The following is a 71,508-nucleotide window of genomic DNA, read 5'->3' as shown; positions in this document are numbered from 1 at the left end:
TTGATTTGCACTGACTCCAGTGATATCGGCATTTCAAAAAATTTATTGTACTGTGTCAAATGGTAGGTCACAGCAGCCTAGAATGGCATAGAAATGAACAGCCTACTTGAGGGCCAACATATGCAAATGTAACCTATCATTCTCCACATTTAATGTCAGTTTCATAGTGGACTTTTTCCTCATAACTTCCATTTCAAATGTCCACCCGCGCAGGTATAGAGTGGACTCTATGATACTCTAGGGTATAGAGTCTGGACTCTATGAGACTCTAGGGTATAGAGTCTGGACTCTATGAGACTCTAGGGTATAGAGTCTGGACTCTAGAGTGCTGCCCGAGTGGAAATTTGAAATGGAATTTATGGTGAAACTGTCTTCTATGAAACTGACATTAAATGTGGAGAATGATAGGTGACATTTGCATATGTTGGCCATCAAGTAGGCTATTAATTTCTATGCCATTCTAGGCTACTCTAGAACTGAGCATGAGTAAAACCCTTCGCTTGATACGGTTATCCATAGGAAAAGTTGACATTTGAATGCAGTTTACTTTAATCCAGCTCTGGGCGAATTTATCTAAAGAGCTCTAGAGCACATAAAGTTATTTTCCGATGCTTTGTCGCCGTTATATCAGTTCTAGTGCATTAAAATGTTTTATGGAAAACATATTAAATAGCCTACCTACAACTGGTAAAAAGTTGTCATAATGTGCACGCTTGCTGCACTGTCTCCTTGACTCAGCAGTACGGGATCAATATCATGCCAAATGTATTGTGAACACACAGCATGCATTTTGTATGATCTGTACAAATAAGTACCAATCCACAAATGTAAATCACTTTTCACAAATGTAAATCCCTTTCCACAAATGTAAATCCCTTTCCACAAATGTAAATCCCTTTCCACAAATACAATTCATTATCCACAAACAAACACCTTTCGATTTGTATTTGTAAATCAATATAATGCATTAGAACGTTGACAGATATGGCAAAACTGCAACTCCATATTTGGAAGCGCTAAGGTCACCTGACTTTTGGCAGGGTTTTGACAACAAGAAAAATACTAAAAGTTCTCACGTGTAGAAAGCGATTTGTAGTACCCCTAGAAAGCGATGGTGGTTACGTACTATAATTTCTGCAGCCTTGTAAGGCAGGTATCAACATGGCCGAATGAGAGGCTGCCAACGATTTCTGGAAATTGCTTTCTACGGGTACAAACCTTTTTTCTACGAAAACAAGTAGCTTTTTATGGGGTCATTGTCCTGTTGAAAAACAAATGATAGTCCCCACTAAGCGCATACCAGATTGGTTGGCGTATCGCTGCAGAATGCTGTGGTAGCCATGCAGGTTAAGTGTGCCTTGAATTCTAAATAAATCACTGACAGTGTCACCAGCAAAGCACCCCACACCATCACACCTCCTCCTCCAGGCTTCACGGTGGGAACCACACATGCAGAGATCATCCGTTCACCTACTTTGCGTCTCACAAAGACACAGCGGTTGGAACCAAAAATCTACAATTTGGACTCATCAGACCAAAGGACAGATTTCCACCGGTCTTGTTCACTGCTCGTGTTTCTTGGCCCAAGAAAGTCTCTTCTTCTTATTGGTGTACTTTAGTAGTGGTTTCTTGGCAGTAATTCGACCATAAAGACCTGATTCATGCAGTCTCCTCTGAACAGTTGATGTTGAGATATGTCTGTTACTTTGTGAAGCATTTATTTGGGCTGCAATTTCTGAGGCTGGTAACTTTAATGAACTAATCCTCTACAGCAGATGTAACTCTGGGTCTTCCATTCCTGTGGTGGTCATCATGAGAGCCAGTTTCATCATGGCCTGGTTTTTGCGAATGCACTTGAAGACAGTTTAAAGGTTCTTGACATTTCCCGGATTGACTGACCTTCATGTATTAAAGTAATGACAGACTGTCGTTTCTCTTTGCTTATTTTAGCTGTTCTTGCCATAATATGGGTTTGGTCTTTTACCAAATAGGGCTATCTTCTGTATACCACCCCTATCTTGCGGTCGATTTTGCCAGCAGCATAGTACCCTGCATACCACTGCTGGCTTGCATCTGAAGCTAAGCAGGGTTGGTCCTAGTCAGTTCCTGGATGGAAGACCAGATGCTGCTGGATGTGGTGTTGGAGGGCCAGTAGGAGGCACTCTTTCAATATCCCAATGCGCCAGGGCAGTGATTGCCCTGTGTAGAGTGCCGTCTTTCGGATGGGATGTTAAACGGGTGTCCTGACTCTCTGAGGTCATTAAAAGATCCCATGGCACTTATCGTAAGAGTAGGGGTGTTAATCCCGGTGTCCTGGCTAAATTCCCAATCTGGCCCTCAAACCATCACTGACACCTAATAATCCCCAGTTTACAATTGGCTCATTCATCCCCCTCCTGTAACTATTCCCCAGGTTGTTGCTGCAAATGAGAACGTGTTCTCAGTCAACTTACCTGGTAAAATAACGGATTAAAAAAACATATATACAAATTATTTGTAATTATGTTCTGGCCCCCGACCTTCCTCTCCAGAAAATAATTGGCCCGTGATCTAGTTGATGAACCCTGCTTACGGGCATGTGACCCCAGTGTGTGTAGGAGGGAGGTTCTTAGGTGTGAGACGTGTGCAGAATGGGGCATTAGACAAAGAAATGTATAGCATTGGGGAAAGTCGTGTTAATTGTAGGGGTGCTGATGGGGCTGGGGATCAGAAATGTCTGGTGCAAGAGAGGCAAGTTGATGTTTCCAGGGTTACAGTAGTTATGTGCTGAGGCAGTGAAGGAAAATGGGTCAAGGGGGAGGGATCCTGAGAGGAGTGGCGTAAGTAGTAGATCTGTACCAGTACAGAGGGATAGGCCAACAAGTGATATATGTTTCAGTAAGATTGTATTTTTAGCAATTATAGCAATGGTTATCAACTGTACTGCAGGGATGTAATGTAAATCGCAGAAAATTGAGGTTGTGGTGGCAACTGCAGAGAGGTTTATTTTGTTGTGCGAGACTTGACGTCAGAAGAGTTACAGTATGTTAAGTGGTTGTGTCTCATCCTTTCAGGCTGTTGGTAGGACTAAATATATTTAAAAAGTGGAGCAGGGTGGTGGTTTATTTTTATATTGTTTATTATTATTATATACTTTTTTGTGAAGTGTAGGTTTAGATGGTAGGGTATTTGTTGATTTCAAATTCAAATCAAAATCAAATTGTGTTGGTCACATACACATGGTTAGCAGATGTTAATGCGAGTGTAGCGAAATGCTTGTGCTTCTAGTTCCGACCATTTAGTAATATAACATAACAATTTCACAACAACTACCTTATACACACAAGTGTAAAGGAATTAATAAGAATATGTACATCAAAATATATGAATGGGCGATGGCCGAACGGCATAGGCAACATGCAGTAGATGGTATAGAGTACAGTATATACATATGAGATGAGTATTGTAGGGTATGTAAACATGGAACGCGAAGCGAGGCGGCCATCTCTGTCCGCGCCGGAAGTTTTAAGAGGGATAGGCCAAAACAAATTCAAACAAATAAGGTAGTTATACTCCAGTCTACTAGGTGGCGGTAATTCAACATGAATTGGTTGCCAACCGCCTTTAATCCTCATCGAATAAGATTTTGTGCCCTATCGTTTAAATTGCATTAAGTAGCCTCCATACCCATTGGTGGCGCTCTAGCTATCCTATTTGGTAAGTTTTTCAGTTTGTATCGTTCATGTATTTTTCCTTGTTCTCTGGCCACTGCGCGCATAGACAGAATGCCGTCGATTGAATACGACGAGTGAGTTCTTCAATACATATATACTGATTATCGTATATATCATGTGTTTGAATTCTCAAAAACTGTGTGTTAATCTTTCTTTATAGTTCCAAGCCCAGTTGGGCCGATCAGGTTGAAGAGGAGGGAGACGAAGGTAAGAAGCGGGCTAGCATTAGCTTGCTAGCATTGACGTTAACTTGCTAGCTAAACCGGCCGATTTCCACGTGTATTTTTGACTTCCATTATAGTCGTTAGTTTCTCTGTCACACTTCGTAGTCAGGAAGACAATTTTTGTGATTTGTCAGGGAGAAGACTACCCCCCCCCCCCCCCCCGCCCTGTAAAGTTAGGTGGCTAGCTAGTAAGTAACCTTGGTAGCTAAATAACGTTTGTCTGTCAGGAAAACAAAGTCTACTCGTCATGCGGTAGTTGGCTTGCCTTAGTTGGTGGTAGGCAGCTAACAATCCACTAACAGGCAGCATCGATATTATTGTTAACTATCAGGGCCTCATTTGTATGTTGTCATCCCCACCACCAGGTACCCTACCCCCTCCAAAAGAAACCGTCAAAGGAAATATCAAAACCATCACGGAATACAAGATCGATGAGGATGGAAAGAAGTTCAAGGTACTCTTTGTTATAATGCTCATCCAAATAGGAGTGGGTTTCTTGATTCCTTCCCAGAAAGTACTGACCCTGATTGTCTGAATCAGATGTAACTAACCAAGAAATGAACATTTGTCATTTGTGTAATAGATTATTCGCACCTTCAAGATTGAGACTAGGAAGGCCTCCAAAGCTGTTGCCAGGAGAAAGGTCAGTGTTTTCTTTTGGAATTTAGCGCAATCTTAACCTTTGGTTGCACAACATCCCAGTATTGAGTTTGATAGGGTTGTACATTAACCTTTTACACTCGTACCTGTATATGGGTGAAAAATGGCAGATTTGGAGGCAGTGGCTGTACAATAACATGCTATGCACGACGTCAGAGCTCAGGGTCACCTGATGGGTTTTGACTGACAGCTGTTCTGAACTTGAGCACTGCATGTGACAAGAAGTTGCTCCCATCAATCCTGCTATTGGGTCACTTTAGAATTGTTTTGTCTGAGTGAGGAAAACGCTGTAAATTACGAGGCTCTGTGTTTTGAAAGATGAGACATTAAGGATTATAATAAATACCACTGATGTCATACAAGCAAGCCAAACACACATTAGTCCAAATGGGCACTTCACATATCCTAAGACTCATGTAATATACACTGTCAACATCTATGATCACTATGTTTGATGTACAGTTACAAGATGACATGGGGTTATACCCCCCCATACTGAACAGAAATCAAAGTTTATTTGTCACATGTGCCAAATACAACAGCCGTAGACCTTACAGTGAAATGCTTACTTACAAGCCCTTAACCAACAGTGCCGTTTTAAGGGGAAAAAATAAATATAACAAATAATTAAGGAGCAACAATAAAATAACAGTAGCGATGCTATATACAGGGGGTTCTGGTACAGAGTCAATGTACGGGGGCACCAGTTAGTAGAGGTAATATGTACATGTAGGTAAAGTGACTATGCATGTATAATAAACAGAGCAGCAGCTTAAATTGGGGTGGGGTAGGGATAATGCAAACAGTCCAGGTAGCCATTTGATTAACTGTTCAAGAGTCTTATGGCTTGGGGGTAGAAGCTGTTAAGAAGCCTTTTTGACCTAGACTTGGTGCTCCAGTAACGCTTGCCGTGCGGTAGCAGAGAGAACAGGCTATGACTAGGGTGGCTGGAACCCTTGGCATTTTTTGGGGGCTTGTCAGAGGAAGGCCCCAAAAATTGCCAGGGGCTCCAACCACCCTAGTCATAGGCTGTTCTCTCTGCTACCGCACGCCAAGTCGTACCGGAGTGCCAAGTCTAGGTCAAAAAGGCTTCTTAACAGCTTTACCTGAGTTTGTTTGTTTGGTATTGTGAAGATGATTTGCCGCTGAATAGGCTTCTGAATTGCACTCATGACACCAAAACTACGATCGACTTCTCTGAGTTGCCTTGTGAAAGCCTAACATTAAGATCATATTTTATCATTTAGCTAGTTATGTTGGCAATAGAACAAGATTTCAAATGATGGCCATCTGACCCAGATTGTGATTTATAATGGATCATTTTTGTATTGTGTAAACGTCAACAGTAATTGGGTAAAGGCAGGGATGCAGGGCGGTGTTCCAAACAAAGTAACTGCAAGTGTGCTTCCTCTAGTTCCTCAATGGCACAGATAGGAGAGCTCAAAAATGCACCTTATAGTCAAAGAATCTTTGAGTCATAAAAGTGCATTAAAATTGCTTGGGAACTGTTCACACTTTAGAGAGGTGTGGCCACTTGAAAACACCAGTTAGTCCTCACTTAAACCCTCGTCATTTTTTTGTTCTTTTGTTGCACGTACCCCAAGTTTTTCACACACATTCTTTGTTACTGAATGTATCCAGATTTCGTTATCAACAAATGCGTAATGTTTGGATTCAGTCATGTGTCAGGTGAACTGTTGTCACCTTTAGTCTGATAATTTCCCCATCATCTCCAAAGTGTTCTTTCAGTTGCTGCCACGGTCATGCATATCCTTATTCACATTTCAATTTAGGCCAATTCCCACGAGTGTAAGGGGTTAAAATGTGAAGGTATTTTGATTTAACATTGCTTTTCTATCCCCGCCAATCAGAACTGGAAGAAGTTTGGCAACTCCGAGTATGACCCACCAGGTCCCAATGTTGCTGATACCACAGTCAGTGATGATGTCTTCATGGTGTTCATCTCTAGCAAAGAGGTGAGGAGAAGCTGACCTACTATTGTTCTCTTTGAGCCATCAGAGATCTCCTGGGAAGGAATTGTCTCTTCATATCTTCAGTCGCAACAATCCACCAGTTCATTTGTTTTTATATGATCCTAGTTCATTGTCACATTTTTAGTTCTGGTATAAATCAGTGATATGTAATAACCTGAATCCTTCTCTCAGGACCTGAATGCCCAAGATGTGGAAGAGGACCCCATGAACAAGCTGAAGGGACAGAAGATAGTGTCCTGTCGAATCTGTAAAGGAGACCATTGGACCACACGCTGCCCCTACAAGGACACTCTGGGTCCCATGCAGAAGGAGCTGGCCGAGCAGCTGGGCCTGTCCACTGGAGACCCGACGAAGACTGCAGGAGGTATTGTCATAATTGCCCATAGCTTAAAGTTATATTGTGCTGTAAATGTACACAGTCATGATTGTGGTTAACGTTTTTGTTAAATGGACATCAGATGGATATTTTTTTTAAACTTTGTTTCAGACGAGCCTGAGCCTGCCGCACCAGCTGCAGGGAGCAAAACAGGGAAGTATGTGCCCCCCAGCCTGAGGGACGGCAGCACACGTCGAGGAGAGTCCATGCAGCCCAATCGCCGTGGTGCATGTACGTATGATTTGACTCTTTCTCTGTTGTCTATAAAAAAATATTTGTTTTAGGTAAGTCAAGAACAAATTCTTATTTACAATGACGCCCTATCGGATGCGACGCAGCATACGAGTCTATAGACCTCAACACCGTAGTGTTGTTTGAGAAGTATCTTGATGTCTGGACTACACTCGTGGTCCAGGTTCAGCATGGAGCAGTCCAATCAGAGATTTAAAACAACATTTCTCCTCTTGATTTCATTGGGGGAATTCCAACAAAGCCAGGCATTTTGGTAAACGACTGGGATAACAAACCTAAACTGTAACCAAGTGTGTCTATCCTTCCACAGCTGATGACAACGCCACCATCCGTGTGACCAACCTGTCTGAGGACACACGCGAGACGGATCTGCAGGAGCTCTTCAGGCCTTTTGGCTCCATCTCCAGGATCTACCTGGCAAAGGACAAAAACACAGGCCAGTCCAAGGTGAGTAGTAGAAGTTCATGATAACCATTAACTTGCTTGTGCAGGGTAAAAAGATGAATTGAAAGTTGTGGGAGCATTTACTGGTCGTCGTGTTTGCCTTCTAACGGCCTCTGATTGTCCTTCAGGGCTTTGCCTTCATCAGTTTCCACCGCAGGGAGGATGCAGCCAGAGCCATTGCAGGAGTGTCAGGATTTGGATATGATCATCTTATCCTCAATGTGGAATGGGCCAAGTGAGTATTTAGACTTATGGGAGATGGAGCACTCGTATGCATTGAAAGCCTAATCAGTGGCTGTTTAAAATCTAGATGCTTCACTAAATTGCATCTTTTCTCCCCTCGCAGACCATCAAACAACTGAGATGACATTTCAGGAGGAATGCCAGATTTTGTTCATGTAGTAAGATGTGGCTCTGAATAAAGACTTATGCTGACTGCGTGTCATGTAACCTATTAATTCAATTGGGGGGCAGGTCAGGCTCGATGTAATTACTGCCATAATATTGTAAATGAGCATGACTGGGGGGGAACCACTAAAGTTTCCCTAGTCATGAACACAGCATATGCTTAAATTGATCAGATACTGTAAGTCTAGTTAATTGCATTCAGATTTTCTGATGCCAAGACAACGTTACAAGGAACTGCCATTTAATAAGAGCTTTATTTGAAATATTACAACATATAAAAACTACATACAATTTATTCACTTTCCAAACACGGTTAAAATCACATTTAAAAATCATAAACATGGAATGGTACTGCAGACTGGCCAGCTCATTTAAAAAATATGAGGAGCTCCTGTGGCTTGGTGGGCTTCAGAGTCTCCGGGGAATTTGATTCTCAGTGGAAAGGGGATTGGAATAGGGCCGGGCACTAGTCTGACACCTCCATCTTCTCCTGCTTCCCATTCTCTGAGGGAGGAAAATGACATTCATAGTATGGATACTGATGACACACACTTCCCATCCACATTAAAGCCACTATCAGTAATTCATCAAAATGCCCAAATAGCAGTAACACCACAGGATGCACTTTGAGCAGGCCTAACCTTTCTCATTCTCTTTTGTATTGTCATTCTCTTCCTTGATCCGCTCTAAGACACACTTCTTGATCTCTAGTCCAATGGCTCTGGAGAGTGGTGGAGGAACAGCATTGCCAACCTGAGGGGGGGGGGACACACAGTCACTCAAGGCATTTTCTAGGAGGGGATTGAATTCTTGATGGAGAACAGAGACCCAAGTCCAGTACCTGTCTGTGTTTGTCTAGAACATTTCCAAAGAAGCGGTAGGTATCAGGGAAGCCCTGAGAGCGCGCACACTCCCTCACACTGACCACTCTGTGCTGCTCTGGATGCAGGACACGACCCTAAAACATGACAGGACATTTAGTACCCAAAGCACCCAACATTACAGCTCTGCAGGAGGGAGACCAATACATTTCTGTAGACTAGTATTTATAAACTACAACCACTGTACATGGCTGTGAAATGGTCCTAGCCATTCATCAATTTTGCTAGAGCTGGTACAGTATTAGATTTTACCTGCTTGCCCATGGGCTCAGGGTTGGTAACGGTGGTGCTGAAGAAGCCGTCCCACTCCAGCCTGCCGTAGAGACCGGCCCAGTGGTTGTGGCGGTTCCCCGTGTGGGGCAAACACCAGGGGATCAGAGTGTTGAACTGCCTGTCAGCAGGGTCACAGGGAACCCCTAGAGGACAGGACGACAATCAGAACATTTCTACAGACATCATTACAACAAACCCTTGGATTTGCCATCCAAATTACATTGGCCATCTGACCTGAAAAAGTGCTATAAAAATGAACAGGTTAAGACTATTTGTCAGAGTTATGAACACTCCAAGCACCCACTATTTTAGCAAAGAGGCTAAACTGATTAGGTTGCTAGGTGTTGAAGGTTGCTATTGTATTTAAAATGGAAACGGATGAAATCATTAAGCATTTAATAACATTTGTATGGCCTAAATATCCATAAAAGTGTGTACCTCCTGAACAAGTACAAACACCCCTCAGCGCTCCAGAGCTGCTGCGGCCATTCTTCTTGTCAGGGTGGGTGTAGCGGAGCTTCTTGGATGAGGTCCCGTCCCTCAGCCGGACCTCCATGTTGGGCAGGTCCCTCCAGTCAGAGCCAGGTGCTAGGGGGATGTGCCTCATACGGGCCGCTACAAGGGCACTCAAGTCCTGGGAACCAAAGAGGGACTTAGTTGGTTTCAGGGAAAGCTATCGTCCACCCATCCTCGTGACAGTTCTCATTTAACCAATGTCACAAGCATAACAGGCACACAAAAAAAAATCTGCTCCCCAGGTGTGGTGCTCTTTGCTCCTGTAAAAACCAAACAGCTTTTCACTAAGCTGCACTGAGGCATCCAAGAGACTCCAAAGACCGAGTCACACCTATTCTAACAAGTTACTGCTGAGCCACCAGTTGATTGTAACTGAGGCAGCAGCTGTACCTTGCAGATGTGGTCTTTGAGGATGGGCTGGTACTGCGTGCCTCTGATCTGCCTCTGGAACCAGGACTGGGGCTCTCCGTTGTAGGAGATCTCCAGAGCAGACGCTCCGTTGCGGATCTCTGGCAGGTCAGACATGGTGTCCCTGACTGTGATGGTCCTGTACACACCGCCATTACCTCTGAAACAGGAAGGAACAAATCAGAAAACTAGACAACCCTCATCCTTCACATCACAAGCTATACAACCACACGCTTTTACATTGACTGGTGGCTGGTTACCGTGTGACGTTGCTGAAATATTTCTTGTCGTCCACCACCACGTTGAGAGAGCATGCCCGGGGAGCAAACACATGCAGGGGCTCTGGGTAGCGAGGAAGCTTCTCCCCAGGCGCGGCCGCCAGGATGATGGCCCTGCGCCGCGTCTGAGCTACACCGTACTGCCCAGCCTTGGGAGGAGTGGACAGCAGCGGTCAAGCTTAAGCATATCCCATGAATGACTTTCACAATAACTAAAAACATTGCGTAATACTGCAGACTATTGGATTCATCAATCAGAAAGAAACACGTCAGCTTAAGTTAACTCACCTGAAGGACTCCGAACGTGCACTGATAGCCCATGCGAACAAGACAGCGGAGAGTCAGTTTCAGGACCATGGAGCTTTTGAAGGAGACAAAGTTCCTCACGTTCTCAAGCAGGAAGAACTTGGGTCTGTAGTAGTCGCAGTAACTATAGGAGAATACACGTTAGGGGAAAGTATACAACTACACAGCAACCACTTAGACTGGAGCTTCTGTACTTGGCCAGATCAATAATATACTCCTACATATATTTAACTGACCTGAGATAAGACACCACCAGAGAGTTTTTGAATTTGGAGTAGGTTCTGGAGTTGAAGCGGTTCATGCCGCTGAAGCCTTGACAGGGAGGGCCTCCACACAGCATCTCCACATCTCCCTTCTGGGGCAGCCGCTGGCCCAGGGAGTTTGTCTTCTCTCCAGACATCACCAGCTTTAGCAGCACATTGCAGTCCTCTGTAAACACTGTGGTGCCCGGGTTGTTCAGTCTGAAGGCCTGGGCTGCTGGGTCCCACATCTCAATGGCCCACAGAGTCTCGGCAATACCTGACAGGTTGGGGCCAACAACAAATTGCAGTCACTATGTGGCCTGACAAACACTTAACATTACTCTTGTAACAAATTCTACCTGTATATTAAAAAAGTTCCCTTGTGGTCACAAACACAACTTAGACATTTCCCAAGCTGTTGAAGTAAAGAAACTACTAACCAGCTTGGTGGAAGCCTTCAGAGAGCCCACCGCAGCCAGAGAACACATCCAGGGTACGCAGCTTGGGCACCTTGGGGTCCTGAGGCTCCTGGTCTGGAGGCTCCTGAACAGAAGACGACTTCCCTTTGCCTTTACCTGGAGGGCAGGGGGTTTGGAGCCACAGTTACAACAGTAGTCAGAGAAGCCTCATGACAAGCCTAAACCTCTAATAGGCAAGAGGACATTTCAAAAGGAGAGAACTATATGACTGGCAATAAGTACCAGAGGAGGGTAGTTACCTTTGCCCTTCCCTTTCCCCTTGCCCTTGTTCACAGCAGAGCGGGCATGGTTGGGTGGGTCCTCAAAGCTCTTCGACTTGGCATTATAAGCCTTTGGGTGAGAAGGAGACCGATATTACCATCTTGAGCAAACTTCCGCAAATGAGCATCTCAGCTACTTAGCATGCAAGATTAATATGGGAAGTTAAAGTTGCTCAATTGCTTCTCATCTAGTCCGGCCTCACCTCAAGGAAGTAGAATCGGTCAGGTCCGCCTGAGGAGAAGTCCTGAACGGTCTCATTCAGGTCCTCTCCGTACTCCACACGACACCGGCCCAGCACCTCCGACATGTTGACTGTCACTTCCTCATCACTCCAGTACAACTGGTTGATGTCTGTGTGGTAACCTGCCTTTGCCCCCTTGTGAGTGTTCTCAGGCCTGAGAGGGTGAACATTAAGAGTAAAGTAAAACCACAGAATACAAAATTATATAGACATGCATATATTGGCACCAGTTCACCTCCTTACAGTGAAGATGCATTTTAGGCCAAAATTCTTATTGTACAAAAGTCACTAAATTTGACATGGATCCAAGGGGTCCTTCTTTTCAGTTCTACCATGACATTTGACTTGGGCGCTCACCTGTAGAATTTGTACAAGCGCAGTTTGACTTCAGACACGTCAGCCTTCCCGTTGCTGCGTCTGTGGCAGAAGATCTCCTTGATGCGTCCCACTCTGAAGGGCTCAGGGGCATCCAGGTTGGAGCCCTTGATGTAGTCTGAATGCTTCCTGTAGTACTCTGGGTACAACTCCTCATCCACATCCTCCTTCCTGTGAGGACGCTTCACTGGACTGGCTGCCTTCACACTGAGCACAAGAAAATGTTATGGTAAGGGGAGATGTGTATATAAAAAAGTTTTTCAAAAGCCGATGTTGAATTTGCCAACACTAGGATTTGCCTGTGGTATTGAATCTTTCAGCAGGGACCCCAATTTTGCACCAGAATCTCTAGGGACCCACCCCTCCAAATCTTAACAACAAACTCAATACATTTAGATTTACATCAAATGATCTTCAATTCATAAGATTTATCCCTTAACAGATCTTTCCCAAAAACATTTGCCTACTGTCCCATACAATAACCTGTACTCTTAATTTGTTACAATAATTTGTTTTGTCGCGACCCCACCACAATTACCCCGTGACTCCGACTTTGAATATCACTGATGTAAGAGAATCAACAAGGGGCTTTGCATCCTATGCAAATCATGAACGTGGAAGGTGTTCTACGATGTGCTAGCGGAGCCAAACTAAAGTGCCACAGAGTTGCATTATTGTCCAGAGAATGCAGAGTCCAGAGTTATTTATGCCTGTTATACCAATGCTATAAATGAACACATTTGCCACTAGAAATGTTTTCAACATCCACTGAAGTAGATAGCAAGTTTACGAGATCACTACATTAGTTCCCTTGGTGACTAAACAAACAGACTTGCTGGTTTAGCAAACCAAATATACCATTCAGAAACAAGTATTCAACAATGCCATGTATAAGCATCAGTATTCCTGGATGTTCCACTCACCTGAAGTTGTATGCATCAGGGGGCAGGTAGCAGCTGTCTCCCACTCTGAACTGCTCTCCCTTCAGGCAGGCCAGAGCATATAAGGCCTTGGAGTCATGGTCCTCATCCTTTATGGGTTCAAACACCCGAGGAGTCTCCTGTTCTTCCCTCTCCTCAGCCCTACTACAGCTGGCACAGAAGCTGAAATACAGGAGACACGGTAACCCAAGACAAACTTATTAATCCTCCTATCAAATGTCAAACACTTAAAAGGTTCAGACATTGCAAAGTCAAATTCAAGGACTTTCAAGCACTGAATTGTAATTTGAAGACCTCAATTTGTAATGAATTGCAGTATAGAAGAAAAACAGCATTACCACTTGACAAGCCTTTCCAAAGGCACTATGCATTGGAATTCAACATTTTGCCATTTGAGATGTAGGGTATTGTATCATGTTTCTCAAACAAAAAAAACAACCACCCAACATGTCCCTTTGTATGTATGGCAAGCCAAGTTCGAGACAACATGTCCCTTTGTATGTATGGCAAGCCAAGTTCGAGACAACATGTCCCTTTGTATGTATGGCAAGCCAAGTTCGAGACAACATGTCCCTTTGTATGTATGGCAAGCCAAGTTCGAGACAACATGTCCCTTTGTATGTATGGCAAGCCAAGTTCGAGACAACATGTCCCTTTGTATGTATGGCAAGCCAAGTTCGAGACAACATGTCCCTTTGTATGTATGGCAAGCCAAGTTCGAGACAACATGTCCCTTTGTATGTATGGCAAGCCAAGTTCGAGACAACATGTCCCTTTGTATGTATGGCAAGCCAAGTTCGAGACAACATGTCCCTTTGTATGTATGGCAAGCCAAGTTCAAGACAACATGTCCCTTTGTATGTATGGCAAGCCAAGTTCAAGACAACATTTCCCTTTGTATGGCAAGCCAAGTTCGAGACAACATTTCCCTTTGTATGGCAAGCCAAGTTCGAGACAACATTTCCCTTTGTATGTATGGCAAGCCAAGTTCAAGACAACATGTCCCTTTGTATGTATGGCAAGCCAAGTTCGAGACAACATGTCCCTTTGTATGTATGGCAAGCCAAGTTCGAGACAACATGTCCCTTTGTATGTATGGCAAGCCAAGTTCAAGACAACATGTCCCTTTGTATGTATGGCAAGCCAAGTTCGAGACAACATTTCCCTTTGTATGGCAAGCCAAGTTCGAGACAACATTTCCCTTTGTATGGCAAGCCAAGTTCAAGACAACATTTGATGTCATAATAACCGTATATGGTTTTAAAACACCAGTTAATTGAAACTGCAGGAAAGAAATGAAAGTCCACATCAAACTACTCAGAAATTAAATCATTGGAGCAGAAGAGCTTATTTAAAAACCTAATTTCAAAATTACTTTTCAAGAACCACACGGAGGAAATGTCAGCTTTAAGGTATTCCAGTACTAGATTTTCAGAGCTCCAAATGTAAGTACTTGACAGCCCTATCAGCACTTTAAATGTCAATTATGACTCACTTGAACTTGCAGTCCTCTTGGGGTGTGAAGGTGGGCGGGGTCTCAAAGCGGGCACAGTCTCCTTCATACCACAGCTGGTAGAAGAAATTCTTCCCATTGTCATCGTCAATCACCTTGATGTCCTCTACCATGCCACCCTGGAAACACAGTGGTACGAAATACATCAGTGATGAGGTGCATGGAGTAGTAGCTGTATAGACAATTGGCATGACAAGGACCGTAGTAGTTGGAAAGACAGCGTGCACAGATCTGGGACCAGGCTGGCAACCCCGCTTAAAGAGCGATAAAGCCAATGAATTCATACCTCCATGAACCAGTTGTCTGAGGGGGCCTTGTACATGACGTTGACCTTGCCCTCTACGTAGCTCAGCTGCATGTCTTCACAGTCCTCAACCAGGAACAGCTCCAGAGGGTCAGAGGACTCCCCCAGTACAGTATCTGTACCACGGCAAAACCAGTGGGCATGGAACCACTTCCCATTGTTATCCTCCCACAGAGATGTGATTCTGGAGACCCAAGACAAGACAGTCAACCCCTGAGCCATTCAGAAACCAATAGAAAAGGCCAAGTCAAGATTCTTAAACTGCTATAGAACCTACCTGGCCAGGTAGAGCAGGATTGATGGGTCATCAGAGCTGACAGAAACACAGTCTCCCACCTCTAGCACCTCATTGTCCATACGCGCCTTCATGTAGTACTGCTTCTTCCCCTCAGTCTGAACATAGGAGGGAAAGAACCTTTATCCCAAGTCAGTCAAATTACATACACATTTTTGATATTACAAGTCTAGTGTACTAAGGGATATTTTGACCAGTTTGAGGTTAAGAACTTCCTACAACACGAAGAGTACATACTTTGATAGAGTCTCCAACCCAGGTCAGCTTGCCATTACTCTGCTTCTTAGTCTTGGCCTTGGACACCTTCTTTGAAGGGGCCTTTACAGGCAATAACTCTTCCTCCTCTATGTTCTCATCATCCTCAGCTTCCTTTACTGCCAGGTTGGGGCATCTGGTGGGGCAATTACATTGATAAGAGAGCAGATCACATTAGCCAATGAGTTCAAGCCACCATACCTACAACATAAGCTCCCAATTTGAAATAAAGGGCTCTGAAGAGGTTCATTAGCTGGCTAGTGTAGCCCCATCCCCAGTTCCACCCCATGGCTCAGTTCACACTTAGTGGCAGTTTTTAACAGTCTCAGAACTGTTTAGTGTTTTCCAGAATGAGTTCATGGGAAGGAACAGTGTTCTGGAACAAAATGTTATGAGTGTTCAGAAACAGCCATGGCAGGAACCATTTATCTACGCAACTAAGGGGCACTAAAGATCAGCCAACTTACCTCCTCTTCTGGCAAGCCTGCTTGCTGCGACCACTACCGCCAAACTTGATCATGTCCTTGCAGGCTGAACACTTGCCACAGTCTGGAACGAGGCAAACCTGTAGACAGAGGAATGAGAACATGAGTGTTTTAAACTAGGGCATACCAAAGCTACATCATAGCCACTCCTCTTTCACCCCCAGCTTCCAAACTAACCCTGATTCAGATGACCATCCTACCCATGCTAGAATACAGAGTTGTAACTTACAGCTCGGCAGGTACGGGTGCTCTTGAGCGGCTAGATGTTACCATTCGGCCATCAGATTTGCCGCCAATGCTCCTTACAGGACACATCACTGCACTCTATACTCCTCATCTCTGTATACCTGTTGCAAGACCCACTGGTTGATATTTATTTATAAAACCCTCTAAAGCCTCACTCCGCCCTATCTGAGATATCTACTGCAGCCCTCATCCTCCACATACAACACCCGTTCTGCCAGTCACATTCTGTTAAAGGTCCCCAAAGCACACATATCCCTGGGTCGCTCCTCTTTTCAGTTCGCTGCAGCTAGTGACTGGAACGAGCTGCAACAAACACTCAAACTGGACATTTATCTCAATCTCTTCATTCAATGACAATATGGACACTTACTGACAGTTGTGGCTGCTTTGCATGATGTATTGTTGTCTCTACCCTCTTGCCCTTTGTGCTGTTGTCTGTGCCCAATGTTTGTACCATGTTTTGTGCTGCTACCATATGTTGCTTTCATGCTGTGTTGTCTTAAGTCTCTTTATGTAGTGTTGTCTCTTGTCGTGATGTGTGTTTTGTTCATTTTTAATCCCAGCCCCCGTAGGCGGCCTTTTAGTAGGCCGTCATTGTAAATAATAATTTGTTCTTAACCGACTTGCCTAGTTAAATAAATGCTTCAATTATGAACAGGAGACCAATTAGTTGCATAAGAGTTTAACTAGCTTGCTTGGCAGAAGGTTTGCACTTATTCAAAGTGCAATTAAATAAGGCTCCCCCAAGTCTTGGCTCAACCTCATTCAGATCGGCACTTAGTAAGTTACCTCACAGACACCGCAGCGCTGGCGTTTGATTCCGCCATCCTTCTCATTCTGATCAATCTGGTCAGAGAAGAAAGTGTCAAAGATCTTGTAGACCAGCTTGGTGGTAGTCGCTCTAGTGGGCCCTCCTTTGCTGTCCCTCTCAATCTTGGTGGGATGGCGGATGGCCTGTCTTCTAGCAGCTCTCCTATGAAGGCAAAGAAGCAGGTGTTGGCCCAACGCAATCAATTATTATAATATTAGTATAAAATGTAGTAATGCTGTGTTCAAGCTCTTGACAGCCAAAGCAGCCATGCTTTTAGTAGGCATGCAGATTTTTTTAATGGCAAACAGCACAAATTGAGATGAGCTATACAGTTCAAATTGCTCTATGACAACACATTTGTTGCAATGCACACCAAACAAGCCAAGGATATTTTCAGACCGAAGGGCTGTAGAATACCTACCAGTACAACAGCATGCTGCATTAGGGAATGTCAAGAGGAGTGTTAAACACCAGGGATCAGAGGGAACAAACAGCAGGGAGACAAACATAACCCCCTTATTGTCCCCAACACAAATCCGCATGTGAACATACACAGCTCTGGTGGCTGGACCTTTAACTTTACGGTTTGAACATAAAATAAACCACAGCCAATTAGACTGAAGTGCATCTTCAATCCAGCTATTGACCGACAGTCTGACATTTTAACTTCATGCTAAGAGAGTTTGGATTCTCTTCCAGCCACACAGCCTAGTGAGAAGCAGACAGCACTACAGGGGGGTTGTGCTTATAAACGGCAAGTCTGTTGCAACATCAGACAATACCAGGTCCTATCATTACCTCTTTCCTAGGGTGACCCCAGCCAGCTTGATCAGGTCCCTCATGCAGGGGGTGACGATGATGGGCTGCTCGTCAGAGTCCCCGGCCTCGTCGTAGCTCTCCACCTGCTCCACCACGAACTGGGCGTGGCGCAGCAGCGTGTCCTCTGTGAAACGGTTGAAGTTCAGCCCAGCAGGAGGCACTGTGGTCTTAGGGGCAAAGAGGAGAGCTGGCGAGTCAAGTCAGTGCTGAAGCTGATGTTGCCATGTGTGAAGATTTGGGCCATTTTCATGAGACACCAAACAGAAAAATAACTACCTGCACTTATCCAATAATAAACTGTAGTGGCAACACTGAACATGTTGCACTAATAAACACGACCCTAGTCAAGCATCTACACCAAACGATCTTAGTATTTCACCTCAATCTTGTTGAGGAGGTCCTCATAGCTGACGTCAGGGTTCTTCTGCAGGAACTCCACCACCATCTTGCTCATGTAGATCTTCTCCTGCATCACAGCGAAGATGGGGGCGTACTCCTCCCTGGGATCCATCAGGATGTAGTCAGCAAAGGCTGGAGATAGAGAAGACGTCATGGGTTAGAGGTCTGAGTCACTATATACACACCATGAGTATAGGCATTAGGCTAATGTTTTAACGTTCAATCCACTTAAATAAACCTAAAGGAAGCTCTTGATTAGATTACCTGTAGTGAATCCAATTAAGGCTTTCTCTCCTCCGTCAAAACCAGTGATCCACCAGGCGTTGATGGGACCAAGCTTTTTGGCAGGAACCCCACCTAGAAAAATAGCAGTACAGTAGTTAGCCATAGGTACACCACTCAAGTATATCTTACATAAAATTATTTAGTAAAGATTGTAAATCAACTATGGTTGGAGGAAAACAAATATATATATATAAACATTGTTAGTGTGAAAAAGGTCAGGGCCATACCATCCATGCAGGGGTTGTCATCATAGATAGGCTTGACTGCACAGCTGAAGTACAGCTCAACGTTCTTCTCAATGAGCCCAGAGTCAAATGGACACAGGTGGCCACGCTTGTCATAAACACTGCAACAAAGAACAGTTCACCTTCACCAAGGTGACAGCAAAAAACATGCACTAAAAAGCTGATGCTGTATACAATTTTGAAGGGACAGCATAGAGGAACCACTCACCAGAAGTTGGTAATCTTGTGCTGGGGTAGTTCCTCGTAGTTCTCAAAGCCGTCTTCGTTGGAGTCAAACAGAGAGAGGCGCTCGTCTGTTAACATTTCTGGCTCATCCAGCTGTAAGTATACAAACATAATCAAGAAAAGTCATTGTTTAACCAGTCAATCAATGAAACCATACCTAGAATAAATCCATATTGTTTTACTCTATGAAATCCTATTTAGTGCAAGTCATCATTCAACAAATATCCAGTTGGCCCTAATGACATGTTAAAATGGCACCTTATCCCATTTTCTTTAGTATTACAGCCTCGAGTTTCTCACCGCATTATCAGGATCTCCCTGAAATAACTTGAGGTCCGAGTCATCCAGATACTGCCTGCAGTCTGGACATTTAGGGGGTGGAGTCTGAAACAGGAGATGAGCATCAGTGACACTGACATGGCAACTCTGCTCCGAAATTATATAACAGCTTGAGCACAGGAATGAGCCTCACCTTAGCTGCAGCCACTGCCTTCATTTTCTCACTAGTGGCGTCCTCTGCAACTGGCCTGAGAAGAGAGGATGGAGACAGTCAATGCAAATTGGAGGAAGGGTGTGGCCAATTGAAGGGGGAGGTTAAAAGGTGAATGGTCTTACTTATTGTCTGGCTCCACTTTAAAACGCTTCTCTTCTTGTGTCTACAACAGAAAGAACTGATTAGGAGGTGCATTGATTAATAAGAGTAAATCACATGTCTGAGTGACAGGTGCCACACAATAAGATCCTCACCTCTTCCTCTGTGTCCCGGTCTACTTTCTCCTTCTCTTCCACTTCTCTATTTGTAACCTCTCCATTCGTAACCTCTCCGTTCACCTCGTCAGACTTGCGCTTCTGACTGCAAGGGAAAAGTTTATTCATGAGCAGAATGCATAAGACCTTGAAAGGTTAAGGGAAACATAGATGAGTTCCTACTTACACTTTGGAGAACATTGATAAGATGGTGGGTTGTTTTCCGGAGACAGAGTTTCTTGTGACTCTGGAACCAGGAGATTCTGGACAAAAGTAAAGAAACAATGTTTTATTATTTAAGGATTTGGAATCGATTGCATCCATGTGCCTCAACACTTGGTCATTTCCCAAAATGTAAAGTTCTCTAAGATGTGTTGGGTTTTACAAGTTGTTTGATAAAACAATTAGATGGAACATCAGAACCAATCTTTCAGAGCATGAGACATCACAGAAAATGGATACTGTATAGATTAATCAAGGGAGAAATTGATGTTCCCAGCCACTCCTACTCACTCTTGGGCTCAGAGTCTGACTTGCTCTTCCGTCCTCCCTTGCCTTTGGGGGCAGAAGGAGACTTCATGGCATCAGCCTCTTTGGTGTCCATGATTACTTCTTCATCCTCTTTCTTGTGAGAGTCACCATTTGCTGCAGAGCCATTTGTTTTGCCATTCTTGCAGTTCTGCGCCACAACATCACCGTGTGAGCCATTCTCCACACACAGCTCACGTCCCAAAAGGGCCTTCACCTTAGAGAGGTAGCCATCCTGAGGGGAACATGTAGGCCCTGGTCAAAAGCACTATATAGGAAATAAGGTGCCATTTTGGACAAACCCAAAGATACTATTTTTATGGAGTGAGAGATGGGCCAGAGTGAGTGGATTCATTAGATTGACAGGATGCAGCCACAACTCACCATTGAGATCTCTGAACTCTTCATCTTGGCTTTCAGGCTGCTGAGCTGGTCCTGGGCATCCGGATGCAGGAAGTCCTGCACCAACTTGACCTTTTCTTTGACACGGTCCTATGAGTTAAATAAACTGGTTTAAGACATGCTTTGGAAGGTGCTACCCATCTACGTTATTTTAAGTGCTTAGCCACAAGCTGTTCACTCACCTACGGTGAGGAAGACAATCGAGCATGAGGTCTTATACCAACAAGCTCCGAGACAGTTTGTAGCTACAAGCCATCAGAATGCTGAACACTAAGCAGCCCTCCACACATATGCACTCATCCACACGATTTTATGCCACACATTAAATAATGCACAACGTAAACACTTGCCCCCCAATCCCCAAAACAGGTGTAAATATTAGACTGCAGATTGTGCATTCTTGTATTATACTTATGTTAAAAAGTTAATTTTAGTCTGAGCCATTTACTTTCGCTTATATTATTTCTTATTGTCGAGAAGGAACCTGCAAGTACCGTAGGCATTTCGTTGGACGATGTATACCATGTGTATCTTGTACATACGACTAATACAACTTCACAAAGGGATAGTCATGATCGGCTTTCTGGACATTAGTCAACGTTTGAAATAACAGAACACGTAAATAAGTCTTTAGCATTCGAAACCAAAATGTCCAACTTGGTAGTTCATGTCACTCACCTCATCGGAGATCCCATCTTCATCTTTTTCCAACACCTCCAGCCTGTAAACAAAAAACAGAGTGTTACCCACTCGCTACAATGATCTAAACATGAACATAGTCAAATCCAGTATATTAGCATGGCACAACTTGTTGACAGGTCGCTAACGCTAAATGTTAACGACATCTAGCTGGACACTTGATTGTGAACCTGACATGATTTTGAATTCCTATCCTAGCTACTGTACCAAGCATCGAACAAGAAGCCAGCTAGTTAATGTCTGTTTACAGCATGATAACAATGTAGATAGCAACTCAAAACGGCTAGCTAACATTTCACAAATAGTCGATGATCGCTAGCAAGCTAACAATTAACGCGAACGTTAACATTAGTTAGCCAACTAGGAAATAAAAACATGCATGTATTCAATATTGAAGTGAGAGGCAACAGCTGACATGAGCCAAAATGTATTATTTGGCGCCAAATCTATTCCCAAGCACAACGCATCTTTGGTACAGTTAAATAGCTAGACATGGCATAGGACAACCGTGGAAGATGCTAGCTAGCTAGCTATCCATCCAGTTAGTAGAGCCGTTTCAGCGTGGCAACATTAATTCGCAGTATTGTGCATGGAATGGTAGATCGTGTGATGCGGTGAGAATTAGAATACCCCATGCCATGCATGTGTGCTTATTTGACAGGACAAAGGGTGAACTGAACGCAGTGTGCTGCAAGCTAGCTAGCCGAACATGACAGCACTGCAACATTACATTTGCGCTAGCTAGCTTGTAACGTTACCTTTTCCTGACATCCACTGGCAGAAACAAGGAGGTATTGGCTGGCATTTCAAGTGTGAGCGTGATAGACTAAAATATAAAACTCGTTTAGATAAAAACAAGGAAAGACAACAAAGAATCGTTAAAACTATGAGGTAAAATCAGAGCTCTCTGAAAAACAATGTGTGTGGCATCTGATTTAGGCTAGCTATATGCAGTTCAGGCGCGCGGGGCCGTCTTTTCGCGCGGAAACCCGGGCATTTTGGGCTTTACCATTACGTTGATGTATAGGTGAAACGCATGGAGAATATGGGATCAAATTTCATTAATACATGTATCGATTAAGGTTTTGAACAACTTTTACATTAATAGTTCAATTAAATTATACATTAGCATTGGCTGTTTGTTTCATAGTATGTTTTCACCTCTCTATGGAATATTTTAAATTGTTGACACCCCCATTGATTTGGATACTACAAAACTTCGTTCACCACAATGTACATGATTTAGCGAGGGAAATCAAGGAACGACACAAATGCAATCGGATTGATAGTGATAATGGTTGATATATATATATTTTTTTATCAGAGACATAGCTGGCTTTATACATGTATTTCTTATGATGACCTGCTGTACAACTAACGCCTCATGTCCACGAGATGCCGCAAACTCTTTGACATTGAAGTCATTCAATGTCAAAGGAGCAGTACGCACGCTACGTTAGGGATGCCGCACTAGGTGGTGGTGTGTTCTGTGTACCATGCGTTCAATATTTTCAAAACGCATATGCATCTGGTGGACATGGGGCAACTTGGCAAACGCACGCGGGGGAGTGGTTTGTTTATTTATGGGTCATTTCAGTGGCAACAGAAATTGTATTTGAATTCCATATTTTTTTATTTGTATCTTGAAATTGAATATTATTTTATTTTGTAACGCACAAATTTTATTCATAAATTGAACTTATTTAATGATTTCAAACTGAATTTAATTAATATTGCATTCAGTTTTAAAATTCAATTGAATATTACAATATTGTAGATATTGCATTCACTGTCTGTGTACCTGGTTTGCAAACTATAATTTAAAGTTGATATAAATTCATATATTAAACTTCTCAGATGCATTCAGATTTCAAATTCAGATTGAAAACCGGAGACAACATCCTGGTGTTTTACAGTGCTCGACTTGGTCTGAAATAGGTGCAAGTACTCAATTTGGGTGCAGGTACTGTTTATATTTAGGTCCAGAAGCTCCACAATACTTCTGAGCTAATATTTTCTAAAGTAACAGGAGCTCAAGCAGTAGAACATTTGAAATGCTGGTACTCAGCTCTGGTGCGCTCCTGCCCAAGTCAAGCGCTGCTACTTTGCCAGCCATGAAAGGTAGAGGAGGACAGATTAAAGACTGTGTTAGCACAATTAGCTAAAGCCTATAGAGACCCACATTTGGAAGTGTCATAATACCCATAAAACCTAGCAGTCAAACAGGGAATTTTTTTTCATAGGGGATTTTAGAAACACTTAAAAATAAGGGCTGTGTTTTGTGTAGGCTTACCCTGGCGTGACATTTTGTGTAGGCTTACCCTTGTGTGACGTTTTGTGTAGGCTTACCCTGGCGTGACGTTTTGTGTAGGCTTACCCTGGCGTGACGTTTTGTGTAGGCTTACCCTGGCGTGACGTTTTGTGTAGGCTTACCCTGGCGTGACGTTTTGTGTAGGCTTACAATGGCGTGACGTTTTGTGTAGGCTTACCCTGGCGTGACGTTTTGATAACCCTTTAAATCTCTCTCGGAGAAGTGACTTTTATCAACATATTAGTCTCCATTTACTCTCAGATTACAAAAATTTGCATCAAAGTAGACATCATGAAAGACTACAATTCCCTGCAAGCTCCTGCACATCATCTCTATCTGACACCTTTGCTAACAGGTATTACATCAATTTAAAACTTGCACAAGACAGTTTGCAGAATTGTCCATTTAAAGACATTTTGCCAATTTGTTCATTACTACATGGTAGTTAATCTAGAGATTCTTAGCTTTGCCTCGATTATGCAGTCTCATCCAGATCATCATGGCATTTGTAGTTCATTAGTATTTCATTTTGGGGGATTAAATACAGGCAAATGTATTGATAAAAGTCACCTTGTCCTATGGTGATTTACAGTTATCAGAACGTCACAACAGGGTAAGCCTACACAAAACGTAGACCTTATTTCATTAAGTGTTTCTAAAATCCCCTATGGGGAAAATGAACAGTGGAAAACGATAAGAACCATTTTCCCATTTTGACCACTAGGTTTTTAATGGGTATTATGATTCACACTGTGGTACTCTATATGGATAAATTCAGGAAGTTCAAAAGGACTGCACCCTGCTTGGTTAACAAGTACCGCTTAAAGTACCAGGGCCCTCATTTATTGATGTTGCGAAGAAAAGCTTCAAAATTTAGCAATTGCTCGTATGCTTGATTTACACACCTGTAAGTATTTTGCCTTGATAAATCAGACACGTTCTAAAACACTGAGCTAGTGCACGTAAAGTCTCATTTACATAAAGAAACACCCTAAATGACCATTTATGGTCACAAACCTTCCCTTTAAAGCTGCAAGAAATGTCACTAATTTCTGTTCGCCAACATGGAGAAATCAAAGAAGAAAAAAAACAGGAGGGCAGAGTGACTCTTCACTGTCTGCTGTGGACCAGCACATTGGCAGCATAATTGGAGAGGTCTCACATGGAACCCAAACCGGTTGCCAATCAAGCATAAATGTATTTTTTCACCCCACGCCAAACGCATGTTAAAATATCAAAACAAACTCTGAACCAATTACATTACAAAAAGCATTAAACCTTTATGGCTATTTAGCTAGCTTGCTGTTGCTAGCTAATTTGTCCTATTTAGCTAGCTTGCTATTGCTAGCTAATTTGTCCTGGGACATAAACATTGAGTTGTTATTTTACCTGAAATGCACAAGGTCCTCTACTCCGACAATTAATCCACACATAAAACAGCCATCGGTTTCTAGTCATCTCCTCCTTACAACCTTTTTCTTCTCTTGACTTTATATTGTGATTGGCAACTTTCATAAATTAGGTGCATTATCGCCACTGACCTCGTTCGTCTTTCAGTCCCCCACGTGGGTATAACCAATAAGGAGTTGGCACAGGGGTACCTGCTTCTATAAACCAATGAGGAGATGGGAGAGGCAGGATTTGCAGCGCGATCTGCGTCACAAATAGAACTGACTTCTATTTTAGCCCTTGGCAACGCAGACACTCATTGGCACGCGCGAGCAGTGTGGGTGCAATAATTGAATAATATAGATTTCTAAATTTATTTTGCTACACGAGCAATGTAGTCAGCCTGTGATGCAGTCCTGAAACAAGAAGAGATCAACACATCAATTATTGGACTCAAACAGCAGCTGGAGGATGTATGCAACGGCCTGATATAGAAATCAATCATTGAAAGAACTTGTTGATTGTGTCAAACATGTGAGACAAATTCTGGCGCAATGTAAATGTGTTTTCCTTGTCGATTTGATTACAATATTTGGAAGAACAGATACCTAAACCCGGTGTATGATATTGACTCTGGTCCTCAGTGCTAGGGCTATGGGTGGTGGGAAACACTCCCTGTCAGGCATGGGCTCAACAGGTCTCAGTTGGTCATTCAGTGGAATGACATTTTTGATTGCAATGTTGTGGAGCACACTGCAAGCCTTGACAATGTAGAAAACCTAAACAGGAATTGTATTGTCATTTGAAGATATGTCATTTCATAGGCATATGAAATTGGTATTTGTATTGCAGTGTGCCTCTTGTCCCAGACAAGCACAGCTAACGTCCTTTCAGCAGGCCTATGGTGCGCTCCACTGTTGTTCTGGTGTGTGTGTGGGCTTGGTTGTACCTTGCCTCTTGTTGGTTTGAGGGCCCAGGATGATGTCTCCGGTTTTGAATCTGAATTTAGAAAACTGAATCTGAATGCATCTGAGAAGTTGAATACAGTGCATTCGGAAGGTATTCAGACCCTTTGATGTTACAGCCTTATTCTAAAATGTATATAACATATATATATATATTATTTGTTATTTTTTTTTAATCTAATCAATCTACACACACTACCCCACAATGACAAAGCGAAAACAGGTTTAGACATTTTTGCAAATTTATTAAAAAAAATAATTAAAAAAAAACATGATTTACATAAGTATTCAGACCATTTGCTACGAGACTCAAAATTGAGTTTAGGTGCATGCTGATCCATTGGTCATCATTGAGATGTTTCTACAACTTGATTGGAGTCCACCTGTGGTAAATTCAATTGATTGGACATGATTTGGAAAGGAACACACCTCTCTATATAAGGTCCCACAGTTGACAGTGCATCTCAGAGCAAAAACCAAGCCATGAAGTCAAAGGAATTGTCCGTAGAGCTCCGAGACAGGATTGTGTCGAGGCACAGATCTGGGGAATGGTACCAAAACATTTCTGCAGCATTGAAGGTCCCCAAGAACACAGTGGCCTTCATTGTTCTTAAATTGAAGTTTGGAACCACCAAGACTCTTTCTAGAGCTGGGTGCCCGGAAACTGAGCAATTGGGGGAAGGGCCTTGGTCAGGGAGGTGACCAAGAACCCGATGATCACTCTGACAGAGCTCTAGAGTTCCTCTGTGGAGATGGGAGAAAATTCCAGAAGGACAACCATCTCTGCATTATTCCACCAATCAGGCCTTTGTGGTAGAGTGGCCAGATGGAAGCCACTCCTCAGTAAAAGGCACATGAGATCCTGCTTGGAGTTTGCCAAAAGGCATCTAAAGACTCAGACGATGAGAAACCAGATCCTCTGGTCTGATGAAACCAAGATATAACTATTGGGCCTGAACACCAAGTGTCACATTTGGAGGAACCCTGGCACCCTCCCTACGGTGAAGCATGGTGGTGGTAGCATTATGCTGTAGGGATTTTGTTCAGCACTAGGGACTGGGAGACTAGTCAAGATTGAGGGAAAGATGAACAGCGCAAAGTACAGAGAAATCCTTGATGAAAACCTGCTCCATAGTGCTCAGGACTACAGACAGGGGTGAAGGATAACCCAACAGGACAACCACCCAAAGCACACAGCCAAGACAACGCAGAGTGGCTTCGGGACAAGTCTCTGAATGTCCTTGAGTGACCCAGCCAGAGCCCGGACTTGAACCCGATCGAACATCTCTGAAGAGACCTGGAGCGACACTCCCCATCCAACCTGACAGAGCTTGAGAGGATCTGCAGAGAACTTCCCAAATACAGGTGTGCCAAGAAGACTCAACACTGTAATCGCTGCCAAAGGTGCTTCAAGAAAGTACCGAGTAAAGGATCTGAAAACTTATGTAAAAGTCATATTTCAGTTTTTTTTTTTTTTTCCATGAGCAAATGAAGATGAAATGAAGATGAAATAAGCCGCCGTTCTTCATTATCAATGGAGAAAGCTCAAAACTACGGAGGACAGCAGAGAGGGGGATGGTGGGATTTGTGTGAAGCATTAACACAATCACAAGTTTAAGCACTCGCCGTAATCAGCAGGTTAGGAAGAGTACACAACCATTCTAGGAAGCACTCTGCCACAAATGTGCTCATTTGAACTTTTCCAGCTCCAAACAGCGTGGTTGCGAGTCAATAAACAAGTCTAATCTAGGCAAGTAGTGATGAGCGCACATAACAATACAGGCTCCAGACATCACAAGCCAGCAAAAAACACACAACCTCGTGTGATGGGTAGCTGTCGGATATATTAGCCACGATTTACCGTTCTTTGTCCAGCTACAAATGTCGAACAAAGTTGGAAATTGTTGCACCTCTGTCTGTAATTTTCTTCCCGCATGTTTTGCAAATTGCAATCCGTATTTTGTTGATACAGCGTCGTCTTTATACCCGAAAATAATAATTTTGGGTATCATCATTCCAAGGCCTCCATCTGAATTCACCCGCTTGCGTTCCTCTGCACTGCCACACACAATTTGATTGGCTGCTGTCCGATTCACACTGGAATCCGTTAAATGAAGAGTTGATGCGCTGCGCACTTTTTTAATAGTATCATTTTTTATATTTGGGCTTGGGGAGGGTATCAAGTCAGGTCGAGTCATAAGGCTCAAGTCCAAGTTAAGTCACGAGTCATTGGTGTCAAAGTCGAGTTGCAAGTCATCATATTTGTGACTTGAGTCTGACTCGAGTCCAAGTCATGTGACTCGAGTCCACACCTCTGGTACATAGTGTATTTGTTGATATTAAAAACGTGTTCTATATTAAATGATACTTCGTTTAATATAACAGGCTTTTAAAATGTAATATTGGTGCACAATTTCTACTTAAAATATCAAAGGGACGCAAAAGGGACTAATTTAGTGGAACGACCAGTACACAATAGCAACAAACCTAAATAATTGCAGGTGTGTGCAGTAAAATATCATTAAAATCATCACAGAACCATTGAGCACATAACATAAGTCAGCATCTCTTCATATTTATTTTGGGTAGGACAAATGGAACGAATAGATAGATATAGATCTATATTATTTGCATTATGCAACTGAAAACTAAAGTTAATAATGAATGTGTAGAAATAAATTATCAATTAATAAAATAACAAATAATTATATTAATACATACTCAACATATGACATTAGTGCTGTGAATTAAAGTGAAATGTACAAGTAAAATTAGTCTTTCACCACAAGGTGGCACTAGTTCATTACGGTTGATGTGCAGTGAATTTCTTGAGGCTGAGCGCATATGAGCTCCTTTGTGTGTGTGTGTGTGTGTGTGTGTGTGTGTGTGTGTGTGTGTGTGTTTTTGTGATATATATACAGGAATGTGCAGCTGACTCCAAGTGCCTGTATGTTTTAAACTCGCAAGTGTGCAGTCTTGTTTTTTCCAATGTGGATGCCTGTTTGTGGGTGTGGCTGGCATCAGTGTGTTCATGTCTTTTTAAGCATATGCAGCTGTTTCAGTTGAGCTTAATGCACAGCGTAACCCTTTATGCTTTTTGTGTTCTTCACCTACAGGACTCTGGACTCTGTCATATCTTCCTGCTGAGCGCGCTGGAAATTCTTGGTCACGTTCCCAGCAGCGCAAGGTCATGTCTAAAAGGGATCCAGCTTTTGTCAAATTAACTTCAAAAGTACATTTTCGCATTTTACCAAACCCTTTTCCTAACCTTAACCTAAAAGTCTCATAACCTGCTACGTTAATTATACTAACCTGCTGCCTAAGTTCTAACCTGCTACGAAAAGTCAAATCGGACTTTAATTTGACAAAAGCTGGATCCCTTCTAGCCATGACCTGGGGCCTCCTGGGGCTGATTTAGCCAATGTTCGCATCCAGGAATCCAGGACTTCTGACAGCAACTAGACGAGACTCTCTTTCAAGGCCATACTCCGTCAGCCTCTCCCGGGCTGTGGCCCAGAGTCTGCCCCCGAGGCCAGCCAGGAACCTCTCCCTCAAAAGGCTGTCTCCCATCTTCCTGGAGCTCCCAGAGAAGCAGCCACTCTCTATTAAATGACAATTACTCAAAACTAAGCCTGCCACACCCCATTTTCTTTCTCTCCCTCACTGACCTCACCCGCCCCACATGGTCACCCCTAACATTTCACACAACAGAACTCTTTCTCATGTCAGTCTGGAAGCAGTTAAAACCATGCTGTTAGATGTGAAGGCCAAGGTTAAATGGAGAAAGTATAATGGCCACATTTGAATAGAGCTTTTTCATGTTGAAACAAGTAATTTTTAAGACTTTGTTAGAGCATGTTTGGATTAAATATCAGTTTTCGATTACACCTCATGCAGCCATGTGGGATTTTGAAAGATGGCAATAGGCCTGGAAAGTGAAACGTATCAGGACATGTTTTTCTACATACAATACATGCACAAATATGAACTTTTGTGTGCACACATTCACTCGTTTAAAAACACACACACAAAACGCATTGGATTCTTCAGATGTTTCATTTATTTTATAAAAAGGAATGCATTTAAAAAATAATAATAATATGTACCACTATTAGTGTTTAAGCTGTACCGTTTTGACACAGGCATCGTGCTACTGGACACACAAGACATTCCATACATGAACACGGTTCTCACATACATACTGTACATACTTACATACATAGTCATTCATATATTTATACAAATAATACAGGGTTAGGCAACACATGAATGAAGTGATGGGTATGTTTGCGCTGTCTTTGAAGAAACCCAGGAGAGAGCAGGCAATATGGAATCTGCCAAAGTGCTTTCACTATTCCTAATGGTCTGGCCTAGCCTGGAATCTAAATTTATATGCTCAGTTTATTTTGAAGTGAAACAATTGTGTAACAGAGCATATTAGTTTGGATTCCAGGCTAGGGCTCGCTGTCTAACTAGCAGGCTATAAAAACCTGCATGGAAATATGATGAGGACCAGAAGCGTGGCCAAGTGAGAGTGAGTGTGTGTCTGTACAAAGGCAGATGAGATTCTTCCTGAACAACAGGAACCGCTTTATGAAACACAGGACTTCCTGCCGTTAGAGGAAGTAGAGTTTATTTAGGCATCTAAGAGAGTAAAGAGGACGACCTTCTCTCGTGTGAAGGGAATGGAGACCCGTGCTCCACTTTAAACGGGATCTTCTCTTGTTTATGGAGGGGGAGAGGGATTATTGAGATTGGGGAAGATGAGACGTGTCTACTCTGGACTAATCCCATGTCTTCCTGTGTTGAACAGGACACTACTATTTTTCAACCATTCTACCTGGACTGGCTGGGGGTGATATTCCTGTTATTTTGTTGTGGTCTGTTTTTAAGACTTCGCAGTGAGATTGACCTACCTTGTTTAATCCCACTCTCTGCACATCAATGACAAGTCAATGATCAATAATACTGTCAAAAATAGAGCGGTCTCGCTCCAAACACTTCATACTTACATTCAGGCCCATTCCCCTGGAGCAACGCCCAATAATAACAGAAAGCACACTGCCACTGCGTTGCTATAACATCGTTAAGACAACAGTCCTGTTGGTTATGGGCTGCTGGGTAGCTGTCATTGAGTGAAATTTATCAGGGCCAACTCACTTCAGGAAATGTGTTTTCTGATTGGGCCTTCCTCTTAGGAAACGTTAGTTACAAAAGACAACAGTAGAAGCGAGAGGGATAGATTTGAGAGAGAGAGAGAGAGAGAGAATGTTAATGAACAAGCTGAACTTACTGGAGTACACCAATACACATTAGTTCTTACAAAGGAGTTAGAATGTCATGCAATATACGTAAGCAGAGTACTTTTGTTTTTTGCAGTTAATCAAAGGGATCTATGCAGGTTAATATATGAGGATATATAGCCCTGGTTTAGAGGGGTACTTGCAAGGGTTTCGGCCTGCATGGAGTGCAGTACTGAGTGAGGACTAGTCACTGCCTGGGTGCCTCACGTCTCTCTATATGAGCAATGGCCTATGAGTTCTGTATGTATGGATACATATATAATTCACTCAGGGAAACGTCTGTGGTTTAACCTTTCAAGAGGGCGACAGCCATAAACAATCACACAACGCTTACATGTCTACAAAGTGCAATATGTGAAAGCTTTCCATTATCAGGGCGCAGTAAAACACTCCAACAACTCAGCATCACGATTATGTATTATGCATATGGTGTCTGTGGATTTGGCTTTCCATAAGGGAGTCCGCATACATGTAAAACAAGCGGACATGCAGAACATGAATTCATGTATCGTTATAATCAAGACTCCCTCAACAAAGATTGTGACTCCACTCTGTGAAAGTCCCTAAGAAAATGTTTAAAAACATTGTTAAAAGAAAGAGAAAAAAAAGGCTCAGCTATGATTGTGAATTCATTGAATAATAGTGAATTCACTCGAGGATGATTGTGTTATCACGCTCTTGTGGTGAATCGGTTGAATGCTGATTGTGAATTCACACAGGTACGATTGTAATGAGAGTCAACGATGTTGTGACATCTCTCCAGACAAACAGACAGACGGTCTTCTATGTGGCAGGTCTGGAGTGGGGATGGGGGGGGGGGGGGGGGGGGGGGGGTTCACAGGTGTGCTTTCCTCTTTAAGTCTCTTCACCTGCACACAGCCCCATCACACACACTATCCCTCTCACACACCCAGTCAAACAGACATGCACACACACACCTTCACATTCAGAAACACACACTGTGCGATTATAGCATCGAGTCAGACACAGGTGGTGCACTCTGCCTGCATGATGGGCGTGGTCTGGTGTTCGTGTTTGTTGGTACAGTGCTCCATAGAGCTGGAGCTCTTGAGGGGCACCAGGCATCGGTCAGTGGGGCGCCCGCTGGTCAGCAGCCCCCAGCAGCACAGCACACGCAGGAACTCTTTTCTCATGTCCTTACTGCGTAGCGTGTAGATCAGCGGGTTGAGTGCCGAATTGAGCGTGGCGATGCCGAAGAAGATGTCTGCCTTGGAGAGGATGGGGCAGTCCAGCCTGCGGCAGGAGGTGTCCAGGAGGAGGACGGTGAAGGCGGGCAGCCAGCACACGATGAAGACGCCCAGCACGATGGTGACCGTCTTCAGCAGGGCGTAGGCCGGAGAGTTGGTGGCCTCCTGGTGGCTGGAGCGCACAATCAGGTAGATGCGCACATAAAGGATGCCGATAGAGAGCAGGATGATGCTGAAGATGGTGACCACGAACAGGATGTACTTCTTGGAATAGAGGGGCAGCAAGGCCGAGCACTCAGGCAGGTTGTTGATGCAGTTCCAGCCGATGATGGGCAGGCCCCCCAGGAGGATGGAGGTGACCCAGCACGTCCCGATCAGCAGGAACATACGACACGTCCTGTTAGAGCCGTAAACCCTGACCTTGGTGATGGCGATGTAGCGCTCGATGGCGATGGCCAGCAGGCTGAAGACGGAGGCGGCCAGCGCTATAAAGGCTGTGCCCTCCCGGATGAACCACTGTACCGGCACCAACTCAAAGGTCCTAGGCCCTGATAGGAAGATGTTGGCGATGTAGGCTGAGCCGGCCAGCAGGTCGGAGAAGGCTAGGTTCCCGATGAAGAAGAACATGGCGGTGTGGAACTTCTTGTTGCGGAACACGGCAATGAGCAGCAGCAAGTTCTCCAGAATGATGATGCTGCAGATGATGACGAAGACGATGTTGAGGGAGCTGAGCTGGGCCTTCCCATTGGTGCGCTCCTCTAACTCCTCCCAGGTCATGTCCTTGGCAAACACATAGTAGGCATGGATCAGGGTCCGGTTGTAGTACTGGGAATACTTGCTCTTCATGGCAACAACGGGGTGGCAGAGCACGGTGGCTTTTCAGCAAAGAGTCATTCACACAGTGGTATGGTGACGGTAGAGGAGGTCTGGGCCGATGGTCATTCTCTCAAGAGGAGACGTCTGGGAGACAGGGGGAGGACGCAGGGCAGGCAGGCTGAGGGGAGGGACTGTGCCCGTCCCAGAATCACGTCTCAGTGGCCCAGGAAGCTTGGTTGGGTCACCTGCAGAGAATCAGAGAGACATGGTCAGGATTACCAACAGGGCATATAGTGTGCATTGTGTGATTTTAATAAATTATGAGTAGGCACTGCCTACTAATTGGTTGATGATATCATTGGAAACACTTTTTTTACTACAAAACATAGAAAAGCACAATTTCCACATATGTTGATGTTGGGGTTGTGCTGGCGATGATGACTATGAAGCAGAATTTACATTTTATTTTTAAAAAAAATTATGTCCCTTTAAATAGACATTTTAAAAGAGGGAAAAAGGTTGATTCTAGTGTCGACTCATCTAGGGGAGACAAAGTAATGAGTTGGTCTGTGTTACAGTGAAATAGTTTATTAAGGTCAGACTTGCTTAAGACACAAATCACAGCAGTTGTGTGTGTGATGTGTGTGTGTGTGTGTGTGTGACTGATTCTTACTGCCATAGGGCCTGCTTTGGCATGTGAACCTGGGGTGATCAGACATTTCTTAGGGTTCAAAAATAGATCCAATCTGGACAGATCTGGCATCTGCCTTCAGGCACAACACTCCCCTGAGCATTACACAGAAAGGACTGTGTGTGACCACATGTGCAACTGCTGCAAATACACTGTGTACTTTGTCCCTTTGCTACATCTCCAGCTAAGCACCCACACAGGCAGACAGTTGCTGCTTTTGTCTGTGCAACAGGATTGGAATGGCAGGAGAGATAGTGTATTAGTGTTGAGCAGTGAGAGACTCAAGGGCAAGGTTTACGTCATCATCATAACCTATCATGAAGAGTTACACTCTTTGACCAATCTGGAACTGGAATTCCTAGGAAAATCAGTACGAGGAAACATAGGAAACAGAGATTTTTCTTCCAGAACAGTAGCCTAGACAGAGATAACCTGTAGGCTGTAGCCTCAGAACCTAATGGTCCATCAGGCTAGAACAGACAGCAGCTAGGTCTGTCCGTCTACCGAGGATATTCCGCTCACCATTTCTAAGCACCTTGCTGTCAACACTCTGCTCCGTCACACCATCGTTGTCCGGACTGAGCAACATTTAACTCCATTGAAGTCCCTCTAACACCAGCATAGCAGCATAGATCGTGGATCAGCCAGACTAGGGCCAGGGGCAAGCCTCAACGTGATGTCCCCCAAAACACTGGAGGGCATCTCACAACCCTACCAGTAAGTAAACAACAGAAAGATGGGGACTTTCCAGACTTGTGGGAAGTATATTATTAACCAATCTAAAGTGAAAGAAAACATCTATTCTCATGATCATTGGTTAAGATAGTTGTAAAAAGCCACAGTTGGGTCATAACATTTTAATTAGCAGATGTGTGTCACTGGTTTTCAGATCCACTCTACCCTTAAACATTTACATTCAATAATGAATAAAAAATTAAGCCGTTTGTTCATTTGAATGGTACAGTTTAAAAAATTACTTTCAAACAAATGCATGCAAATAACACACTGGTCCACAAAGAAAGCTTGGAATCAGTAGTCAAAAGTCAAAACAGTGTTGAAAGCAAAAGGAGGCTCTGTTAAAACAAAAATAAAAGCTGTCCAGCAGTAAAGAGGTTCTGGAAAGCTGATTAGAGTCTGAGCTCTTAAATACGTCGACGGTAACGAGATGCGTCTGCAGAACAGCTCATAGTAACCTGATCCTGATGCTTTCACTGCACGCCTCGTCTCTACAGCCTGAGCTGCTGCTGCCTGCTTCATTTCCCTAATCTAAACGCTTTTACTGCTGTTTAGGTAGCTAGCTAGGTAGTCTAACTGCCGTCCTGTCTACTGGGCTGTGACAAACCTCGGTGAGGGTGGAGAGAGGGGCGGGGCTGGGCTGGGGAGAGTGGAATGAGCGGCGTGCCCATGTGGAATGGCATCTGGACACAAAGGCAGGGATCTGAGACGTCGCTGTGACGCACACAAAACCCTCATGCACTCGTGCACACACACACACACACACACACACACACACACTGATACCAGCACACACAGACCCCCACATATAAGCCGTCATGGAAGGCTTTCAATGTCATGTGCCAGTCCATGCACCGTACACAGTACACTCTTTCACATACGCACACACACCTAAGAGTACATACACTCGACACAGAGAGCGGAGGAGAGCAGCACACGAGTCCAGCTGCGCGCACACACATAGGTTGAACACACACACAGCTGCTCTTGGCTACCAACAATAACCAGCATGCTCTGCTGTTTCCTCAAGCAGGAACAAAAGAACAATAGTCTCCTTCGGCGTGGAGGAGCTCTGCCTTCCAGCCTGAATAACACAGCCACACCAAGCCCTGCTGGAGTCACTCCCACCCCGGTCAGACTACTCCCAATAGGGCTGCTGCAACTGTATTAGCCACTGGACGTGTGCTGATGTATGCCCATTTTATGCTGGGGTCAAATCCAATGTCCCCTCTGTGGAACAATACAGTTGATTCAATTCAATTAATATATTCCTATTTCCTTATCGGAATCATAGCATCAGGTCTAACCGTCCCCCCGGTTTCCTGTGTCCATAAGTAGAGAGAAATCAGGGCTTGAGGCTGAGTGGCTCTGCCAGCCGCACCAGTGTAATTACATCAGGTTACATTACTACTGCAGACGGTAATGATGTTGTTATTGGACGAGTCAATATAAACCAGCTCTATAAAAACGGCTGAGATTGAACAGAGCAAAGAGGACATGTGGTGTTTTGGAAGCAGCTTCTTCTTTCCTCTCAGCTAATCTTTCACTTAGTTCTCTTCAGATTTCTAAGGAGAGTTTCCCAGACTGTTTTCCGACTTGGCTCGTAGACAGCAGCTCAAGTCCCCGTCAGACTGTGCATCGCCGTGGAGACCTTGGCGTGCCACGTGACATCTCCGTGATCAGGGGAGCGTGTGAAACCTGATGGGCTGGTTTACCTGCAGTGCTGTTGTCTCCTCCCTTGATCTGCCCTGTGCCACACAGGCCCAGACGTCTCCACGGCAACTAGCTGACAGACAGGACAAGCGAGCAGCAGACTTCCTGCTCCACTGCTCTGTAGTCCCGAACATCATATGGCACGAGACAAAGCTGTGCACTGTGTTGACCCCCCATACATCACACATCACTGTCATATCCCTGCTGCTGTAGCCCTAACAGTTAAACACATGCTCAGCACCAAGACACACCTGCCACGATTCCTTCCTTCCCTCCCTCTCTCCCTACCTTCAACAACAGGGTGTGATGAGAGTGACTAAGATGAAAGATTACACAGAGGTAGGCCTAGATCCAATGAGAGAACAAGTCTGTGTGCTATGTGAGATTCATGTGGCTCCACTGGCAGGTTTTACTCTGGTGCAAGAAGCTAAAGCCTGAGGCTTCTGTATTTCCATGGCTGAAGGCCCTACTCTAACCCACATTAGTGTTCAATGGTCTACTGCAGGACCAGGAACCTTGGTCAAACAGTACAGGCTGGAGAATCATGTCTCCATTGTGAGTGTGTAAAAAGAGAGAGCGAGAGAGAGAGCGAGAGAAGAGAGAGAGAAAGAGTGAGAGAGCAAGAGAGAGAGAGAGAGCAAGAGAGAGAGCGAGAGCGAGAGAGAGAGCGCGAGAGAGAGAGAGAGAGATGGAAGGATGGATGGATGGAAAGAGTGAGAGGAAATAAGAGATAAAAGGCAGCAGTGAGAGACAGGAAGACAAGCACCAGACATACATTTCTCAGGTGTCAATCAGAGACAGGAAATCAAAAAACGCTTCAGGGAGCACATTTACATCAAGATAGGAGCCGAAGACGAATCACCAAACATGTATGCTCATGCTGCATAGCCTAGATATGGGGTCATTATCAAAGCTATGTAAACTCAGCAAAAAAAGAAACGTCCCTTTTTCAGGACCCTGTCTTTCAAAGATAATTTGTCAAAATCCAAATAACTTCACAGGTCTTCATTGTAAAGGGTTTAAACACTGTTTCCCATGCTTCAAATCCAAGTGTATTTGTCACGTGAGCCGAATAAAACAGGTGTAGACCTTACAGTGAAATGCTTACTTACAGGCTCTAACCAATAGTGCAAAGAAGGTGAACAATAGGTAAGTAAAGAAATAAAACAACAGTAAAAAGAAAGTGAAAAATGACAGTAGTGAGGCTATATACAGTAGCGAGGCTATAACAGTAGTGAGGCTATATACAGTAGCGAGGCTATAACAGTAGTGAGGCTATATACAGTAGCGAAGCTATAACAGTAGCGAGGCTATATACAGTAGCGAGGCTATAACAGTAGCGAGGCTATAACAGTAGCGAGGCTATATACAGTAGCGAGGCTATTACAGTAGCGAGGCTATATACAGTAGTGAGGCTATAGTCAGGCTGATTGAGGTAGTATGTACATATAGATATGGTTTAAGTGACTATGCATATATGATGAACAGAGAGTAGCAGTAGTGTAAAAGAGGGGTTGGCGGGTGGTGGGTGGGACACAATGCAGATAGGCAATGTGCAGGAGCACTGGTTGGTCAGCCCAGTTGAGGTAGTATGCACATGAATGTATAGTTAAAGTGACTCTGCATATATGATAAACAGAGAGTAGCAGCAGCTTAAAAAGAGGGGTGGGGGGCACAAAATGCAAATAGTCTGGGTAGCTATTTTGATTACCTGTTCAGGAGTCTTATGGCTTGGGGGTAAAAACTGTTGAGAAGCCTTGCCATGCGGTGCAGCTGTAGGACCTTTTGAGGATCTCAGGACCCATACCAAATCTTTTTAGTTTCCTGAGAGGGAATAGGCTTTGTCGTGCCCTCTTCACCACTGTCTTGGTGTGTTTGGACCATTCTAGTTTGTTGTTGATGTGGACACCAAGGAACTTGAAGCTCTCCACCTTCTCCACTACAGCCCCGTCAATGAGAATGGGGGCATGGTCGGTCCTCATTTTCCTGTAGTCCACAATCATCTCCTTAGTCTTGGTTACGTTGAGGGATAGGTTGTTATTCTGGCACCACCCGGCCAGGTCTCTGACCTCCTCCCTATAGGCTGTCTCATCGTTGTTGGTGATCAGGCTGTTGTGTTGTGTCGTCTGCAAACTTAATGATGGTGTTGGAGTCGTGCCTGGCCATGCAGTCATGGGTGAACAGGGAGTACAGGAGGGGACTGAGCATGCACACCTGGGGAGCTTCAGTGTTGAGGATCAGCGTGGCAGATGTGTTGCTACCTACCCTCACCGCCTGGGTACGGCCCATCAGGAAGTCCAGGATCCAGGTGCAGAGGGAGGTGTTTAGTCCCAGGATGCTTAGCTTAGTGATGAGCTTTTAGGGCACTATGGTGTTGAACGCTGAGCTGTAGTCAATGAATAGCATTCTCACATGTGTTCCTTTTGTCCAGGTGGGAAAGGGCAGTGTGGAGTGCAATTGAGATTGCATCATCTGTGGATCTGTTTGGGCGGTATGCAAATTGGAGTGGGTCTAGGGTTTCTAGGATAATGGTGTTGATGTGAGCCATTTACCAGCCTTTCAAAGCACTTCATGGCTACGGACGTGAGTGCTAAGGGTCTGTAGTAATTTAGGCAGGTTGCCTTTGTGTTCTTGGCCTCAGGGACTATGGTGGTCTGCTTGAAACATATTGGTATTACAGACTCATGTTGAAAATGTTAGTGAAGACACCTGCCAGTTGGTCAGCACATGCCCAGAGTACACATCCTGGTAATCCGTCTGGCCGCGCAGCCTTGTGTATGTTGACCTGTTTAAAGGTCTTACTTACATCAGCTACGGAGAGCGTGATCACACAGTCGTCAGGAACAGCTGATGCTCTCATGCCTGCCTCAGTGTTGTTTGCCTCGAGGCGAGCATATGTGACTTAGCTCGTCTTGTAGGCTCGTGTCACTGGGCAGCTCGCGGCTGTGCATCCCTTTGTAGTTTGTAATAGTTTGTAAGCCCTGACACATAAGACGAGCGTCGGAACAGGTGTAGAATGATTCAATCTTAGCCCTGTATTGACACTTTGCCTGTTTGATGGTTCGTCGCAGGGCATAGCGGGAGTACTTCTAAGATTGCGGGTTAGAGTCCTGCACCTTGAAAGCGGCAGCTCTACCCTTAAGCTCAGTGCGAATGTTGCCTGTAATCCATGGCTTCTGGTTGGGGTATGTACATACAGTCACTGTGGGGACGACGTCCTCGGTGCACTTATTGATAAAGCCAGTGACTGATGTGGTGTACTCCTCAATGCCATCGGAAGAGTCCCGGAACATGTTCCAGTCTGTGCTAGCAAAACAGCCCTGTAGTTTAGCATCTGCTTCATCTGACCACTTTTTTATAGACTGAGTCACTGGTGCTTCCTGCTTTAATGTTTTGCTTGTAAGCAGGAATCAGGAGGATAGAGTTTGTCAGATTTACCAAATGGAGGGTGGGGGAGAGCTTTGTACACATCTTTGTGTGTGAAGTATAGGTGATCTAGAATTTTTGTATGTGTGGAGTACAGGTGATCTAGAATTTTTGTATGTGTGGAGTACAGGTGATCTAGAAGTGTTCACCCTCTGGTTGCACATTTAACATTTGGTAGAACTGATTTAAGTTTCCCTGCATCTGGGTGAGTGGTTTCCTGTTTGCTTATTTCCTTATACAGCTGACTGAGTGCGGTCTTAGTGCCATCATCTGTCGGTGGTGGTAAATAAACAGCCACGAAAAGTATAGCTGAAAACTCTCTAGGCAAGTAATGTGGCCTGCAATTTATCACAATATACTCTACTTCAGGCGAGCAAAATCTAGAGACTTCCTTAGATTTCGTGCACCAGCTGTTTACAAATATGCATAGACTGCCCTGCCTCGTCTTACCGGAGTGTACTGTTCCATCTTGCCAGTACAGTATATATCCTGCTAACTGAATATCCATGTCGTCCTTCAGCCACGATTCTGTGAAAAAGGATATTACAGTTTTTGATGTCCAGTTGGTAGGATATTCGTGATCGTACCTCGTCTAATTTATTGTCCAATGATTGCACGTTGGCGAGTAGTATTGACGGTAACGGCAGCTTTACCACTCACCTTCTGCGGGTCCTCACGAGGCATCCGGCTCTTTGTCCTCTGTACCTGCATTGCTTTCTCTTACAAATAACGGGGATGTCGGCCCCGTCGGGTGCTTGGAGAATGTCCTGTGCGTCCTGCTTGTTGTAGAAAAAAATATTTGTCTAATCCGAGGCGAGTGATCGCTGTCCTGATATCCCAAAGCTCTTTGTCTAATCCGAGGTGAATGGTCGCTGTCCAGATATCCCAAAGCTCTTAGTTTAATCCGAGGTGAGTGATCACTGTCCTGATATCCCAAAGCTCTTTGTCTTATCCAAGGTGAATGGTCGCTGTCCTGATATCCAGAAGCTCTGTCTTAGCCGAGTTGAGTGGTCGCTGTCCTGATATCCAGAAGCTCTTAGTCTAATCCGAGGTGAATGGTCGCTGTCCTGATATCCAGAAGCTCTTAGTCTAATCCGAGGTGAATGGTCGCTGTCCTGATATCCAGAAGCTCTTAGTCTAATCCGAGGTGAGTGGTCGCTGTCCTGATATCCAGAAGCTCTTAGTCTAATCCAAGGTGAGTGGTCGCTGTCCTGATATCCAGAAGCTCTTAGTCTAATCCGAGGTGAGTGGTCGCTGTCCTGATATCCAGAAGCTCTTAGTCTAATCCGAGGTGAATGGTCGCTGTCCTGGTATCCAGAAGCTCTTTTTTTGCCGTAAGATACGGTTGCAGAAACATTATCTACAAAATAAGTTACAAATAACGCAAAAAATTCTTAAGGCACCATTTTGAGAATTATTCAATGAACCATAAACAATTAATGAATATGCACCTGTTGAACGGTCGTTAAGACACTAACAGCTTACAGATGCTAGGCAATTAAGGTCACAATTACAAAAACTTGACACTAAAGTAGGCCTTTCTACTGACTCTGAAAAACACCAAAAGGAAGATGCCCAGGGTCCCTGCTCATCTGTGTGAACGTGCCTTAGGCATGCTGCAAGGAGGCATGAGGACTGCAGATGTGGCCAGGGCAATAAATTGCAATGTCCGTACTGTGAGACGCCTAAGACAGCGCTACAGGGAGACAAGTTGGACAGCTGATCGTCCTCGCAGTGGCAGACCAAGTGTAACAACAACTGCACAGGATCGGTACATCCAAACCTCACACCTGCGGGAAAGGTACAGGATGGCAACAACAACTGCCCGAGTTACACTAGGAACGCACAATCCCTCCATCAGTGCTCAGACTGTCCGCAATAGGCTGAGAGGCTGGACTGAGGGCTTGTAGGCCTGTTGTAAGGCAGGTCCTCACCAGACATCACCGGCAACAACGTTGCCTATGGGCACAAACCCACCGTCACTGGACCAGACAGGACTGGAAAAAAGTGCTCTTCACTGACTTTTGTCAGTTGCCAACCAGGGGTGATGGTGGGATTCGCGTTTATCGTTGAAGGAATGAGCGTTACACCGAGGCCTATACTCTGGAGCGGGATCAATTTGGAGGTGGAGGGTCCGTCATGGTCTGGGGCGGTGTGTCACAGCATCATCGGACTGAGCTTGTTGTCATTGCAGGCAATCTCAACGTTGTGCGTTACAGGGAAGACATCCTCCTCCCTCATGTGGTACCCTTCCTGCAGGCTCAACCTGACATGACCCTCTAGCATGACAATGCCATCAGCCATACTGCTCGTTCTGTGCATGATTTCCTGCAAGACAGGAATGTGTTCAGCCATGGCCAGCGAAGAGCCTGGATCTCAATCCCATTGAGCACGTCTGGGACCTGTTGGATTGGAGGGTGAGGGCTAGGGCCATTCCCACTTGAAATGTCCGGGAACTTTCAGGTGCCTTGGTGGAAGAGTGGGGTAACATCTCACAGCAAGAACTGGCAAATCTGGTGCAGTCCATGAGGAGGAGATGCACTGCAGTACTTAATGCAGCTGGTGGCCACACCAGATACTGACTGTTACTTTTGATTTTGACCCCCCCTTTGTTCAGGGACACATTATTCCATTTCTGTTAGTCACATGTCTGTGGAACTTGTTCAGTTTATGTCTCAGTTGTTGAATCTTATGTACATACAAATATTTACACGTTGTTTGCTGAAAATAAACGCAGTTGCTAGTGAGAGGACATTTCTTTTTTTGCTGAGTTTATATTGTCACCATGTAGCCCATCTTGTTTGTCTCCAACACCAAAATTGTTTTACATCCACAAATGATCAGAACTAAAACAACCAGATAATAATCAAAGCTGCTCAAAGTTTATCACGCAATGTGTATTTAGTACGATATTCAAATGAACCATGCTGAATATTCACAAGTCCGAATAGTAAAGATCTTCTGAAACCTTATCCTCTGGGACCTTGGGTTCGACTGGTACATAGAGCCTGGTAACACTGTGCAACAAAGTGGGACTTGAAAGGGGGTTGTAGTAGATGGGACTTAGAAAAATAAATGTTCTCTCTCATTAACCAGCCCAAGTGATTCTGAGTTCAGGCACATACATTTTAAATGTGAAAACTATTTCTAAGATGCGCACTTTTAGATTTTCCAAACTCACCTGCGTTGCTCACACTTTGAAGTCCACAATGTAGAGGGGAGGTTCTAAGGGTTATCCAATGATGATGATGGACAGAGAGATCCGCCAATTATTACTGAGAGATCAGCCAATTAAAACCAGTGGTTGTTTCGAGACCCGTTCTGAGGCGCTGTAAAACCAGACGGTTCGACAGAGAGCCGGCTGGTAGACAAAATTATGTGGTTCCTAACCCCACACTGAGACAAACCCCCCTCCTCGCACTGTGGTCATGTGACCAACTGATAGCTCCCTGCTCTGCTCTCACAAAAGCCCCAGGTGGTGTTTTCCCTTTCCCAGCAACACCTGATAAGCCCCAATTAGCAGTGTGTCTGTGTGTGCCTGCTGCTCCCCTCCCAGATAGCTGTTCCATTACCCACCTGCTGTCACTGCAGCACTCACAGCTACCCAGCTCCACTTTCTCCTGCTGCAGGGGAAACCAGTGAACCTAGACATCAGTGTTTGAGATTCCTCAGACACAACATTGTCTTGTATAACTGTACTCAGTCACATGGACACACGGAGACGTACATACATATACAGTACCCTGAGGGTTCAAAACATTAGGAACACCAATATTGAGTTGCACCCCCATTTGTCCCCAGAACTTCCTCAGTTCGTCGGGTCATGGACTACAAGGTGTCGAAAGCGTTCCACAGGGATGCTGACACATGTTGACTAACTTGTTTCAACTGGGCCTCACCAATGAGCTTGGAATAGACACAGCTGTATTTGCACAACGGAGGTAGCCTATTTCATGGGATTTCACGGTTCTAGCTTTTATGGCTCACAGGGCGAACCCCCCCCAGCTAAACATTTGGAACAACCCAAATAAATAATAATAACATTTAAAACTATATAAATATAAAAATATGACTCAAATATCAAAAATAAGTAATAAAGACAAATAGAAACATGTGTGTTGATTTGGCACTCGAGCATCAATACATCACCCATCCCCCAACACTGTCAACCACGACTCAAGACTAAACCAGTTCACCTTGGTGGTGTGCAGACTGGTTTTATACTATTCTTAACCATTTCACACAAACCAGACAAAAAAATGCAACAATATGACTGTGAAACTATATATAGACAGTACTATGAATGAATTGTGGTTTATTTGGTAGCATTTCATAGTGTGACTGATTTGACTAATTTCATTAGTAGTGTACAAAGTTAGGGGTGTGCTATTTGATAGATTCCCCTGCTCCCCCTACCTCAGGCTTCCATTGGGGAGACCTGAGGTCAACCTACCCCCGCCTCCCTCCCAATCTCGTACTTCTGAGTGGGAGAACTACCCAGGCAGTAGCCTGCCTAGCTCACAAACTAGAATCAGGGCACCCACTCCGACAAGGTTAATTGACCCACAGTCCCACACGGTGACATGATATCATTGACGTGACTTGCAAATGAGCAATAGAAAACCAATCACGCAAATGTCCCCATTCCTAATTTTTATGCGCGGCCACCCAAGTGCCGCCCCGGCGGCTGCCCATGTTGCCTATACCTAAATCCACCACTGGGATCAGCAATATGTTGCTATTTCACATCGAGGTTACTTAAGCTCAAGAAGGAGAGTGTTGGAAAGATTATTCAAATATGGTGAGGAACTATGGTCATTCCCAATGAATGTACAACACTCTGTTGGCTTTCTGTGTGAGGTGATGAACAAAACTACTTTGAGAAGCTCCGCAGCTCATAAGTTGTGGCGAGTTAAGACAATCAGAAACGGCCTACTATCAGACATTCCCAAATGGTAACTTTTATAGGCCTACATTTGCGCACAGGCCAAGTACTTCTACGCATGTTCAAGCTAAATATATAAAACATAAAAAACAAGTCACATAATGAAACAATGAATGCGCACAAATTAACGGGAAACAGAGCGCTTATTCTGGAGAAGGAGACGTGCTTATAGTGCGTTTTTGCCACAAACCCATTCCCTTCTTGTGTCAACATTTTTAATTAGGGATGTGATTTATGAAAATACTAGGCTGTAGAGTGTAGACCACAACTCAATTATTTTAGATGTAGGCCTACAACAGGAAATGCATGTGAAACATTAACATTTCAGTTTTATAATTTCGATATAATAATTTCGATATATCTTCCAAAACATGAGCATTTTACACTCTAGCAGTACTCACAGACAAATGTCATAAAAGACTAAAACTTGAGCATCTCATCCTAAAATTGCAATGACGGTCAAAATGACCATTTCATATTTAACAGTAGAATAGCGGGGCCTCTAGGAGTACCAATAACCCCCAGTCTAATAAATCCATTGAACTAGAAAAGCCTGGCCTCATAGAACCCCGCTTCGTGCCAATGTAATATGGTTGTGTTTATGAAGGTGTTCCGTAACAGAATACAAAATGTCAATATTTGAAAGAACATAACATTTTCATGAGTGTATGTTCCTGTAGGCTAGATGTAAAACAAACACTAAAAACACAGAATGGACCTCTGTAGGATGACATGGAAGAAGCGCTGTTTGGTAAACTCCTTGTTTCTTTGGTAATGAAAACACCCATCCCCATGCTGCGAAATGCATCTTGCTGTGTTGCGTTCATAATAATTATTATTATAGGTGTAGTTTTAATATAGTTTAGGTCTAGTTTGGATGGGCCTGTTGGGCAGGCAACTTGTCTTACAGTCAGAAAATACACTATCATTTTTTTTTTTGTATTTACAGTCTACGTGCTTCTGGATCAAGAAATACATTTTCTGACTGATTATAAATTTGCATTTGGTGTCCTGATGTTTCTTATGAGATATTTTAACATAATAAATGCATTCATTTAGCAATTCATTATTTATTCTGGAATATTTAAACAATTGAAATATCAAATGGTCACAATGACGCTGAGTGTTAATGTTTACTGCCTGCCTGTGAAGTCAAAGACATTCTGCTGGCATGCGCAGTAATAAAGCTGCATTCTTTTAATCTTTCGGCTCCATTTGCATCCGATACAGACCTGACCCAATTTGGATCCGATTCTCTGACATATTTTGTGTCATATCTGGTCCACCTCGGATCCGAATCGGATGGGGTATTGATTTTGCAAAAAATGTCAGATGGGAATATCACAAATCCAATTCGATTTGGATCTACATTTCCAGATCTGAGATGCCCTCTACTTCACACTACCTCTCTATCACATTAAAGCTGTTGTGTTATCATCAAAGCACCAGACAGATGCAATCTTACCTCTGTGGTAGAGTAATCTCTCTCCTCCTCCTAGCTAATCTCTCTCAGACTTTTCGAGCAGCCAGAGGGTTATGGGTTATCATTATCCATCATAGTCCCACGCTGGGTAGGACCGCTCTCTGCTGTGATTGGATGCCTTGTCGGGTTCCATTTTTGGCCCGTCTAATGGTGTTGTGAGCATACTCGTTGAGAGCTCTGCTAGCTGTCAGGAGGACTGTTCCATTCTGCACTCCCTCCCCTTAACGCCTCCTCCCCCACCCCGGTCCCTGACCACAGGTTCTCACTCTTGACGCCAAGTGCCATAGTGTCTCGAAGGGATCAACACAAATGCAGTGAGATGGAGCATTAAAGATGTCAGTGCAGGAAGGAAGAGAGATTTACATCATCAGCAGGACCGTGACACACAATGCAGTGTATAAAGTCAAGAAGCAATGGGGCTTGAAACATACATGATAACAGATGTACAACATTCAGTGCCTTTGGAAAGTATTCAGACTCCTTGACTTTTTCCACTTTTTGTCACGTTACAGCTTTATTCTAAAATGGACGAAATAAACACAATTCCTCAGCAAAAACAGAAATACCTGATTTGTATAAGTATTCAGACCCTTTGCTATGAGACTCGAAATTGAGCTCAGGTGTTTCCTGTTTCCATTGATCATCCTTGAGATGTTTCTACAACTTGATTGGAGTCCACCTGTGGTAAATTCAATTTATTGGACATGATTTGGAAAGGCATGTCAGAGAAAAAAACAAGAAGCCATGAGATCGAAGGAATTGTCCGTAGAGCTACGAGACAGGATTGTGTCGAGGCACAGATCTGGGGAAGGGTACCAAAACATTTATGCAGCATTGAAGGTCCCCAAGAACACAGTGGCCACCATCATTCTTAAAAGGAAGAAGTTTGGAACCTTTCTGAGCAACCGGGGGGAGAAGGGCCTTTGGTTAAGGAGGTGATCAAGAACCCGATGGTTCACAGTCAGGATATAGTGGGACTGAATTTGCTGTTGATAGCAGGTGGCAGCAGTGTGTCCCTGTTCTCTATCCACATCCCTGAGCCCCAGGGCTCCATCCATGACATGAAGTGATTTCACAGCCATCACTGCAGCATTGATCACCCTCAGTCAGTTCCCAGAGCAAGGCAGAAGCAGAGGCAGAGCATTCAAGTTCACAGAACCAGCAGGACCAGTGGCAAAGGGGCCAGAAACACTATTTGGATAGTCTATCTTTAGATGCTCTACAGACAATCAGCAACATTTCAACTATCTACTAACCCTAACCCTTATTCTAACCCTAACCCTAGCCCTTATTCTAACCCTAACCCTAGCCCTTATTCTAAACCTAACCCTAGCCCTTATTCTAACCCTAACCCTAGCTCTTATTCTAACCCTAACACTTATTCTAACCCTAACCCTAGCCCTTACTCTAACCCTAACCCTTATTCTAACCCTAACTCGAGCCCTTATTCTAACCCTAACCCTAGCTTTAACGCTAGCCCTTATTCTAAACCTAACCCTAGCCCTTATTCTAACCCTAACCCTAGCTTTAACGCTAGCCCTTATTCTAAACCTAACCCTAGCCCTTATTCTAACCCTAACCCTAGCCCTTATTCTAACCCTAACCCGAGCCCTTATTCTAACCCTAACCCTAGCTTTAACGCTAGCCCTTATTCTAACCCTAACCCTAGCCCTTATTCTAACCCTAACCCTAGCCCTTATTCTAACCCTAACCCTAGCCCTTATTCTAACCCTAACCCTAGCCCTTATTCTAAACCTAACCCTAGCTTTAATGCTAGCCCTTATTCTAACCCTAACCCTAGCCCTTATTCTAACCCTAACCCTAGCCCTTATTCTAACCCTAACCCTAGCCCTTATTCTAAACCTAACCCTAGCTTTAACGCTAGCCCTTATTCTAAACCTAACCCTAGCAAGCAGTCGCTTATCAACAGATAGTATGATCCTCCGTAGAGCATGTACAGATGGAGTATCCAAATAACACAGAGCAGAAGAGACACGAGCAGGACTCATCCTAAACCCTAACCGCGGTCACTGTATAGATAGATCGGTCTTTGAGTTCCATCTGCAGTCACAAACAGAAGGGTTTTTATCTCGGGGGGGGGGGGGGGGGGGTTCTATATGGAAAATACATACAACATTAACAACCCAATTGTGAGGCGTAAATGAAATAACCCTAACTGCTGCATTAACCCAGGGTAAGTCTTCAGGGCAACAGTCATGAGGTCGGTTGTTGGTATCAGTGATGATCTGTGAGTGAGTGAGTGAGAGATTTCAGTGAACCTCCCCTGGCCTTCTTCCTGTTTGGTGTTCTCTCCTCTAGATAGGCTCAGTGTTGACAGGCAGGCTGATAACACCCACAACCCCTCAGCCATGCAGACAGGGCTGAAAGCCACACCAAGAGAAAAAAACACAGACGCAAAACTGAAACGACACAACAACACACGTGTGCTAGCGGACCAGACAGAGATACACACAGACACCTACAAAATGCCAAAAGAACAATACCATCACTCGCAAAGACACACCAGCATAATCTTATCTATATGCATACCATTTTGACACTGATATTCCCAAATGTTTAGAGCTCAATTTCCTAAACAAAGGAAATGGCTATGGTGAAATCTCCACGAGCAGTCTCTGGACTTTGGACAGTAGAGTGAGAGTGAATCACTTGGTCTGTCTGTGATTTGACCTTTGACATACAGTTCAGTAGCACTGGGCCTTGTGGAGCTGGCTACAACGTGGGCTGACTGATTGTGGGGGAGTGAAACTCAGGCTCAAGAGAGAAGAGGCTCTGTCGTTGAGAGACTTGCACTGTTCATATGACCGGCAGGCAGCTAAATTAAGAAAAAACAGAAAGGGGAGAAAGAGGAGGGGGGGGGGGGGTGAAAGGAAGAGAGGCTGTGTCTGTGTCACTCTGTGAGTTGTATTGTAGATAGGCCGGACGGACCAGAGATATGAGATGGAAGCCTGCAATATCTCAGTTTTAAGCTTTAAGAGGAATTCCATAGGGGAACTTAATGCACATTCGGAGAAAGATGGAGAAAAAAAACATGCTGAAAAAATGTCTTTGTTGCTTGCTTTGTGTAAACTTGCCAAACCAGGACCCAGACATACATATTCACATTCCTCTGGCTCTTCACTGGGACGTATTGTTTAGATTAGTTGTAGTGAAATATTAGTCCAGTAATGATCATTGAATCAATATTTACATGAATGCGTTATCACTGCGTAGCTATAGTAGTACAGAGTCAGACAGGCATAACTTCTACTAATGCAGAAATACATTTTGTTACATACTGTGACTAGACACCCCCTTCTGTTTTTTGTTACATACTGTGACTAGACACCCTCTTCTGTTTTTTGTTACATACTGTGACTAGACACCCCCTTCTGTTTTTTGTTACATACTGTGACTAGACACCCCCTTCTGTTTTTTGTTACATACTGTGACTAGACACCCCCTTCTGTTTTTTGTTACATACTGTGACTAGACACCCTCTTCTGTTTTTTGTTACATACTGTGACTAGACACCCCCTTCTGTTTTTTGTTACATACTGTGACTAGACACCCCCTTCTGTTTTTTGTTACATACTGTGACTAGACACCCCCTTCTGTTTTTTGTTACATACTGTGACTAGACACCCCCTTCTGTTTTTTGTTACATACTGTGACTAGACACCCCCTTCTGTTTTTTGTTACATACTGTGACTAGACACCCCCTTCTGTTTTTTGTTACATACTGTGACTAGACACCCCCTTCTGTTTTTTGTTACATACTGTGACTAGACACCCCCTTCTGTTTTTTGTTACATACTGTGACTAGACACCCCCTTCTGTTTTTTGTTACATACTGTGACTAGACACCCCCTTCTGTTTTTTGTTACATACTGTGACTAGACACCCCCTTCTGTTTTTTGTTACAGAACTCTAAATTTGCAGAGATGCTGACTACTTCCCTGGAAAGGCACACATGTTTTTTTTAGCTTCAAAGACAGAACGTGTCTTCCTCTCCCCCTTTGTCGTATGGTGTGGGGATTTCATCATTCTGGGAGGCTTGTTAAAATCTTGCTGAAGCTGGCAGATTATTTAGGAAGTGTAATTTTTGTATTATTTTTTTTTAAACACTGAATGACGGGTAATCTTGTAATTAGGGATTAACCTTCCCCTCATCAGCAGATGACAGTTTGAGCACAGCCTCTTTTGGGGGTCTAATTTCTGTCTGCACAGTTCGGTCAAGAAGCAATGTTCACTTTCACTGGGTGTGTGCTTCATGCCAGGCATTCGTTCACGCTTTCGCTCGCTCCCTCGAAACAAAGGGACAAGTGAAGAGGGGCATCGTGCAGAGGAGCCCCCCGGCAGCGATTGGTAACCCACATGATCGACAGCCCCCCCAATCTGCCCAACGGGAGGGGCCAGGCATCAGAGGGGGTGGCGCCTTTGAGGCAATTACTGTAATACATTCACCCTCAGACCATTCCTGTCAACCCCTGTCCCACGGGGCACACTGACAAAATTATTCATATTCTTACATCGCACTGTTCTGCATATTTCGCTTTCATTCGGCGTCCTGATTTAAAGGGACCACATTTCCCTCTGTGTTCCCCCTCCTCCTCTGGTATACTTTACACTTACCACAGAGATCAAAGCACAAGGGTACGAAGAGGTGATTAAAACCCCCATCAGGAAGGGTTGATTTAGAACACATCTGGAGCAGACATGTTCTTATAGTTCCGTATTAAGACCTCATTACTCCATATTCTATTTAAAAGGAACCACTCTCTGGTTTGAGCCCGTTCATGAGTCTTACCAGCAGCACCATGCAGAAACTGTTTCAATTGGACACCCTGAGTTATCTTAACCCCACATCTTACCAACACTCATTTCACATGAAAAGTTCGCAACAACCTGAGCAGTTCTACGTTGCTCAAGAGATCACAGTAACTACCGTAGGTTTCCATCCAATTGGTGACAGATGTTCATGCGAATAGTCTAACATCAGCGTAGAGAAAATATGTGAATTCTCTCACCAGTAGCGTGTTTCAACCAAACGGACTTGTTGCGGATTTTAAAAAATCAGTGTGATGACATTTTATTTGGTACAAGCAAAAAAACAAACAGTTAAATTGGTTTCCATTACATTTTTCAACTCTACCGATAGTTTTGTCACAAAATGTTTTGTTAAATAGCAAATGTTCCTACTCTGGTCTTGGCACGTGGACTCTGGCCAACAGCTCCCAGATACAGTGAGGGTAGGGTAGCCTACATGATGAGATTATGGATGGATAAGAGAGAGAATATTTGTATTTGTCAAACGGCAGTCAAGCATCGATCATCAATCATGTCACCAGAATAAGACCCTCGATATTTATTGGAAAGGAGCATCAAGATCACCATGCACTTTCACCATCCTGTGAAGTTCGCCATACCTTATTTCATCTGTAGCCTAATAAACGGAATGATTTCCTGAGTCGTAATGGGAGGACCACACACCATATCATTGCGTGACTCAGAGTTTACTTCGATATGATGGTTATTGGTATCAATATTTGCACATAAAAGGTGTTTCCACCTCCATTTCTCGCATTATACATTTTACAGACACAAAAAGATCCCACCATGTCAAAAGGAACAAATGATCTGCCTGCATTTTTTTTTTTTTTAAATGTACCTACACTTTGTTTCCATCATAGCTGTCGTGATTTATTTTTATAAAAGGTATGACTTTACTTGCATAAAAACTGTGGACGGAAACGTGGTTAGTGTCACAAAGGAAGCGTGGTGGTGAAAGCTAACGGCATGCTAATGTTCTCACGGCACTAAGACACGTACGTACACACTAGTCACATTACTGGTAAACCACAGAGGCAAGGCTCGGAATATTTACACTCAGCCGGGAGGTCTGCTTGTCTCCATCCAGCTCTGAAACTGAAATGAATGCGAGCGCAAGGCTCAGTAGAGTTACAGCAGGCCAAGTCAGTCTCGAACCAGTATCCTGGCCCGCTCAGAGCAATGGGTGGGGGGGGGGGGGGGGGGGGGGGGGGGGCGGACAAGGAGCTCTGTTCTGCTGTTGGACCTGAACATAACCGGTTGGTCTGGATCAGAACCCTTCAGTTTGGAACAATGTGTTCCATTATGGGTCAGATCTAGAACTAACAGCTGAGCTCAAGGGAGGATGAGGTGTGCTAGTTTCAGGTTTCAGCAGTGATGCTATTCTCACACATCTCCGTGTTGTTGTTTAACACAGTGAGGTACTCCTAAAGGAATAGGCTTTGAATGCACATTCCCCTTTTCTTTGTCCCGGCTCCCTGCTCCTATTCTGACCTGATGCTAGAACTTGGACTCCAACCCTACTCCGGTTCTATTGTATTGCCTGGCTAGGATATTGTGTGTAACGAGGGTTTGGGATGGCGCACAGCATCAGCATGCATGTGATCTTGCATATGTGTGTATGCATCATGTTAATGAATGTAAGCACTATAGAAGCGGATTCCAAATGCTTTGAGGCATCTCTGTATGTGTGTGCAATATTAGTTGTGTTTGTGTGTGTGTGTACACAAATTGGTGGTGAGGGTGCAAGCAGTGACTGTGACACTACAAACTGCATGCTTGTTCCTCTGATGTTCCCGTGGTCTTTCTATGCATCAATAACAGCAGACTGTCACAGGACAGAGAGCTGGGAGGCCACAATGGAGGCGAGGGGGATGGTGCGAATGAGAGATGTGAAATGTATTAAAAAAATATATGGTAGCATCTATAGGTGCGAACAGAGGGGGACAACACAGTTCTGATTGCTTTCAGCCTCTATTTAGATGCTGCATTGAGACCTTCCGTATTTTATTAATACAGACCTGTATTCAGAGCTTTGACATCAGAAAAATACATGGTTGCCTAGTGAGAGAACACTCTCTACAAACATTCAACAAAGTTTTAGACAGGATGACATGTTCTTTAAAAAACTAACAAGAGCTAGCCAATGTGTCTCCTGAAAAACAACGAGGATATTTCGACATCCAGAGACCTCCCGAGCACTGACATAAAAAGAGAGCCAATCCCCCCCCTGAGACGGGACACAAACTGAAGTACTCATGTAACATACAGTTACAGTACATGGTAAAAGCAGACCACATACAGAGGCACAGTGAGCTGTACGAAAACAACCCAAGAGGTTCAGTTTCAAGGCACACGCACAAGTACAGTGAAATGCCTCTCTTGTTAACTCAAAGCCCAACAATGCAATAATCAATAACAATTTATTACTAGAAGAATAATTAATATGAAATACACAATAAAGTAAGTAAGCAAGCATTCTATATACAGCAAATATTTAAAAAGTCCATTCCTGTACCATATATATACCATTCCTGTACCTGTACCATATTTACATGGTGGCTAGGATACAAGATAAACAGAGTCGGAGCAGCTTGCATGTGAGTGGGTGTGCGGGTGTGTAGAGTCCGTATAAATGTATGTGCATATTATGTGTGAGTGAGCGAATGATAGAGTGAGTGTTTGTGTGTGTGTGTGTGTGTTGGAGTGACAGTGGGTGTGAAGGGCTCTGTGAGTGTGCAGGGCCCTGTGAGTGTGCAGGGCCCTGTGAGTGTGCATAGACAGTGCAAATACTGAAATAAAAGGTAAATAAAGATACAAGTTAAACTCGGTCCGTGTAGCTATTTTGCTAGCTATTTATCAGTCGTATTGCTTGGGCATAGAAGCTGTTCAAGAGCCTGTTGGTGTCAAACTTGATACTCCAGTACCTCATGCCGTGCGGCAGCTGAGAAAACTGTTGTCATGAGAATTTTCAATCCCAATGATAATAACTAACAATGTGGGGCCTCCCGGGTGGCGCAGTGGTTAAGGGTGCTGTACTGCAGCGCCAGCTGTGCCATCAGAGACTCTGGGTTCGCGCCCAGGCGTAACCGGCCGGGATGTCCTTGTCTCATCGCGCACCAGCGACTCCTGTGGCGGGCCAGGTGCAGTGTGCGCTAACCAAGGTTGCCAGGTGCACGGTGTTTCCTCCGACACATTGGTGCGGCTGGCTTCCGGGTTGGATGCGCACTGTGTTAAGAAGCAGTGCGGCTTGGTTGGGTTGTGTATCGGAGGTGTAACCTTCGTCTCTCCCGTGCCCGTACGGGAGTTGTAGCGATGAGACAAGATAGCTACTAAAACAATTGGATACCACAAAAATTGGGGAGAAAAAGGGGTCAAATTAAAAAAAATATATTAAAAAAATATATTTTTAAAAATAAGATAATAACTAACAAGCTTTGACCAATCCCCGAGGTTTGTAAGACCCTGGGTTTAATGATAATTAGGCAAAAGGTTCGTACAGTTTATTCACGAGAGCGCTCTGAAGTCCATTATACATAATAGTACTTTAGTACTTTAATGATTCATTATACATGCTACATAAACTAATAATAACTAATAGTTACGTTTCAGGGTGGAATTCTTTAATCATTACCTTTAAGCATATAAATACCCTTATCAATTGTCTATGGCTTCGGTGGTTGGGATCTTTGATGATTTTCCAGGCTTTCTTTTCACACTTCCTAATATAGAGGTTATGGATGGCAGGGAGCTCAGAGCCAGTAATGCACTAGGCTGTCCGCACAACCCTCTGTAGTGCCATGCGATCGAGGATGGTGCTATTGCTATACCAAGCGGTGATGCAGCCATTCAATATGCTCTCAATGGTACACCTGTACGACTGTGCGTTTGGACCATTTTAAGTCTTTAGTGATTTGGACAATAAGGAACTTAAAGCTGTCTACCTGCTCCACTGCTGGCCTGTCGATATGGATATGGGTGTGGTTGACCCTGCCCCCCATTGCCCCCCATTTCCTGTAGTACACGATGAGCTCCTTGGTCTTGCTGACATTGAGGGAGAGATTGTTGCTCAAGCACCACACTCAAGTCACTGACCTCCTCCCTGTATGCTGACTCATCGTCGTCGGTCATCAGACCTACCACCATCGTGTCATCAGCAAACTGATAATGGTGTTGGAGTCATGCGTGACCGCACAGTCGTGGCTGAACCGGGAATACAGGAGGGGACTAAGCATACACCCCTGTGGGGCCCCTGAGTGAAGGGTCAGCGTGATGGGGGTGATGTTACTTATCCTCACCACCTGCGGTCGGCCCATCAGAAAGTCCAGGATCCAGTTGCAGAGAGAGGTTTTCAGACCCAGAGTCCTAAGCTTGGTGACGAGTTTGTGGAGGATAATAGTGTTGAACGCTGAGCTGTAGTCAATGAACCGCATTCTCACATAGGTATTCCTCTTATCTAGGTGGGGGAGGGCAGTGTGGAGAGCAATTGAGATTGAGTCATCTATGGATCTGTTGGGGCAGGATGCCAATTGGAGTGGGTCTAGGATGGTGGAGTTAATGTGTGCCATAACCAGCCTCTCAAATGATTACAAAAGTGAGTGCTACAGTGCGGTAATCATTGTGGCATGAAGCCTTGGAGTTCTTAGGAAGAGGAATGATTAAAACATGTGGGGAATTACAGGCTGGGACAAAGAGAGATTGAAAATGACTGTGAATATGCCTGCCAGCTCTTCTGAGCATGCTCTGAGAACAAACCCTGGAATACAGTCAGGGCCCGTGGACTTGAGGGTGTTGACCTGATTAAAAACCCTTCTCACGTCGGCCTCAGAGAGTGAGATCACCCAGTCCTCTGGGTCGGTGACGGCCCTCACACCCGGGTCAATGTTGTTGTTGTCAAAGCGTGCATAACATGCATTGAGTTCATCTGGTAGAAAGGCATCGTTGAGCAGATCACTGTTGGGTCTCCCTTTGTAATCCGTCATAGACTGTAGCCCCTGCCACATGCGGCGGGCGTCAGAGCCTATGTAATATAATTCCACCTTATTCCTATATTGTCCTTTTGCTCGTTTGACTCTGCGGAAGTCATAGCGGGCCTTCTTGTACTTATTCCGGTCTTCGGCCGTAGCATCAGGGTTGCCCGTCTTCGGCCGTAGCATCAGGGTTGCCCGTCTTCGGCCGTAGCATCAGGGTTGCCCGTCTTCGGCCGTAGCAACCGGGTTGCCCGTCTTCGGCCGTAGCATCAGGGTTGCCCGTCTTCGGCCGTAGCATCAGGGTTGCCCGTCTTCGGTCGTAGCATCAGGGTTGCAAAGCAGTCCTGAAGCATATCTTCTGATTCTGGTGACCATTTATCAACAGAGCAAATCGCGGGTACTTCCTGTTTCAGCTTCCGCTTGTAAACAGGAAGCAAGAGTACGGAGTCATGATCTGATTTGCCGAATGGCAGACGAGGGAGGACATTGTTTGCTTGCTTATGGGTAGAATAGCAGTGGTCTAGGACTTTCTCCCCTAGTGGCGTTGGAGACGTGTTGATGGAAGTGGGCCATCGCGTGTCTTAGTGATGTCGAATTAAAATCGCCGGAAACCAGAAAGGTGGCCGCTGGGTGTAGGGTTTCCTGCTTGTTTATAGCCTTGTACAGTTTGTTAAGCGACAGTTTATTATTTTGATTGGCCTGAGGTGGTATGTATACAGCAGTCACAATAACAGCTGAAAAGATTTGGGAGTTTGGGGGATTTTGGGCCATGCTACAACTATTTCACTGTCTTGCAACCGCTCTAAAAGTCCCTTGATGGAACAGTTGTATGTGTATACATTTGTGTATGCATGGTATAATATTATGAGCAGGTCTGAAAGTACTCTGTCATGCTGTGGGGGTATGGTTGAGGGCAGTGAGAAAACGGCTACTTGACTTTGACTGGGAGCAGAGAGATGATCTCACAATAGTTACAACATTTGACCTGTTGTCACATTTGGTTGAGACAAACATTGTCCATTTCCAATTGATCTGCCAACTCCTATAAAGCATTCTGAACTGTTGCGTGACCTCAATCCAGTTCAGTTACTCGTGGTGTGTTTTCATTTGTGCAGTTCACTTAAAATCCCATTTCAGTATGTCAGTCCGTTAATAATGAGAGGAAGTAGGCCAGCCAATACAGAGTGTCAGTCTGCCACATCCATCTTTATTCATAATCACACGTTAGAGATGTATCTCCAATATGTTGTGAATGGAACAGACCTTCTTTCAGAGTTAAGTCTCAGTAAGCGGGTCCAACACTGCTCGAAGAACATTAATCTGAGAGGCCTGACTCCAACTCCTTGTCTCCCTCCTTTTCCCTGTGGGGGGGTTGAAGAAGCCCAGCTTTTCTTCCAGCTGCACAAACAAAGCCAGCTCAGAATTACAATGGCTGCCAGAATGGAGGGATGAGGAGGGTGGGGGTGGGGTGGTCCAAACCACACATCTCCATGTGTACCTGCTCCAACATCACTGAGAAATGACCACTGGCTGGGTTTGACCAGACACCAAGAATCCACTATCTGACCACATTGATTAACCATACTCCCTCCCTAACGTAAATCACAGTAGAATAGTGTTCGTACACTGTACAGTTTTCAAAGTGTTGTCGCCTTCTTCGAAAGCCACAAAGCCAAAATGAAAATGTTGAGGTGGTTTGTTACTGTTTCATGTGCCATGGATGAAAGATCCAATACTGCAATCCAATAACCTTTCTTAGCCTAAGTGCTTAGACTGGCAGAAGGTTTCTCTAAGTATATGGGTGGTCCAAGTTAACAATACTGTATGATACAGACATGCCTTTATCACAACTGTGAAGGATGATTTGAACCAAATCCCTTTAATGATATGTCAGGCATGCTGGTATGTTGGTGAGGGTATTAGGGTGCGTAGCCATGGATACTTTTATTGTTAAGTGACTAGAGAAGACGCAAGATGTACAGGACCTTTTAAAGCTGTTGGATTTGCTTAAGGAGTTTAAACATCATCCTGGACTGAAATACACCAAACCTTTCCCCTCCTCCAAATGTCAGCTCAACTAAATATTTATTAAGTATTCCTGAGGGCACGTCTGAGTTAGACATATTATGTTTTGATATAGTTTCATGTGTCTGTGTAAGATGTTGGGAATGGGGAAAAAAAGCAGAGCAGGCCATATATTTCCTGATCGGAGACACTCCCAGTTCTTGGCTGTGTATCAGAAAGCTACATGCTGTCAGCTGTTTGTTGCAGCTTGTACTTCTGCAGCCTGCGAACAGAAGGCACTTATTTTGCTACAGCTGCCACACCCAGGAAAAGTGTTTTTCAGGCTAGCGGAGATTCTCATTTGGGCAAAAGACCGTCCTCTCATTGACTTCTCCTTTCTCTCTCCTCCGTGACCCGGTAAATCCGATGTAGTCGAGTGTCAATTCGTTAGTAGGCGAAGGAAGAAGGCTGCTCCTCTCCTCGATTACCAACTTCGACAGAGGATGCACAAGAGTATCCACACCACAGGAGGTTGGTGGTACCTTAATTGGGAAGGATGCAATCATAATGGCTGGAGGGGGAATGGTCTCAAATACATCAAACACATGGTGATTCCATGTGTTTGATGCCATTCCATTCGCTCCATTCCGGCCATTATTATGAGCCGTCCTCCCCTCAGGAGCCTCCACTGATCCTCACGGCAGGTAGCGCAGAAGTGTTTTAATACCCGCCACACCCCCTTTGAGTCAGCTGATGTTTTCCCAAAGGAGAAGAGCATGCACACATTTATAAATGATATGCTACTTATCCTTTTATCTAGAATATTGCACTAACTACATTTGTTTTGATCACTTTATACATTTATTTGGGGATCCACCCCTGTAAAGGCATTACACACATTGGTTGTAGGATACGTTGTTAGTCAGTGCTGCAGCTCTTATCTGTAAGTAGGGGATTGACACGTGACTGTTTCCTTTTAACCCTGCCTGTACAAGCCAGAAGGTTGTTGGCTATTTGGCATGCACCCGTTGTTCCCTTCTCTGATCTTTCCGCTGTTCGTACCCCTTTAGAAATGGCTGACTAAAGTAAAGTGGCTGTGTGTAGTAGACAACAAGAGGCTTTAGCGTCCCTAAGGACAAAGCCTTCTCACTGCTTCGTATTAGCGACCTCGCTCTCCCAGGATTGGAGCTGAAACATGAGCATCCTTTAGAGACAACCCCACCCACATCTCCCTCCGACTTCAACCCCGATGTGACCCGGCTTCCGACCTGGCCTAGAAATAATCCCACACATCCAGTTCCCACTGCTGAATTATCATCAATTTATTTATCCATCTGTTTACTTTCAACAGTGGTTTATTTATTCGTCCATTGATTTCACTTGCATTTCTCACGCGCTACTGCTCATCGCAGTCTTCCTCCATTCAGTAGGCTTTGGTGATCCTGAGGCTCACGGGGTCTTTAACAGTAAGTCCGCCTGGTTACACTGTGTGGTTGCTGCTGTCATGTCCGCCTGGTTACACTGTGTGGTTGCTGCTGTCATGTCCGCCTGGTTACACTGTGTGGATGCTGCTGTGATGTCCGCCTGGTTACACTGTGTGGTTGCTGCTGTCATGTCCGCCTGGTTACACTGTGTGGTTGCTGCTGTCATGTCCGCCTGGTTACACTGTGTGGTTGCTGCTGTCATGTCCGCCTGGTTACACTGTGTGGATGCTGCTGTGATGTCCGCCTGGTTACACTGTGTGGTTGCTGCTGTGATGTCCGCCTGGTTACACTGTGTGGATGCTGCTGTCATGTCCGCCTGGTTACACTGTGTGGATGCTGCTGTCATGTCTGCCTGGTTACACTGTGTGGATGCTGCTGTCATGTCCGCCTGGTTACACTGTGCGGTTGCTGCTGTCATGTCCGCCTGGTTACACTGTGTGGTTGCTGCTGTCATGTCCGCCTGGTTACACTGTGTGGATGCTGCTGTCATTTCCGCCTGGTTACACTGTGTGGATGCTGCTGTCATGTCCGCCTGGTTACACTGTGTGGATGCTGCTGTGATGTCCACCTGGTTACACTGTGTGGATGGTTGACTGCCGGTGTGTTGGAGCTGTTAACAGCAGCACTCCAGGACTCTGTCACTTGGGCCAGAGATGAGAGTGTGTGAAGTGAACGTGTGTGAAGAGGGTTGGCAGAGGTCAGTGGTGGCTGCGGCGTGGCGGGTTTTGTTCTAGTGTAATGAGCCGTGAGGTCACATGGTCCCAAAGCAGACGGCCAGTCGCCTGGATCAGGTTATATCCATCTCCAGCCTGTCGGCCAGCCCCCCCTCCTCCCTGTAGCACAGGCGTCCCATCCACACCCGAAACAACCCACAGCACCACCACAACATCCTCATCTTACACCTGATATTATTCTCCACCTACATACACTGAGTATACCAAACATTAAGAACACCTCCCCCCTTTACACTCAGAACAGCCTAAATTTGTCGGGGCATGGACTCTACAAGGTGTGGAAAGCGTTCCACAGGGATGCTGGCCCATGTTGACTCCACTGCTTCCCACAGTTGTGTCAAGTTGGCTGGATGTCCTTTGGGTGGTGGACCATTCTTGATACACACAGGAAACTGTTGAGCCTTAAAAACCCAGCAGTGTTGTAGTTATTGACACAAACCAGTGTGTCTGGCACCTACTACCATACCCTGTTCAAAGGCACTTCAATCTTTTGTCTTTCCCATTCACCCTCTGAATGGCACACATACACAATCCATGTCTCAACTGTCTCAAGGCTTAAACGTCCTTATTTAACCTGTCTCCTCCCTTTCATCTACACTGATTGAAGTGCCATTTAACAAGTAACATCAATAAGGGATCATAGCTTTCACCTGGATTCACCTGGTCAGTCGATGTCATGGAAAGAGCAGGTGTTCATAATGTTTCGTACACTCAGTGTATGTCCCTCTCCCACCCACCACCGCTCTCAGATGATGTTATCATGGAGAATAGTTTGCTCGTCTTTATTTTGTGCTTTTTGTCTGTAGTGGCTCCCATGTGCATCAGAGCATTCAGTTAGTTTTGCACTCTGTTGCCATTGGTTAAGCATGAGCTAATGTCATCAGGAGCTTTTAACATTTTAGAGAGGCTTAATGACCAGCACACTGAAGAAAGAAAGAAAGAGAGAGAGAGGGGGGAGAGCTGAGGAGAGAGAGAGTTGAGGAGAGAGAAAGAAAGAGAGAGAGAGGGGGGAGAGCTGAGGAGAGAGAGAGTTGAGGAGAGAGAAAGCGAGAGAGAGAGAGCGAGAGAGAGAATGATGGATGAGTGTTTTTATCAGGTAATAAAACACTAGTTCCTCCTCCTTATCAGCTTATCTTGGTGTTTCTCTTACCATGAATAGATTACCGACACCCTCATTCTGTGTGGGTGTGTCTGTGTAAGGTGTTTTTGCATACTGCTATTCTTTCAAAGAGCAGAAACATGCAGGGTGCATTATGCTTTTCATTGTCAGTGTGACCCAAAACTGTGCCCCTAACAAACACTATTTCATTCATCTTGGCCAAGGTGCAGAAAGGTCATAAACACACAACACAGCAGTCACTATAAATCCATACAACCCAGACAATTATGACACATCTTGTTCCACACATCTTAATCCACATATTCAACACGCTGAACTGTAATGTCAAGCAGTGTCTGACGAAGGCCCTAAAAACTGTCAAAGACTCCAGCCACCCAAGTCATAGACTGTTCTCTCTGCTACCGCCCGGTAAGCAGTACAGATGCACCAAGTCCGGAACCAAAACAGCTTCTACGCCCAAGCCATAAGACGGCTAAATATTTAAACAAATATCTACATTGAAACTTTTTCCACTCTCTTCTGACTCATCACACACGCTGCTGCTACTGTTTATTATCTATCATGTTGCCTAGTCACTTCACAACTACCTATAATACATATCTACCTCAATTACCTCGTACCCCTGCACCTCGACTCAGTACTGGTACCCAGTGTATATAGACAATGAGTAATGATAACTTGTCTATTTTTTCCTTGTGTTATCATTTTTTCCTATCATTTTGAAATGTTTCTCTTTTCATTGTTGGAAAGGGCCCGTAGAATACACCTGTCGTTTACAAAGCATGTGACAAATAAACTTTGATTTGGTAGTCAGTTAAGACCTCAGCATATAATACATGTACAGTATGACAGATAGGTTAGCCTAATGTAGTGGTTTGTGAATGTGTGCAGCAAGAAGGTCGGGGCTTTTACAATATAATTATGAACATTTATATTTTAAGATAAAACTGAACAGTGTCGCTAAATATATATATATATTAGCCCTAAGTCATTTTGGAACACTTGAAGACATGTTAGAATGGAAATCAGGTTTAATCCACCAGGCGCTGGGGTCCCCGATCCCGCGAATGCCCACCAAGCAGCTCCGCTCTGGTGAGATGGTATAATGGGGCCTTTTGTTTTATTAAAACATATTTTCAGGACAATGCGCCCTTTACAGTGACGGATGAGCGGACCTTGACAACACCCGAGGGGGGAACAGCGGGTCTCGGAACCGCTACAAGACGTATAGAAGCCCCCCGCGAAGCTAAAGCCAGGGGACCACAGCCCCACCCCCCTCGACAAACTACAATACACATAGAGCAGTAGTGGATCCGCCAGCAGCGGGCACCGTGGCTTGTTAATATTTAATGGATCATGTTACTCATTAAACACAACGTTCCAAAACAGCTGTTATTCTCAAACGAATAAAAACAATACATTTATTGACGGATCATTTTCTGGTTGTTTGATTAACCATATAATGTACAACATTGAGGAACACTGATAAGGTATCACCCAAGACACCCATACGCTTCTCTTAGAATTTGTGTGTGGTTTCCTTTTACGTTATATACTGATAACCTCTCAACACGTTTGACTGCATCCTGGTAATCATTCATGCTGTCATTAAGGTTACTTAAACAATCCTGTGTGATTAGACGTCAGTGGTTGCCACTAAATACGTGCAATTGGTCTTTGGGTAGGTTAATATAAAATAATAAGCTATATCTTCCCAAAGTGGGCGAAGTTCATAACCGCCCTCGTGTGTTGCAGACTCGCTGCATTGTTCATTGATTGATTGTGTCTTGGTTTTTCAACAAACGGCACGTTTAGAGTGTACACTTGCCACAATTGTACAATTTGTCTGGTAGGTCAACACATTAAACCACTTACCCCATGTGCGATGTCGGCGGGTGCAGAAAAACCAAAGTAGGACGATGTGGTTGTTGTCGACAAAAGTTGTATCATGTGGCTACCTATCTCCAAATCAAATGCATTTTCAAAAGTTCACTTGATTTGTGAGCGATGTCTTCTTCTGGGTCGAGGGTAATGAGGACAATCAAAAGTTCAGATGACGACTGGACAGTGTTGCTCGTCTGGTCATAGATAAATCCATAGCTGGAACTACTCTGTCTCAAAAAAATTATATACTGCGAAGACTGAATGATTCCCAATACAAAATACTTTAAAGACAATGCCTGAGACTTGTCGTTAGGCTCATACTTTCTCCTTTGTTGCTCTATTCCCAGTGCCCGTGTGGTTGTTCCTTCTCTAACTCTGAGAACAACAGCTCCACAGGCTATGGAACAACAGGGAGGCGCGCGCACATTACGCGCCGGTCACACACATATTTCCCAACTCAAAACCACTGTCGAAACGTCCTACTACAGAATATGAACACCAGTCCCGTTTTTCGGCTAATGATTTTCACTTATAATGTTCAGATAAACCCTCTACCTTTATTCATAGTCACTAATTAGACTTACAGGATATCAGATAGCATTTCCATTGTGAGTTTTTCTCTGTCCAGTGGACAAATGAAGTCCAGATGTTTTAGTCTTTAATCTTCCACCACCTCACTTCCGGAGCCCTTGCGCTCCCTGGATGAACGTGAGTCCAGTGCTCCTCCAAATCTAAACTAGCCTGAAATCGCAGGAGTTTTCTGACTGACTACAGTACTAGAAATACTGTCTCTGACATACAACCTATTCATATACTGAAGAATTTCAGTGTTTCCCGTACCTTTATTTTTATTAGATTTTACTATAAGGGAAGGTTTTTTGGGGGAAATGCATTTGCATTTCCACTTTGATATGTCTCATGGCAAAACATGTAAATACGTGTTGAGTCAGTTGTACATGTTGACTCATTCTTGTTTTTGTTTTGAATCAATACATCACAGCATTTGGTCTGCTGTCAGTCAAGAAGGTAGGCGAGAGGTGAGTATGGGCATGTTCTGTCAGCCATTATCAAGCCAGAAGTCTAGCCTAGCTACTGTAAGGTGATGAAGAGTGACATCAATGTAATGGTGTCGTATATGGCAGACCAGAGACCACATGACACATTACACACATCTTGGTGGCAAATGAAACTAGGCAATGAAACTCACACAGATTAAACATATAGTCCATAAACTGTCTGCTTTCTCTCCCTCTGTTGGTGAGTGAGTTGAGAGTGAATAGAGCTGCATAGTAAGAGGAGACAGGCAGTGATTGGGCAACCCCCCCACCCACCAACTGTAGTCATCCTTCCTACCTTTCTTCCTTCCACCTCTCCTCCTCCACCAGCTGCGTGGGAGGTGTTCTCTCAGAAGTTGGGGAAATTGTGAAATTATCTTGAATAGAAACACACTGTATATTTAGGAGAAATCAAAGAGAAACTCAAAGTAAACGTTCTGCTTCATCCTGAAACTGAGAAAGGTTATTCAACATGTGGGCATACCTACCCTCTAAGGTGCCAATACTTTTCGTACCTCCATGTCAGTGACGTCCTCCACTTAAGCGTTGGCACTTTGAATGGACCGTGAGTAAGCTGGATGTCTAGCAAGCACTCATTATGGACTGACTGCGCATTGTCAGGTAGTTTATGATGGGACAAGATGTTTGAGAGAGAGTGCCCAGAAGAGCCTCACAGAGGAGAGAGGAACCCCCAACTTAGCTCAAGGGAGTGGTCAAGAGCCCTGACCTCACTTCCTGTTGGGGCTACTCACAAGCATTCCATTGTCTGTGAGAATGTGACTGAAATCTTGAGACTCCCCACATCTGGCAGCTGTTATTACGGCCCCTGAATGGTGAAACATCTGTTGATGTGCCCTTGAGCAAAGCTCAATCCTAATTTCTCCTGAAAGTCACTTTGGATAAGACTGTCTGCTAAATGACAAAATAAATGTAAATCTCAAGTGTCTTTCTTGTAAGTGAACATGTATTGTTGTGACGCAGTCTGTGGTTACCTGACTTGTCTCTAGCCCTATGGAGTTATGTGAAAGTGAGAGAGAGCGAGAGACAGACAGTCATTTAGAGAAACAAAACCATTTATCGTAATGTCTAGCAAGCAGACCTGGGCAGAAAAAGTTGTATTTTGTAGTTTACTAGAAAATACCAACTTTTCAAATACTTGAGGTAGTCCAACAGTAGTCAGATATAGAAAATCAACTACAGGCAATTATTTCCTTTGATATTCAAATATAGGTCTCAGAAAAACAAATCACATTTGAAACTATTTTGAATACCTCTCAGAAAAACACATACTATTTTAAGGTATTTTATGTGCAAGTTATTAAAATATATACAGTTGAAGTCGGAAGTTTACATACACTTAGGTTGGAGTCATTAAAACTCGTTTTTCAACCACTCCACAAATTTCTTGTTAATAAACTATAGTTTTGGCAAGTCGGTTAGGAGATCTACTTTGTGCATGACACAAGTAATTTTTCCAACAATTGTTTACAGACAGATTATTTCACTTATAATTAATTGTATCACAATTGCAGTGGGTCAGAAGTTTACATACAATAAGTTGACTGTGCCTTTAAAAAGCTTAGGAAATTCCAGAAAATGATGTCATGGCTTAGAAAGCTTCTGATAGGCTAATTGACATAATTTGAGTCAATTGGAGGTGTACCTGTGGATGTATTTCAAGGCCTACCTTCAAACTCAGTGCCTCTTTGCTTGACATTATGGGAAAATCAAAAGAAATCAGCCAAGACCTCAGAAAAATAATTGTAGACTTCCACAAGTCTGGTTCATCCTTGGGAGCAATTTCCAAACGCCACATTCATCTGTACAAACAATAGTACTCAAGTATAAACATCATGGGACCACACAGCCGTCATACAACTTAGGAATGAGACGCGTTCTGTCTCCTAGAGATTAATGTACTTTGGAGCGAAAAGTGCAAATCAACCTTGTGAAGATGCTGGAGGAAACAGGTACAAAGGTATCTTTATCCACAGTAAAAACGAGTCCTATATCGACATAACCTGAAAGGCCGCTCAGCAAGGAAGAAGCCACTGCTCCAAAACCGCCATAGCAAAAAAAAGACTACGGTTTGCAACTGCACATGGGGACAAAGATTGTACTTTTTGGAGAAATGTCCCCTGGTCTGATGAAACAAAAATATAACTGTTTGGCCATAATGACCTTTGTTATGTTTGGAGGAAAAGGGGGAGGCTTGCAAGCTGAAGAACACCATCCCAGCCGTAAAGCACGGGACTGGCAGCATCATGTTGTGGGGGTGCTTTGCTGCAGGAGGGACTGGTGCACTTCACAAAATAGATGGCATCATGAGAAAATAAAATTATGTGGATATGTTGAAGCAACATCTCAAGACATCAGTCAGGAAGTTAAAGCTTGGTAACAAATGGGTCTTCCAAATGGACAATGACCCCAAGCATACTTCCAAAGTTGTGGCAAAATGGCTTAAGGACAACAAAGTCAAGGTATTGGAGTGGCCATCACAAAGCCCTGACCTCAATCCTACAGAACATTTGTGGGCAGAACTGAAAAAGCATGTGCGAGCAAGGAGGCCTATAAACCTGACTCAGTTACACCAGCTCTGTCAGGAGGAATGGGCCAAAATTCACCCAACTTATTGTGGGAAGCTTGTGGAAGGCTACCCAAAATGTTTGACCCAAGTTAAACAATTTAAAGGCAATGCTACCAAATACCAATTGAGTGTATGTAAACTTCTGACCCACTGGGAATGTGATGAAAGAAATAAAAGCTGAAATAAACCATTCTCTCAACTGTTATTCTGACATTTCACATTCTTAAAATAAAGTGGTGATCTAGCTGACCTAAAACAGGGCATTTTTTACTTGGATTAAATGTCAGGAATTGTGAAAACTGAGTTTAAATGTATTTGGCTAAGGTGAACTGTATGCAAACTTCCGACTTCAACTGTATACTGAACAAAAATATAAATGCAACATCCAACAATTTTACAGAGTTAGTTTATATGAGGAAATCAGTCAATTGAAATGAATTCATTAGGCCTTAATTAATGGAGTTAGCATATTTAAAACTAGCAAGCAAAATGTCCCATTGAGTAAGAGCAGATATTGTGACTCCTCAACTCATCTCCATACCTCCTCTCAGACCCAACAAGGCAGAGTGATATTAGAGGATCTGAGGATCTTAGTTTCCTTTGTTTCTACTTTTAGATGCTAGCCAGCCTTCACTAGGGAAGTCATCACAGCAGTCAAGCCTAACTGTTCTCATGCTCTATTTCAGTGAAAGGGGACTTTCCATGGCTAAATGATATACATTTAACCTATTTTCTACGGTGTTTACAGATGCCAGGATGTTGTCAACATCGTGCATGGGAATTTCAATTCGGGTTAAACTGGTCTGCACAAAGAGCAGGCAAGACAATACTAAGAAAATATTCTGTTACTGTTCTTTTCTGCATGAGGATTGCTGGGTGAAAACCACTGTATATTCCTGTTAATATTACCTTGTTTTGATTTGAAATAGACATGTAAAGAGAAATGCAGGGGAAGGATCTCTTACATCACTTCCTCTTCTGAAGTCAGAGAGCAGCTCCACAAAGCCTGGACAAAAGCCTTCCTCTTTCTGCCACAGATGCTCCAAAGTACCCAAAGTTAGACTTTATATTTTTAGCACTGTGAATGTTCCTTAAGTCATGTGCATCTGTAATCCATTCCTGTGATACAATGAGACCTGATGGTCACAATGACATGAATAATGATACTCTGAGTGTTCACATTCAGGTCAAAGGATGTGGGAATTATTTTGGTTCTACGACACTTTTGTCACCGTAAGTCTCCAGAGCGACACTTTTCTCAACTGATGATTGAGACAGAAGGGGTGCAGGGTCATTTTTGCCTTAGCTCATGGCCTCATTTTAGTTTAGGTTCACCAGTAACTTTTCTAGCGCAAATATGCTTTACCACAAAACAGTTGTACTAGATACAATACTCCTATTTTTGGTTCTACCTTAGTACTAGGGTAGTGCTGCAAACAGTCAGAATATGAGAGAACAGAACACAACTGAAGGGGCTTTGCATGCTTGCATGTGATCGTGGTTCAGCACCATATTTCTGCACTCTATTTTATGAATACAGCATAGGGCATGTTCTGAGAATTGTCAATATGAGTTCTGGATGTTCAAATCAATAGTGTTACTGTAGATGAACAGGCATCCCAGCCAGAGGCCTCAGCTACAGCTGCTTCCAGCCACTCTGAAAAATCACTAAAACCTGTGCCATTAACCAACAGTAAGTATCCTGAGGTGCTGTGTGATTCAATCAATGGAGCAATGGGACAGAGTGGCGCAGCAGTCTAAGGCACGAGTGCTAGAGGTGTCACTAAAGACCCGGGTTTGATCCCGACTGTATCACAACCGGCCGTGATCGGGAGTCCCATAGCGCGGCGCACAATTGGCCCAGCGTCGTCCGGGTTAGGGGAGGGTTTGCCCGGGATAGGCCCTTCAATATAAATAAGAATTTGTTCTTAACTGACTTGCCTAGTTAAATAAAGCTTAAATAAGAAAAATAGAGACAGCAGGCTGTGTGTGCTGCTGGTTGTGGAGGAGGTGTGTGTGTGTGTGTGTCATTGCCAGGTGTTTTTGTTCCCCCCATACCCCTTAACAGACAGAGTAAACATTGTCGGTTGGACATCTGCTGATCTTCTCCTTTCTCCAAATCACCCATTAGCGGCTTAAGTGTTGGTCATGCCACATGTCTCTCTCTCTCTCCCCCTCTCTCTCTGTCTCTGTCTGTCTGTTGTTCACAGGTTATGTGGTAAAACAGGTCCCCCTGCTCCCCCTCCTCCATAAATACCTCAAGTGTTAACTTCCCCTCTTATCTCTAACCTGAGCATCTAGCGTTCTCTTACCTACACAGTAGACTTGTCGTTGTTAGAAACATTTGATCTCTTCGTTGTGGGGTGAGGTTCACCTCATTGTCCACACCACATGGAGGGCGCTTTGTTTCCCCCCACACAAATGAAACGGTATGTGCTTTTGTTAGATGTGTACATGATGTGTACATAAAGCCATGTGAAGCCACTTATAACACCAGATTTCATTACAGCCACATTATTATTAGACATATTTTATAACTGCCAGGCCTTGTTGTACCCATCTTCTGTTTGCCTCCTGTGTGTCCTTTGTTAGTGTTTTCTCTGTGTGTCTTTGTATTTTCTCTCTGTGTGGCTGTGTGAGGGGAGTCTCTCTGAACGTATATGATCTGTCTATTTATTTTCCTAGCAGAGCTCTCTGTGGGTATGAGTGAGATGTTTCCGTGGTGCAGTGGATCTCAGTGTGTAGTCAATGTTAAAGGGCTCCACCCCTTCTGCCCAGGAATCTCTCACAGGAGTATAGAGTTACCTTGATTATTATAGCCTGGCCTCAATAGACTGTTCCACTTTATTCATGTGTGTGAGTGTGTGGATGTGTTGTGGGTCTGTGTGTTGGTTCCTCTACTGTTGTATTGGGTCATATCTATTATGTTCCATTTCAGTGTGTGTGACTCTGCCATCACCTCACTCCCTCTGACAGGGTGGAGAAAGAAATGAGGAGGGCAGGGAGGTCCAGAGCGCTCCATGGTGAGGGACGGTATGGACATGGGGATTGGGAGATGAGGGACATGAGGCAGGGGTTGGGAGGCATGGGTTTTGGAGCTTCCTGGAGCTTAGGCCCTGTGTTTACAGAGCATTGCTGAAGTACCAGTAGGAAAACACATTCTCATCCGTACATTCATTATTAAACTAGGCTCTATGAACATGATAACTCAGAGATAATGTTTTCCTAAACAGGACCTGTCATTTGTGCTGTCATACAACTCTTGTCAGTCAGCTTAGATCACCTTCTCTGTGTGTGTCTGGTTGAAAGATAAATACATGTACATATCAGAGGAGGCTGGTCATTGGAAAGTCAGTCAGCTTAGATCACCTTCTCTGTGTGTGTCTGGTTGAAAGATAAATACATGTACATATCAGAGGAGGCTGGTCATTGGAAAGTCAGTCAGCTTAGATCACCTTCTCTGTGTGTGTCTGGTTGAAAGATAAATACATGTACATATCAGAGGAGGCTGGTCATTGGAAAAATGTAACATTTTTAGATACATCTATGAAAAATATCTGTTTAAAAACACTGTTCTGAAATGGTCTAATCTCAATAGCGCCCCCCTCATGTGAGGACGGCTATTTTTAGTCCTCCTCTAGAAAACACACCCAGCTCTGTTTAACATTTTTTTTTGTAAACAACGTCAATACACAGCCTATAAGTATGGCATACCACATAGGACAAATGAACAGATAACCAATCAGATAACTTGCAGTAGCAATAGACATTCTTCCCATCCAATCAAAGGATTAAATAAACTCTCATACTGTAGGCATGTGCGATTCTGGAGATTTTAATGAAGAACTGATTAACATTTTCAAGGCCAGCTAAGGATGCTATAGCAAGCATGTTTCACATTAGAGTTATTGAATTAACTACCAAAAGGCAAGCCTTTGTGTTTTTAATTGGGGTGACACTATACACACATGAACTTGTCAGCTATCTACTAGCCAGCTCTGGTCCAGGGCGTTACTTATGTGCCAGATGTAAACAAATCATTCCTAACAACTGGAATAATAACAGATGTATTTCCCCAGTCCTCCTCAACTTCTCAAGTCAGGTTGCACAGATGAACAGGAACAACAGACTGAGTTTAGGAGTCAGTTAAGTGTGAGAGGTGACAGTCATGGATGGGCTCTATTATATCCCGAAGCATCAGAGAGGACGAGGGTAAAATCTGAAACCACATGGCAGCCATCAGCGTCTCCCCTTGTCATTGGTGGAGAAACCCGACACTGACATTTCCAGCTAATTTTTTGACCTGTGTGTGAGTTCAAATGCTT

At 44.1% G+C, this 71,508-nt stretch overlaps 3 protein-coding genes across 7 annotated transcripts; 1 reads left to right on the top strand and 2 right to left on the bottom strand.

The window, feature by feature from the left end:
• The first annotated feature begins 3,725 nt into the window (after positions 1-3,725).
• LOC110486373 (eukaryotic translation initiation factor 3 subunit G) lies at positions 3,726-8,098 on the top strand. Its single transcript, XM_021557912.3, has 10 exons — positions 3,726-3,787; positions 3,874-3,920; positions 4,303-4,391; positions 4,521-4,580; positions 6,469-6,573; positions 6,763-6,955; positions 7,079-7,198; positions 7,530-7,666; positions 7,792-7,898; positions 8,010-8,098. The coding sequence occupies exons 1-10, from the start codon at positions 3,765-3,767 to the stop codon at positions 8,023-8,025; spliced, it is 897 nt and encodes a 298-aa protein (XP_021413587.1). The 5' UTR covers positions 3,726-3,764; the 3' UTR covers positions 8,026-8,098.
• Positions 8,099-8,306: 208 nt separating this feature from the next.
• On the bottom strand, positions 8,307-22,545 carry LOC110486372 (DNA (cytosine-5)-methyltransferase 1.S). 4 transcript variants are annotated; one of them, XM_021557909.3, is made up of 35 exons: positions 22,289-22,545; positions 21,510-21,552; positions 20,814-20,921; positions 20,415-20,664; positions 20,089-20,164; positions 19,902-20,007; positions 19,770-19,810; positions 19,627-19,681; positions 19,455-19,538; positions 19,138-19,247; positions 18,912-19,030; positions 18,664-18,756; positions 18,380-18,531; positions 17,980-18,167; positions 17,603-17,617; positions 17,160-17,343; positions 16,107-16,204; positions 15,622-15,775; positions 15,367-15,482; positions 15,072-15,273; positions 14,768-14,904; positions 13,255-13,434; positions 12,314-12,538; positions 11,918-12,110; positions 11,694-11,784; positions 11,416-11,550; positions 10,970-11,252; positions 10,716-10,857; positions 10,410-10,576; positions 10,132-10,309; positions 9,664-9,859; positions 9,205-9,368; positions 8,913-9,029; positions 8,713-8,824; positions 8,307-8,575 (listed from the first exon to the last, which is right to left on the bottom strand). In XM_021557909.3, exons 1-35 carry the CDS (start codon positions 22,333-22,335, stop codon positions 8,538-8,540), a joined length of 4,599 nt encoding a protein of 1,532 aa, XP_021413584.2. In that variant the 5' UTR covers positions 22,336-22,545; the 3' UTR covers positions 8,307-8,537. The 4 variants fall into 4 exon arrangements, with proteins under 4 accessions (XP_021413584.2, XP_090052587.1, XP_090052588.1 ...); XM_090196461.1 differs by having other exon boundaries at positions 19,770-19,812; positions 19,907-20,007; XM_090196462.1 differs by having other exon boundaries at positions 19,770-19,812; positions 19,910-20,007.
• Positions 22,546-30,232: 7,687 nt separating this feature from the next.
• Positions 30,233-64,313, bottom strand: LOC110486371 (sphingosine 1-phosphate receptor 2). 2 transcript variants are annotated; one of them, XM_021557904.3, is made up of 2 exons: positions 63,533-64,313; positions 30,233-33,767 (listed from the first exon to the last, which is right to left on the bottom strand). In XM_021557904.3, exon 2 carries the CDS (start codon positions 33,550-33,552, stop codon positions 32,479-32,481), a length of 1,074 nt encoding a protein of 357 aa, XP_021413579.2. In that variant the 5' UTR covers positions 33,553-33,767; positions 63,533-64,313; the 3' UTR covers positions 30,233-32,478. The 2 variants fall into 2 exon arrangements, with proteins under 2 accessions (XP_021413579.2, XP_021413580.2); XM_021557905.3 differs by lacking the exon at positions 63,533-64,313 and adding an exon at positions 46,498-46,831.
• Between the last annotated feature and the right edge of the window lie 7,195 nt (positions 64,314-71,508).

This window comes from Oncorhynchus mykiss, chromosome 13 (assembly GCF_057628025.1).
Source record: "Oncorhynchus mykiss isolate SJ-2025 chromosome 13, ASM5762802v1, whole genome shotgun sequence".
Taxonomy (NCBI): Eukaryota; Metazoa; Chordata; class Actinopteri; order Salmoniformes; family Salmonidae; genus Oncorhynchus; species Oncorhynchus mykiss.
Note: the sequence above shows the minus strand (reverse complement) of the source record. Positions and strands in the feature narration are given on the sequence as shown.

Bases quoted from the DNA above. Each gene is read 5' to 3' on its own strand.
- LOC110486373 (XM_021557912.3), top strand. From the start codon at position 3,765: ATGCCGTCGATTGAATACGACGA. The intron at 4,392-4,520 runs GTACTCTTTGTT...TTTGTGTAATAG, and splicing joins AGGATGGAAAGAAGTTCAAG to ATTATTCGCACCTTCAAGAT. The intron at 7,199-7,529 runs GTACGTATGATT...ATCCTTCCACAG, and splicing joins GCCCAATCGCCGTGGTGCAT to CTGATGACAACGCCACCATC.
- LOC110486372 (XM_021557909.3), bottom strand. From the start codon at position 22,335: ATGCCAGCCAATACCTCCTTGTTTCTGCCAGTGGATGTCAGGAAAAG. The intron at 15,776-16,106 runs GTAAGTTGGCTG...TTGCCCCACCAG, and splicing joins CAGGCTTGCCAGAAGAGGAG to ATGCCCCAACCTGGCAGTAA. The intron at 12,539-13,254 runs GTGAGTGGAACA...TCTTGTGCTCAG, and splicing joins CCTGATGCATACAACTTCAG to TGTGAAGGCAGCCAGTCCAG.
- LOC110486371 (XM_021557904.3), bottom strand. From the start codon at position 33,552: ATGAAGAGCAAGTATTCCCAGTACTACAACCGGACCCTGATCCATGCC.